General features: G+C 41.4%; 1 protein-coding gene and 1 pseudogene across 3 annotated transcripts; one reads left to right on the top strand and one right to left on the bottom strand.

Annotated features, from left to right (window-relative positions):
- The first annotated feature begins 1,278 nt into the window (after positions 1-1,278).
- Positions 1,279-2,851, top strand: LOC123934639 (annotated as a pseudogene).
- Positions 2,852-34,476: 31,625 nt separating this feature from the next.
- GNL3L (G protein nucleolar 3 like) lies at positions 34,477-65,146 on the bottom strand. Of its 3 annotated transcripts, none has more exons than XM_045995567.1 (16): positions 65,012-65,146; positions 62,743-62,808; positions 56,011-56,051; positions 54,985-55,092; positions 53,897-54,013; positions 53,046-53,129; positions 52,531-52,666; positions 51,543-51,646; positions 49,678-49,822; positions 46,258-46,345; positions 45,562-45,736; positions 45,334-45,476; positions 44,875-45,011; positions 42,925-43,052; positions 36,394-36,613; positions 34,477-34,808 (listed from the first exon to the last, which is right to left on the bottom strand). In XM_045995567.1, exons 2-16 carry the CDS (start codon positions 62,759-62,761, stop codon positions 34,738-34,740), a joined length of 1,716 nt encoding a protein of 571 aa, XP_045851523.1. In that variant the 5' UTR covers positions 62,762-62,808; positions 65,012-65,146; the 3' UTR covers positions 34,477-34,737. The 3 variants fall into 3 exon arrangements, with proteins under 3 accessions (XP_045851523.1, XP_045851525.1, XP_045851524.1); XM_045995569.1 differs by having other exon boundaries at positions 45,658-45,736; XM_045995568.1 differs by lacking the exon at positions 65,012-65,146 and adding an exon at positions 64,874-65,005.
- Positions 65,147-72,089: the final 6,943 nt, after the last annotated feature.

Raw genomic sequence — 72,089 nt, 5'->3', positions numbered from 1 at the left:
GTCAGTTAAACATCTGACTCCTGGTTTCAGCTCAGGTCCTGATCTTGGGGTCATGGGATTGAGCCCTGTATCAGGCTCCTTGCTCAGTACAGAGTGTGCTTGAGACTCTCCTCCCCCTGCTTACTCTCTCAAATAAATAAATAAATATTTTTAAATGAAATAAAAATTAAAAATAAATGAAATTGTTTTCTTAATTTCTCTTTATGCCATTTCATTATTAGCATATAAAAACATTACTGGGGGCACCTGGGTGACCCAGTCAGTTAAGTGTAGGACTTTTGGTTTCAGCTCAGGTCATGATCTCAGGATAGTGGGATCAAGTCCACATTGGGCTCCACACACAGCATGGAGTATGCTTGTCTCTCTCCCTCTGCCCCTCCCCCTGCCCAAACTCTCTCTTCTCTCTCTCTCTTTAATAAAATAAATAAATAAAATCTTTTTTAAAAGAAACATTACTGAATTCTGTGTATTAATTTTTTATCCTGAATCTTAACTGAATTCACTTATTACTTTCAATAGTTTTGAGGAGGGGAGTGAAGTCTTTAGAATTTTCTATGTAGAGTACCATATCATGTGCAAATAGTGGCAGTTTAATTCATTCCTTATCAAAATGGCTGCCTCATTTTTTTCCTTCTCTGATTGAGTTCATATCCTTAAAACATAAAGAATCATTTTTATTGAAGCATAATTAACATATGGAGCTATACTAGTTTTAGATGCACAATATAATAATTCTACAATTCTATTCATTCCTCAGTGCTCAATAGCATAAGTGTACTCTAAATCGCTTTTATCTATTTCTCTGATCCACCTACCCACCTCCATTCTGACAACCACCATTTAAAAGTCTGTCATGGGGTGCATGGGTGACTAAGTCAGTTAAGTGTCTGCCTTTGGTTCAAGTCATGATCTCAGGGTCCTGGGATTGAGCCTTGCATCAGGATCCCTGCTCAGTGGGGAGCCTGCTTCTCCCTCTCCCTTGCCCAATTCATGCTCTCTCTCGCTATCTCTCTCTCTCAAATAGTTAAATATAATCTTCTAAAAAGTAAAAGAAAAATATAAGTCTGGAGTGTGGCTCAGTCATTAAGCATCTGCCTTCAGCTCAGGTCCTTGGATTGAGCCCCATGTCAGGCTCCCTGCTCCATGGGGAGCCTGCTTCTCTCTCTCCCACTCCCCTGCTTGTGTTTCCTCTATCACTTTCTCTCTCTTCTTCTCTGTCAAATACATAAATAAAATCTTTTAAAAATATAAAAAATAAAAGTCTGTCTTAGGAGGAAGATGGTGACACCCAGGGACTGCCTGGGAGCAGTGGAGAGAGTTGAGGTAGTGGAGAGTCATCAGGGGAACTCAGAAGTGGAGGTGGTGCTTCCTTCCAACACTGCCACACCCACTTTTCTGTGCCATCATGGACCCACTCTTCTGTTTGTAAAGATGAGCTAAAAGAAAGGAAAAAACACAAGGGTTTTAATCCTACTCAGCCTGTAGAAATTGAAAAGACTGTGATTTTTTTCCAGTGGGAAGATGAAAAGTTGTCAGGGGCTAGATTTGCTGCCCAAGAAGCTCATAACCAAAGAAGTCAGACTCCTCTATCCTGAGCACACTTTGGGGAAAGTTACATGAGGTTTATTGAGTTACCCCTGTCTCAGAGAAAGTTTTGTCAAAGATGTCAGCAGTTGCTTTTGCCAGATGATTGAGAAAAGCATCATGAGCATCAGGTAGTAGGTGATATTTCTATCACCCAATTGAAAACACACAGTCAACTTCATTATCCATTGAAAAACATAAAGACAAATACCCAGTATTTGTTTGCCAATAGGAGCTTTCATTTCTTAATAGAGCTACTTTCTACCCTTGGATTCAGAAGAGTACTATGAGTTGGAACACCAAGAGTGCATGAGCTGATCATGTTGAAAGCATCAGGTGACAAGAAGTCGAACATTAAAAGCCTTTTATTGGATATTGATATTTATATTCATAGTTTCTAGTGGAAGATAGGTTTTTGCCATTATAACATGTTTAACAATCACGTCTTTGATGGAAAGACTGCCTTTGAAGTATGCAGAACATTTTTATGGGAAGATAAAGGTGAGGGAGTCATTGTGGTGACAGATCCTCCTTTTGGTGGTTTTGCTTAACCTCTGGTTGTTACATTCAAGAAATAAATTGCTCCATGGAAAGAAGATCAAAACCAAGAAAACCAACTACGCATATTCTGGATTTTCCACTAATTTTTTCAATCCCAAAGTAATCTGTTTTTTCCAAGTTTCTGCATGCTGAATTACCAGATAGATTATGATAATCATATACTTTATACACATGGAAAGACAGGTTGAAAACAGTCTCCTGTGCATATTTTCACCAATACTCCAACCAGCAAAATAATCCTTCCTGTTGAAGAAGGGTACAGATTTTGTCTCTGCGTTAATGATGTTTCCTAGAAAATCAACACTGTGAGCACTGTAATTCTTATACATCCAAGGATGGCAAGAATGGAACCATTGCTTTTCCTGCATAAAGTGTCTAAAACCTTTTGGATCCACTGTAGCATTTGCAGTCATTGTGCTCTTCCAGATCATTCTCACATGGACCCCAAAGATGGCTGCTTTATTTGTGGTGAATTAGGTAATAAAAGTAGTACTTGTCCTAACATCTCTACATCTAAGAAAGTGAACATAGCTATCAACAAGAGAAGCAAAGAAAAAGTAATAAGATGAAAATGGAGACCACTAAAGGGCAATCCATGAATCATACATCTGTTACATCATACATCATACAATCATACATCTTGGGAAGAAAAAAAGGAGACAAAGAGCCAATCTATACCTTTGCTCTTAAATGTCCAGTGACTTGAGAATAAAGAAGATTTAAACTCCAACCTTTGATGCCATTTTCTGAAAGTGGCTTGGACTAAAAGTGTTTTTCATTTTCTGAAAGTGGCTTAAGACACTAGACTTAAATTCTGTCACTTTCAAAGGTATGCATCTTCCTAAGTGAGATAATAAGCAGGTGGTATTTGCTGGTTTATGGCCCCTTCAGCAACCTCTATGATGATTTGGGGAGTTGTTCCATTCTTAGCTGGTTTACCAGCTCTCTGTGCATGCCTTTTTTCTCTCCTTAATTCTCTCCCAAACATATTATTTTGGCCTCTTGAATAATCGCCATACAGCATTCTTTTGCAGAAAGTATTACAAGAAAAATAAAAGTGAAAACTTGAGATTTTGTTTACATTGAACAAGAGTATGTTGAATTAGATATAGAAATGCTTTAAGTTAAACATCAAAATATTGTATGATGACTTAAAACTCACTTTCAAAGAAAAGTACAATGAACAATTATTTATAGACAAAATCTGAAGATGATAGAAAGAATTTTGGCCAAGGTAGTCTAAAGATATAAAGCTTATAACTATGGTTTTATTATTAAATATTTGTTTTTCAAAAAAGGCTGTTTGTCTTTTTTTTTCTTTGTTCAATTGTTTTCTTAAATCCCATGGTATGGAAGTTACTCAAAAAAAATTTCTAAAAATAGGGGCCCTTGGGTGGCTCAGTCAGTTAAGTGTCTGACTTCATTCGGCTTGGGTCATAATCTCAGGGTCCTGGGACTGAGCCTAAATTTGGGCTCCCCATTCATCAAGGAGTCTCCTTCTCTCTGTCTCCCTGTACCCCTCCCTCCACTCATGCCCTCTCTCTCTCTCTCTCTCCCCATCAAATAAATAAATAAAGTCTTTTAAAATTTTTAATAGAATTATCAAATGTTCCAAAAATTCCATTACTGGTTATTTCTCCCAAAGAAAATAAAAACACTAATTCATAAAGATATATGCACCCCTATGGTTATCGTAACATTATTTACAATAGCCAAGATATGGAAAAACTCAAGAGATCCTCAATAGATGAATAGATAAAGAAGATGTGGATATATCAGGGTGCCTGGGTGGTTTAGTGGGTTAAAGCCTCTGCCTTCAGCTCAGGTCATGATCCCAGGGTCCTGGGATCAAGCCCCACATAAGGCTCTCTGCTCTGCAGGGAGCCTGCTTCCCCTTATCTCTCTGCCTGCCTCTCTGCCTATTTGTGATCTCTGTCTGTCAAATAAATAAATAAAATCTTTAAAAAAAAAAGATGTGGATATATACATATACAATGGGAATATTACTCAGCATGAAAAAAGATAAGATATCACCATTTGCAGAATTTAGATGACTTAGAAGGTGTAATGCTAAGTGAAGTAACTCAGTCAGAAAAATAAATATACCGTATGATTTCACTCATATGTGGAATTCAAGAAACAAAACAAATGAGCAAACAAAGGAAAAGAAAGGACTCTTTTTAATATAGCCACAATACTATAGCATATCTAAAGATTTAACAATAATTTTAACATAAACAAATCCAAACAGTATTAAAATTTCCCCAATTTTTTCACAATTTTTAATTTTTTTTACTTGAGAGAAGGGTTTTTTCAGTTTTTATTTAAATTCATTAGTTAAAATATAACATAAGATTAGTTTCAGGTATACAATTTAGTGATTCCACACTTCGATAAAATACCCAGTGCTCATCACAGGAAGTGCACTCGTTAATCCCATCACCAATTTAACCATTCCCCCACCCACTGACACTCTGGTAAGCATAAGTTTGTTCTCTATAGTTAAGAGATATGTTGACAAATTCTCCCTCTAAAGCTACTTTTTTGAGAGTTTTTTCGTGAATGGATGTTGTACCTTATCAAATGCTTTTTCTGCATCTCTTGAAATGAACATATGGTTCTTATCCTTTCTTCTATTAATGTGGTGCATCACACTGATTTCTTTTTGTGAATATTGAACCACACTTGCAAGCCAGGAATAAATCCCACTTGATCCTGGTAAATGATTCTTTTAATGTACTGTTGGATTCAGTTTGCCAGTATTTTATTGAGAATTTTGCATACATGGGGCATTTCAGTGGTTCAGATGGTTAAGCATTTGACTTTTGATTTCAGCTCAGATCATGATCTCAGGGTGGTGAGATCAAGCACCACATCAGGCCTGCTAAGATTCTTTCTCTCCCTTTCTTAAAAAAAGGGGGGGAGGGCAATGTAGCAAGATGGCTGGAGAGTAGAGGGATTTCATTTCATTGGCTCGCTTAAATTTAGCTAGGTAACTGTCAAACCATTCTGAACACTCTGATTTAGCCTGATATGTAAGAAAAAATATCTGGAACTCTACAAGTAGAAAAGCAACCACTTTTTGCAAGGTAGGAGGTGTGAAGTAGTGAATCTGAGGGGATATATTGGAAAATAAACAGAGGGGGGAGGGACCCTCCATAAGCTGGCTACTGGAAAGTGATATAGCCCCAGAGGGCAAAATTGAAACCCTTAGAAATCTGCTCCAGTGAGAGACATCCCTGCCTGAAAGGTGGTCAGGTGGTGAAAAGTGGAAGAAGTCTAGGTGGGTCAGTGTGGTGTCAGGATACCTGGAGTCACAGAAATAACGAGAGTGCTTGAGCCAGTAGAGCTCCCAAGCATTGGAGCCAGGAAACTGGTTAAGGTAGGGGAGCCCTGGTGGGGGCTTTCAGCTCTATTCATCTTTTTACCCTGTGGTAAAGGCCTCCCTGATGTCTTTCACTCTTTTCTCAATCTCATTGAGTATCCTTATGATTGTTGGTTTAAATTCTCCCTCAGACATGTTACTTATATCTGTTTCACTTGGATCTCTGGCCAAGGCCTTATCTTTTTCTTCATTTAGGATGAATTCCTCCATGTTCATATTTTGTCTAAGTCTGTGCTCTCTTCTCTGTGTTAAAAAAAAGCCATATATGTTTCCCACTCCTGATAGTAATGGCTCTATGAAGAAGAGTTCCATAGTGCCCCAGGCCTAGTGCTTCAGGGAGTGTCTCTGGTGTGCGCTGTGTTGCATTTTGCAGCTCTATTTTTCAGGTCAGTCATCTGCAGAGGCTCCTCTTGCCTATAGTGGGCAGTGTTGGGTTCTTGTCCAGAATGTGGTGAGTTTTAACTAGGTTTGCTCTGGTCCACTTGTTAAACGAGTCTTCATACTACTTCGACTAGAACTGAAGCCCTGCAGAACACTCTTGTTGGGAGACATGGTGTGGGCAGGGGTTTTGTGCATCATCTGGGGAAGAGGTCAGCTGCACTGGGGCTGAGGCAGGCTTAACTGAGAAAAGCAATACCACCAGAGGGCAGGGGGGTGGGAATTGGCATAAACAAGTTAGATAGCCTGTTTGGGCACTGTGCTGTTTCCCACAGGTGGCTCTGTGTTACGCTGAGGCACAGGGGAGAGAAATGGCACCAACCAGCTCCTTTGTTCCTGGAGAGGTGTCTCCATGAATGCTGTCTCTCAGTGATGCACTATGAGAAGAGCAATCCCCCCACCACCGCACAGTGTGCCCCAAGAGTTCTTCTAATTGGTTACCACACCACCTGCCCACGGGTTTTTTGCCTGCCTTCTCTCCAGGAGTAGGGCAGTGCCATCAGAGCTCTATCTCAGCCAAGCCTGCAGACCTTTAAAATTCCAGACTTTAAGGCTCACTTGTTGCAAGAACTCACAAAAATTAGCCCTTCTGGTTTGCCCAGCTAATGGCTGGGAGAGATGTTCTCCTTCTTTTTTCCTCTGTGTGATTTATACTCTTTTTTGCCCTTCTTTTCAACTACATCTCCCTCCTCTATACAGCCCCCCCAATCCATTTCTCCCCTAAACCACATCTCTGCACTTAACTTCTTTTTTTCTCAGCTACCTTTGTTTTTATTTTTTTCCAAATTTTTATTTAAATTCAAGTTAGTTAACATACACTGTAGTATTGGTTCCAGGAGTAGAATTTAGTGACTCATCACTTACATATAACGCCCAGTGCTCATCACAAGTGCCCTCATTAATGCCCATCACCCATTTAACACATCCTTCACCCACCTACCTTCCAGCAACCTTAACTTTGTTCTGAATAATTAAGAGTGTCTTATGGTTTGCCTCCCTCCCTACTTTTATCTTATTTTATTTTTCCTTCCCTTCCCCTATGTTCATCTGTTTTGTATCTAAAATTCCACATATGAGTGAGATCATATGGTGTTTGTCTTTCACTTAACATAATACACTCTAGTTCCATCCACGTCATTGCAAATAACAAAATTTCATTCTTTTTTTGGAAGGGGCGGGGGGTGGGAGGTTGGGGGGGCCAGGTGGTGGGTATTATGGAAGGCACGTATTGCATGGAGCACTGGGTGTGGTGCATAAACAATGAATTCTGTTATGCTGAAAAGAAATAAATAAAAAAAATTTTAAATTTCATTCTTTTTGATGACTGAATAATATTGAATTGCATACACATATATACCACATCTTGTTTATCCACTTATCAGTGAAGGACACTGGGGTTCTCCACATAGTTTAGCTACTGTTCGCAATGCAGCTATAAGCATTGGGGTGCATGTATCCTTTTGAATCTATATTTTTGTATCATTTGGATAGATACCTAGTAGTAAAATTGCTGAATCATACAGCAGTTCTACTGTAACATTTTAAAAAGATTTTTCGTTTATTTATTTGAGAAAGAAAGAAAGAGCATGAGTGGAGGAAGGGTCATAGGGGGATGGAGAGTGAGGAGGAGAAAGAATCTCAAGCAGACTCCACCAAGAGTGCAGAGGTTAACACAGGGCTCGACTGACATGTCCCTGAGGCCATGACCCAATCCAAAACCAAAAGCTGGACACTTAATATAGTGAGTCATCCAGGTACCTCTACTTTTAACTTCTTCAGGAACCTACATACTGTTTTCCAAAGTTGCTACAACAGTTTGCATTCCCAGCAAGAGTCCATGAGGGCTCCCCCTTTCTCATCATCCTTAACCAACACCTGTTGTTTCCTGTGTTGTTAATTTTAGCCATTCTGAAGTGTATGTGGTGGTATCTCATTTTGGTTTTGGTTTGTATTTCCCTGGTGATGAGTGATGCTGAGCATCTTTTTATGTGCCTGCTAACCATCTGGATGTCTTCTTTAGAAAAATGTATGTTCCTGTCTTCTGCCCATTCCTTAACTGGATTATTTGTTTTTGGGGTGTTGAGTTTGATAAGTTCTTCATAGGTTTTGGATACTAACCCTTTATCAGATATGTCATTTGCAAATATTTTCTCCAATTCTGAAGACTGCCTTTGAGTTTTGTGGATTGTTTCCTTCAGAGTGCAGAAGATTTTATCTTGATGAAGTTCCAATAGCTCATTTTTGCTTTTGTTTCCCATGCCAGTAGCGATATGTCTAGTAATAATTTGCTGCAGCTGTGGTCAAAGAGGTTGCTGCCCATGTTCTCCTCTAGAATTGTGATGGATTCCTGTCTCACATTTAGGTCTTTCATTTCTTTGAATTTATTTTTGTTTGTGATGTAAGAATGTGATCCAGTTTCATACTCATGCATGTTGCTGTCCAGTTGTCCCAACACCATTTGTTGGAGAGACTGTCTTTTTTTCCATTGGATATCCTTTCCTGCTTTGTTGAAGGTCAGTTGACCATATACTTGTGGGTCCATTTCTGGATTCTCTATTCTGTTCCATTGACTTATATGTCTGTTTTTGTGCCAGTACCATGCTGTCTTGATGATTACAGCTTCGTACCATAGCTTAAAGTCTGGAATTGTGATGTCTCCAGCTTTGGTTTGTAACATTCCCTTGGCTGTTTGGGGTCTTTCATGGTTCTGTACAAATTGTAGGGTTATTTGTTCTAGTTCTGCGAAAAATGCTGGTGATATTTTGATAAGGATTGCATTGAATGTGTAGATTGATTTGGGTAGTATAGACATTTTAACAGTATTTGCTCTCCCAATCCATAAGCATGGAATGTTTTTCCATTCTTCGTGCCTTCCTCAATTTCTTTCATAAGTGTTCTGTACTTCTCAGAGCACATATCCTTTACTTCTTTGGTTAGGTTTATTTCTAGGTATCATGTTTTTTGGTGAAATTGAGAATGGGACTGATTCCTCAATTTCTCTTTCTGCTGCTTCATTATTGTTGTATAGAAATGCAACAGACTCCTCTACATTGATTCTATACCCTGCAACTTTGCTGAAATCCTGTACCAGTCCTAGCAATATGTTGGTGGAGTCTTTAGGGTTTTCTACATAGAGTATCATGTCGTACGCAAAAGGTAAAATTTTGGCTTCTTTCTTGCTGATTTGCATGCCTTCTATTTCTTTTTATTGCCTGATGGCTAAGGCTAGGACTTTCAGTACTATGTTGAACAACTGGTGAGAGTGGACATCCTTGTCATGTTCCTGACATTAGAGAGAAAGCTCTCAATTTTCCTCACTGACAGTGATTTAGCTGTGGGTCTTTCATATAAGGCCATATAAGGTATGCTTCTTCTATCCTTACTTTCTTAAAAGTTTTTATCAAGAGAGAATGTTGTACTTCATCAAATGCTTTTTTTCCTGCATCTATTGAGGCAATCATATGGTTCTTGTCCTTTCTTTTATTAATGTGGTGTATCACACTGATTGATTTGCAGATTTTGAATGACCACTGCAGCCCAGAAATAAATCCCACTGAATAATTGGAATAATTTTTTAATGTACTGTTGGACTAGATTTGCTAGTATCTTGTTGAGAATTTTTGCATCCATCTTCATCAGGGATATTGGCCTACAGTTTTCTGTTTTAGTGGGGTCATTGTCTGCTTTGGAATAAATGTAATGCTGGCCTCATAGAGTGAGTTTGGAAGTTTTCTTTCCATTTCTTTTTCTTTTTTCTTTTTCTTTTATAAGAGTTTGAGAAGAATAAGTATGAACTCTTCTTTAAATGTCTGGTAGAATTTCCCTGGGAAGCCATTCAGTCTTGGAGTCTTGTTTGTTGGGAGATATTTGATTACTGATTCAATTTCTTTGCTGGTTATGGGTCTGTTCTATTTTCTATTTCTTCCTGTTTCAGTTTTGGTAGTTTATATGTTTTGAGGAATTCATCCATTTCTTCCAGATTATCCAATTTGTTGGCATATAATTGCTCATACTATTCTCTTATAATTGTATTTCTGTGGTGTTGGTTTTGATCTCTCCTCTTTCATTCTTCATTTTATTTATTTGGTCCTTTCTCTTTTCTTTTTGATAAGTCTGGCTAGGAGGTTATCAATTTTATTTGTTCTTTCAAGGAACCAGATCCTAGTTTCATTTGACAGTCTTTAAAAATTTCTATATCATTTACTTCTTTTCTAATCTTCATTATTTCCCATTATTTGTGCTGTTTTTAGGCTCTATTCACTCCTCTTTTTCCAGCTCCTTTGGTGGATGGTCAAGTTGCCTATTAGAGCCTTTTTTTGCTTCTTGAGGAAGGCCTGTATTACTATGTATTTCCCTCATATGATTGCCTTTTGTGCATTCCATAGGTTTTGGACTACTGTTTTTTCATTTTCATTTGCTTCCATGTATTTTTTAATTTCTTCTTTAATTTCCTGGTTAACCCATCCATTCTTTAGTAGGATGTTCTTTAACCTTCATGTATTTGTGGTCCTCCCATATTTTTTCTTGTGGTTGACTTCAAGTTTTATAGCATTGTAGTCTGGAAATATGCATGGTATGATCTCAATCTTTTTTTATGTGTTGAGCCTGATTTGTGACCCAGTATGTGACATGTTCTGGAGAATGTTCCATGTGTACTGGAAAAGTATGTGTATTCTGCTGCTTTCTGAGGAAATACTATGAATATCTTTTAAGTCCATCTGGTTTCAGTGTGTCATTCAAAGTCATAGTTTCCTTATTGATTTTCTGCTTAGATCATCTGTCCATTGCTGTGAGTGGGTGTTATTGGATCATTATCAATGACTTTCTTTACATTTGTTCTTAAATGATTTATATATTTGGATGTTCCCAAATTAGGAGCATAAGTGTTTACAATTGTTAGATCTTCCTGTTGGATAGACCACTTTATTATGATATAGTGCCTTTCTTCATCCCTTATTACAGTCTTTATCTAAAATCTAGTTTGTCTGACATAAGTACAGCTACTCCAGGGGATTTTTTATGTCCATTAGCATGATAAATTGTTCTCCATCCCCTCATTTTCAATATGGAGGTGACTTTGGGTCTAAATTGTGTCTCTTGTAAAGGCTAAAGTTAACAAGTCAGGAAATGATAGATGTTGGTGAGGATGCTGAGAAAGGGGAACACTCCTACACTCTTGGTAGGAATGCAAGCTGGTGCAGCCACTCTGGAAAACATTATGGTGGTTCCTCAGAAAGTTGAAAATAGAGCTACCCTATGACCCAGCAATTGCACTACCGAGTATTTACCCCAAGGATACAAATGTGACCTGAAGGGGCACGTGCACCCCAATGTTTATAGTAGCAACGTCCACAATAGCCAAACTGTGGGAAAATCTTAGATGTCCATCAACATATGAATGGATCAAGAAGATGCGAGATACACACACACAAATATACACACACACTGGAATATTATGCAGCCATCAAAAAATGAAATCTTGCCATTTGCAACAATGTGGATGGAACTAGAGGGTATTATGGTAAGTGAAATAAGTCAATCAGAGAAAGACAATTATCATATGATCTCACTGATATGTGGAATTTGAGAAACAAGGCAGAGGAGCATAGGGGAAGAAAGGAAAAAATGAAAAGAGAGGGAGACAAACCATAAGAGACTCTTAATCAGGAAACAAACTGAGGGTTGCTGGAGTGGAGGGGGATAGGAAGGATGGGATGAATGGGTGATGGATATTGGGGAGGGTATGTTATATGGTGAGAGCTGTGAATTGTGTAAGACTGATGAATCACAGACCTGTATCCATGAAACAAATACTACATTATGTGTTAATTAAAAAAATGAAAATGTAAAATAAAATAAAATATGTCTCTTGTAAGCAGCATATGATGGGTCTTGCTTTTTTAAAAATCCATTCTGATACCCTATGTCTCTTGATTGGAGCATTTAATCCATTTACATTCAGAGTAATTATCGATAGATATGAATTTAGTACCATTGTATTACCTATAAAGTTGCTCTTCCTGTAGATTGTCTCTGTTCCTTTCTAGTCTGTGTTGCCTTTGGTCTCTCTTTCCTGCTCAAAAGGTCCCCTTTAATGTTTATTGTACAGCTGGTTTAGTTCCTGAACTCCTTTAGTTTTTTGTTTGTCTTGGAAACCTTTTATCTCTCCTATTCTGATTGACAACCTTGTTGGATAAAGTAATCTTGGGTGCATATTGTTCCTATTTAGCACATTGAATATATCATGCCACTCTCTTCTGGCCTGCCAAGTTTCTGGAAACAGAATTGCTGCTAACTTTATGTGCCCACACTTGTAGGTTAAGGATCTTTTCTCTAGCTTCTTTCATAATTCTCTCTTTATCTTCATATTTTGCAAGTTTCCCTATGATATGTTGTGGTGTTAACCTGTTTTTGTTGATTTTGAGGGGAGTTCTCTGTGTCTCTTAGACTTGAATGCTATTTCCTTCCCCAGCGTAGGGAGGTTCTCAACTATAATTTGTTGAAATCGATCTTCTGTCCCCTTTTTCTTGCTCTTGCTCTTCTGGGACTGTTGTGATATGGTTATTTTGCTTTATGGACTCTCTAAGTTCCCTATGTCTATATTCATAATCTAATGGTTCTTTCTCTCTTGTTTTCAGTTTCATTATTTTCCATAATTTTATCTTCTATATCACCTATTCTCTCCTCTGCTTCTTCAATCCTCATTATGATTATATACAGTCAGTCTTGCATCTCAGTTATAGCATTTTTTAATTTCAGCTTGAGTAGTTTTCTAGTCTTTAAGGGTAGCAAATGTTTCTCTGGTGTCTCCTATGCTTTTTTCAAGCCAGCTAGTAGTTTTATGACTGTTGTTCTAAATTCTTGTTCAGATATAATGCTTATATCTGTTTTGAGCAAATCCTTGGCTATGTTTTTTTATATTTCTTTTGGGGAGAATTCCTCTGTCTACTCATTTCATCTAGGTTTCTGTCTTCTCCGTGTTATGAAAGTTTATCATGTTTTGTGTTCCCAGGAATAACGCTGTGTTAAGAAGGGGTCATACACTGTCCAGAGACTGGCACTTCAGAAGTGTTTCTGGTGTATTCTGTGTGCACTCCACTGTTGTGTCTTGGTAGCTCTTTCCCACAAGTCAGTCTTCTGCAGAATTCCTTCTTGCTTGCAGTGGGGAGTGTTTGGACCTTTAAATAGGTGTGCTTTGATTTGTTTGTTAAAATAAGCCTGATAAAAGAACAAAAAAGTATGATCCAAAGAGATAAAAGAGAAAGGAACAAAATAAACAAAGAAGCAAACAGACAAAAAAACTACAAGCTTGACTCCAAAGAAAGAAAGAAAACAAGCCCTGGTCTTATTTTCACCAGAACTGAAGCTGATGGCTTTGATCAGTCTATGATCAGCAGACTTGATGCATGTGGTGGGTCTATGCTGATCCTCTGAGGGAGAGGCCCATTGGACTGGCTTACAGTGAGATCTGCCCTATTAAGGATGACACCATTTGTGGATGGGAGGTGTTGTAAGTCCCTCCAGTCTCCACTGAAAGCACTGTGTTACTAATGGGGAGTGGGGAGGAAGATGGTGTCACCTTGCTCTATCGTCCCCAGAGAGGGGATCTCATGACCACTGCCGTTCAGTAAGCCTTCACAGAAAAACAAACAACTTCCCTTCTTGTGTCCCCAGCTTCTGTCAGTTCCATGCCCTCATCCTGGCAATGGTGTCTAGACCATTGGAATGACTGACACCATGGTTCTCCTGTTTTTTATCTGGCACATTGCTGGAATACAAAACTCCAAATTTTAAAGAACCCAGCAATGTGCAGACATGCTCCCCTCCTCCCCAGAATAGCCTCACAGCATTGTGTTAGGTATTTTATTGTCACAGAAAAGCAGTCGCATAGCTTTGCAGATGCTTAGAGTTCATGGTGAAATACAGCAAAAAGCTGTCACCAGGGTATCTGCCCTTTGCCCCACACTTATGTCCCTTGCTGATAGATGGATGCTCAGTGGCACCCAGTGGGTCTTTTCTCCTTGGAGAGGCAGTACACCCTCTTCCAAATGTACTCCAGGAAGGGGAATGTTCTCTTCTAGTGTGACCCAAAGGCTCCTTATACCACACTCTCCACTGTCCTCTCCTGGGCATCCACCATCCCTCTCTCCAGGAGCCCCACTGCCCACCACGCTTGACTCTAGCAAATGGCATGGGCTTCTAAAACCTCAGAATTTGAGCTCCATGGTTTGTAAAAACTTACAATAGTCAATTCCTCTCAATTCCCCTGTAAATGACTTTGGGGAAGTGTTTTTCTAGTGCAAACCCAATGCTCTTCTCTCTCCCCTTTTCTTTCTCTCTGTCTTCTCTCCATCAAAAGGGCCTCACTTCTGTGGTAGTCATCTCTGTAGTACCACGGCTTTTCTCTCCCCCAATTCACATCTCCCCACCTTGTACCTGCCATGATCTCTCCCTCTAATTGTTCAAGTTGTTTTCTCAATCCTCAGATCAATTTCCTAAGTGTTCAAAATGATTTTATGTTGATCTAGCTGTGTTTGAGGGATGAGACAAGCCCAGGGTCCCCCTACTATGAGAGGGGAACCATCTTAACTCCCTTCTCCGTCTTAACTCCTTTGATATGGCGTTTCTCTCCCCTTAGTTGTGCAGTTTGTTCTCTCAGTCTTCAGGTTGATTTCTGCAGTATTTAGAATGATTTCATACTTACCTAGTTGTGTTCATGGAATGAAGCAAAGTATATGGTCCTCCTACCTTGCCACCATCTTCTCTTCAATGTAAATTTTTTACTTTTTTTTTTTGCACAAATAAGAACTAACTAAGGTATAGGACACACCTTTAAAGCAAATATATTTTGTTAATCAAAATTTCACTTAAGGGTCCTTTTTCTTGGGACACCTGGGTGGCTCAGTTGGTTAAGCAGCTGCCTTCGGCTCAGGTCATGATCCCCAGAGGCCTGGGATCGAGTCCCACATTGGGTTCCTTGCTCGGCAGGAAGCCTGCTTCTCCCTTTGCCTCTGCCTGCCACTCTGTCTGCCTGTGCTTGCTCACTCTCTCTCCCTCTCTCTGCCAAATAAATAAATAAAATTTTTTTAAAAGTGTCCTTTTTCTCTTAATTTGACTGCAAACTAGCAAAAAAATTTGTCAAACAAGCAAAACCTTCATAACTAGCTGGTGTAAAAGACTAGTTATTAAAGACAAAGACAAACTGATATTGGGAACAAGTAGCATAATATTCACTCACTCAGCAGTAAATAGTGTCAGATATATATATATCTACATATATTTGTGTGTGTATATATATATATATGTCTGTATATATATATATGATACTTTATGGTAGGCACAAGATAAACAATACAATTACAGTTCTTGTACTCCTGGACCTAATAATCTAGCAAAGCAAATAGACAATAAACAAGTCAACAAATAAATCCAGAAATATATCCAGAATAATATTAGGGTTATGATAAGTACAATGAAAAAAATGAATAAAGAAGATTAAGGAAATAAAAAGTGCTGGAGGCAGGATGTCAGCAAAGTGGTGAAGTAGGCAGCTTCAACCTGTTATTCTCCTGCAGAAATACTGAACACCAAGCAGAAACTGGCAGAACCAGCTTCATCAGAATTCTGGAAAGAGGTCAAATGTTTACAATAACCGAGGGACTGCTGAATCAAGAAAAAGGCAACTCCAAAGTGTTAAGAAACCTTTGTGGTATTTTCACTTCTCTTGGCCTGCACCATCTCCAGTGAAGGGGTGATCTTATACAAGAAAGCCCACATTCCCATGTGGGATCTGGTTGATGGATTTGGAAGGAACAGAATAGACGATATGTGCAAATTATCATGTATGTATATTCCAACCTGTCTGGGGGCTACCTGAAAGACTGACACAAGGCATTCATCTCATTTTATCTAACTCAGAACTCAAGTTCTAAAATCAGTAGACACTGGTCAAAATCAATTCAAGCAGATGTAGCAATATGCAGATGCTTGGAGTAAAAGATTATGGTTGGAACATAAAATAGAATATCCCAGACATGGAAGAAAAAGCTGGTGAATGTTTCCTTGATAAATTAGAACATGCAAAAGCAGTCATGTATGTGGGAGAATTTATAAAGACAAGTACAAGCTTCTTGCAAGAAACATGGTTAAGAAAATCTTGAGAAGACACTAAATTTTCACAACAGTCTGATATCTAGGTTCAGTGGAAGTTAGTGTTGAAGGAATGCCCTAGAACAAAGTGATTCTGCAAAGATGGGGAAGAGGAGCTTTTGTTTGTTTGATTGTTTTAGTTTTGGATTTTTGTGGGCATTTTTTTCCAAGGAAAACTAAAAACACTACCTGAGGGGGAGGAGTCAAGATGGCAGAGGAGTAGCAGGCTGAGATGACATCAGGTAGCAGGAGATCAGCTAGATAGTTTATCAAACCATTCCAAACACCTATAAATCCAACAGGAGATTGCAGAGAAGAAGAGCAGCAATTCTAGAAACAGGAAAAGAAAATCAACCACTTTCTGAAAGGTAAGACCTGTGGAGAAGTGAATCCAAAGCAACGGGAAGATAGACGATGGGGGACGGGACAGCTCCCAACAAGCGGCAGAGCAACAGAGCACAAAATCAGAAATTTTAAAAGTCTGCTCCATTGAGGGACATCACTCCAGAGCCTAAGCTGGGGTGAAGCCCACGCAGGGACAGCATAGTCTCAGGTCCTGCGGGATTACAGAAGAATCAGGGTGTCTGAGTGTCACAGAGCTTGCAGGTATTAGAGCAGGGAAGCTGGCTACAGAGATGTAGCCGAGGAGTGAGCTCTCAAATTGGGGTTACCTTAAACTGAGATCTGTGGCAGAGTCAGACCACTGGTCTTTGAGCCGGGACCCCACAAGATCCAGGGAGACTGCCCTGGAAGAGCACAAGGATCTTCTGGGTTTGGAGACTCCAGGCAGGGCTGTGTGCCAGACACAGAGATGCTTGGTCACAGGCTTGGTGAGCTTGGAGTGCAGCTGGCAGCCAGGTAGATGGGAGTGATTGAGTGCTTTTCTCTGAGGGTGCACTGAGGAGTGGGGCCCCAAGCTCTCGGCTCCTCCGGGCCAGAGATTGGGAGGTGGCCATTTTCATTCCTATCCTCCAGAACTCTGTGGAAAGTGGAAAGCATTCAGGGAACAAAAGCTCCCAAAAGCAAACCCGAGAGGATTACTTAGCATGACCCCTAGTAAGGGCAATGCAATTCTGCCTCAGGCAAAGACACTTGAGAATCACTACAACAGGGCCCTCCCCCAGAAGATCAGAAAGAAATCCAGCCAAGATCAAATTCACTTACCAAGGAGAATAGCAGAATTCTAGAGGAGGAGAAAGGAAAGCATGGAATTCGTGGCTTTCTACCATGATTCTTGCAAGTTAATTTAATTTTTATTTTATTTTTTCTTATGCTAAAATTTTTTAAAATTTTACTCTTTTTCTTTTAATGTTTTTTAACTAGTTTATCTTAACAATACCTTTCATACAAAAAATCTTTTTGAACCTTCATTATTATAGTCATATTTTATCTTTCATTGTATTTAACTTTCTTTTTGTATACACATAGGATTTTTTCTTCTAAAAAAATTTGGGATACAACTTCTTCTCATAGATCAAAATATACCCTAAATCTAGCACAGGGCTTTGTTCTCGTCTCCAGTCTGAGCAAATTCTCTCCACTTTCTTTTTCTTTATTCTCCTGACCAACTTAAATTATCAACTCCTTTTTTAGAATTTTTTTTAAAATTTGTCATCCTTATAGTCATATTTTATCCCTTCATCGTATTTATCCTTTGTGTGTGTGTGTGTATGTGTGTGTATTTCATTCTTTAAAATTTTGGGGAGGTAGTTTCTTCTAAGAGACTAAAATACTCTCAAAATTAAGTGGGTGACTCTGTTGTTTTCACCAGTCTAATATATACATTTTCTTATTTATATTTTTTCTTATTTTTTTCTTTTTTAAATTTTTTTTTTCTGAACTTCTTTTTACCCCCTTTATTCCCCCCATGATTTGGGGTCTCTTCTGATTTGGTAAAAGCACATTTTCCTGGGGTCTTTGCCACCCTTTTAGTATTTTATTCTCTCCTTCATATATTCTTATCTGGATAAAATGACAAGGTGGAAAAACTCACCACAAAAAAAAAAACCACATAAGAACAAGAGGCAGTACTGAAGGCTAGGGACATAGTCAATATGGACATTGGTAATATGTCAGATCTAGACTTCAGAATGACAATTCTCAATGTGCTAGCTGGGCTTAATAAAGGCATGGAAGATATTAGAGAAACCCTGTCTGGAGAAATAAAAGCCCTCTCTGGAGAAATAAGAGAACTAAAATCTAACCAAGCTGAAATCAGAAAAGCTATTAATGAGGTGCAATTAAAAATGGAGACTTTTACTGCTAGGATAAATGAGGCAGAAGAGAGAATTAGTGATATAGAAGAAGAAATGTTAGAGAATAAATAAGCTGAGCAAAAGAGAGACAAACAGGGTACCTGGGTCACTCAGTGGGTTAAAAGCCTCTGCCTTCAGCTCAGGTAATGATCCCAGGGTTCTGAGATGGAGCCCCACCTCTGGCTCTCTGCTCAGCGGGGAGCCTGCTTCCTCCTCTCTCTCTACCTGCTTCTCTGCCTACTTGTGATCTCCATCTGTCAAATAAATAAATAAAATCTTTTTTTTAATTAATTAATTAATTAAAAAAGAGAGAGAGAGACAGCTACCAGACCACAAGGGGCGAATTTGAGAGATAAGTGATACCATAAGACAAAACAACATTAGAATAATTGGGATTCCAGAAGAAGAAGAAAGAGGGGAGCAGAAGGTATATTGGAGTGAATTATTGTAGAGAATTTCCTAATATGGCAAAGGGAACAAGCATCAAACTCCAGGAAGTGTAGAGAAACCCCCTCAAAATCAACAAGAATAGGTCCACACCCTGTCATCAAAAGTAAAATTTACAAGTCTTAGTGACAAAGAGAAAATCCTGAAAGCAGCCTGGGACAAAAAGTCTGTAACATACAATGGTAAAAATATTAAATTGGCAGCAGACTTATCCACAGAGACCTGGCGGGCCAGAAAGAACTGGCATGATATATTCAGAGCACTAAATGAGAAAAACATGCAGCCAAGAATATTAGATCCAACTACGCTATGAATGAAAATAAAGGGAGAAATAAAAAGCTTCCAGAACAAATAAAAACTAAAAGAATTTGTAAACACCAAACCAGCTCTACAGGAAATATTGAAAGGGGTCCTCTAAGCAAAGAGAGAGCCTAAAAGTAGTAGACCAAAAAGGAACAGAGACAATGTACAGGAACAGTCACCTTACAGGAAATACAATGGCACTAAATTCATATCTCTCAATAGTTACCCTGAAAAATGGGCTAAATGCCCCAGTCAAAAGACACAGGGTATCAGAATGGATTAAAAAAAAAAAGACCCATGAATATGTTGTCTATAAGAAACTCATTTTAGACCCAAAGACACTTCCAGATGTAAAGTCAGGGGATGGAAAACAATTTACCATGCTAATGGACATCAAAAGAAAACTGGGGTAGCAATCCTTATATCAGATCAATTAAATTTTAAGCCAAAGACTATAATAAGAGATGAGGAAGGACACTATATCATACGCAAAGGGTCTGCCCAACAAGAAGATCTAACAAGTTTAAATATCTATGCCACTACCATGGGAGCAGCCAATTATATAAACCAATTAATTGCAAAATCAAAAAAACACATCAAAAATATTACATTAATAGTAGGGGATGTTAACACCCCCCTCACTGAAATGGACAGATCATCCAAGCAAAAGATCAACAAGGAAATAAAGGCCTTAAATGACACACTGGACCAGATGGACATCACAGATATATTCAGAACATTGCATCCCAAAGCAACAGAATACACAATCTTCTCTAGGGCACATGGAACATTCTCCAGAATAGATCACATCCTGGGTCATAAATTCGGTCTCAACCAGTATCAAAAGATTGGGATCATTCTCTGCATATGTTCAGACCACAATGCTCTGAAGCTAGAACTCAATCACAAAAGGAAAGTTGGAAAGAACCCAAACACATGGAGACTAAACAGCATCCTTCTAAAGAATGAATGGATCAACCAGGAAATTGAAGAAGAACTGAAAAATATCAAGGAAACAAATGATAGTGAAAACACAACGGTTCAAAATCTGTGGGACACAGCAAAGGCAGTCCTGAGAGGAAAATATATAGCAATACAAGCCTTTCTCAAGAAACAAGAAAGGTCTAAAATACACAACCTAACCCTGCACAAAGGAGATGGAGAAAGAACAACAAAGAAAGCCTAAACCCAGCAGGAGAAGAGAAATAATAAAGATCGGAGGAGAAATCAATGAAATAGAAACAAAAAAAAAAAAAAACCAATAAAACAAATCAACAATACTAGGAGCTGGTACTTTGAAAGAATTAATAAGATTGATAAACCCTGGCCAGACTTATCCAAAAGAAAAGAGAAATGACCCAAATAAATAAAATCATGAATGAAAGAGGAAAGATCACAACCAACACCAAAGAAATACAATTATAGGAACATATTATGAGTAACTATATGCCAGCAAATCTGAGAATCTGGAAGAAATGGATGCATTCCTAGAGACATATAAACTACCACAACTAAACCAGGAAGAAATAGAAAACCTGAACAGACCCATAACCAGTAAGGAGATTGAAGCATTCATCAAAAATCTCCAAATAAACAAGAGCCCAGGGCCAGACAGCTTCCCAGGGGAATTCTACCAAACATTTAAAGAAGAATTAATTCCTATTCTTCTGAAACTGATAAAAAAAAAAAAAGAAAGGAAAGGAAAACTTCCAAAATTATTTTATCAGGCCAGCATTACCTTGATCCCAAAACCAGACAAGGATCCCATCAAAAAAGAGAATTACAGACCAATATTCTTTATGGACACAGATGCGAAATTTTTCACCAAAATAATAGCCAGTAGGATCCAACAGTACATTAAAAGGATTATTTACCATAACCAAGTGGAATTTATTCCAGGGCTGCAAGGTTGGTTCAACATCTGCAAATCAATCAATGTGAAACAATACATTAATAAAAGAACAAAAAGACGTGATAATCTCAATAGATGCTGAAAAAGCACTTGACAAAGTACAGCACTCTTTCCTGATCAAAACTCTTCAAAGTGTACGGATAGAGGGTACATAACTTAAGATCATCAAAGCCATCTATGAAAACCCACTGCAAATACCATTCTCAATGGAGAAAAACTGAGATTTTCCACTAAGTTCAGGAACATGGCAAGAATGTTCATTATCACCACTGCTATTCAACATACTACTAGAAGTCCTAGCCTCAGCAATCAGACAACAAAAAGAAATTAAAGGCATCGAAATGGGCAAAGAAGAAGTCAAACTATCACTCTTTGCAGATTATATGATACAACAAAAAGAAATTAAAGGCATCGAAATGGGCAAAGAAGAAGTCAAACTATCACTCTTTGCAGATTATATGATACTATATGTGGAAAATCCAAAAGACTCCACTCCAAATCTGCTAGAACTTGTACAGGAATTCAGTAATGTGTCAGGATGTAAAATCAATGCACAGAAATCAGTTGCATTTCTTTACACCAACAACAGGACAGAAGAGAAATTAAGGAGTCAATCCCATTTACAATTGCACCCAAAACCATAAGATACATAGGAATAAACCTAACCAAAGAGCCAAAGAATCTATACTCAGAAAACAATAAAGTACTCATGAAAGAAATTGAGGAAGACACAAAGAAATGGAAAAATGTTCCATGCTCCTGGATTTTAAGAATAAATATTGTGAAAATGTGTATGATACCGAAAGCAATCTATGCATTTAATGCAATCCCTATCAAAATTCCATCCATTCTTTTCAAAGAAATGGAACAAATAATCCTAAAATTTATATGGAACCAGAAAAGACCTCGAATAGCCAAAGGAATATTGAAAAAGAAAGCCAAAGTTGGCGACATCACAATTCCAGACTTCAAGCTCTATTACAAAGCTGTCATCATCAAGACAGCATGGTACTGGCACAAAAACAGAAACATAGATCAATGGAACAGAATAGAGAGCCCAGAAATGGACCCTCAACTCTATGGTCAACTAATCTTTGACAAAGCAGGAAAGAATGTCCAATGGAAAAAAGACAACCTCTTCAACAAATGGTGTTGGGAAAATTGGACAGCCACATGCAGAAGAATGAAACTGGACCATTTCCTTACACCACACACCCAAATAGACTCAAAATGGATGAAAGTCCTCAGTGTGAGAAAGGAATCCATCCAAATCCTTGAGGAGAACACAGACAGCAACCTCTTTGACCTCAGCCACAGCAACTTCTTCCTAGAAACATCACCAAAGGCAAGGGAAACAAGGGCAAAAATGAACTATTGGACTTCATCAAGATCAAACGCTTTTACACAGCAAAGGAAACAGTTAACAAAACCAAAAGACAACTGACAGAATGGGAGAAGATATTTGCAAATGACATACCAGATAAAGAGCTAGTATCCAAAATCTATAAAGAGCTTAGCAAACTCAATATCCAAAGAACAAATAATCCAATCAAGAAATGGGCAGAGGACAGGAACAGACATTTCTGCAATGAAGACATCCAGATGGCCAACAGACACACGAAAAAGTGCTCCATATCACTCAGTATCAGGGAAATACAAATCAAAACCACAATGAGATACCACCTCACACCAGTCAGAATGGCAAAAATTAACAAGTCAGGAAATGAGAGATGCTGGCGAGGATGTGGAGAAAGGGGAACCCTCCTACACTGTTGGTGGGAATGCAAGCTGGTGCAACCACTTCCAGCTACTCTGGAAAAGCCCATGGAGGTACCTCAAAAAGTTGAAAATAGAGCTACCCTACGACCCAGCAATCGCACTACTGGGTATTTACCCTAAAGATACAAATGCAGTGATCCAAAGGGCATGTGCACCCAAATGTTTATAGTAGCAATGTCCACAATAGCCAAACTATGGAAAGAACCTAGATGTCCATCAACAGATGAATGTATAAAGAAGATGTGGTATATATATACAATGGAATACTATGCAGCCATCAAAAGAAATGATATCTTGCCATTTGCAACAACATGGATGGAACTAGATGGTATTATACTCAGCAAAATAAGTCCATCAGAGAAGGACAATTATCATATGATCTCCCTGATATGAGGAAGTTGAGAGGTAAGAGGGTAGGAAAAGAATAAATGAAACAAGATGGGATCAAGATGAAATCAAACCATAAGAGACTCTTAATCTCACAAAACAAACTGAGGGTTGCTGGGGTTGGGGCGGTAAGGAAAAGGTGTTGGGGTTACGGACATTGGGGAAGATATGCGCTATGGTGAGTGCTGTGAAGTGTGTAAACCTGGCAATTCACAGACCTGTACCCCTGGGGCTAATAATACATTATATTTTAATTTAGGAAATTTAAAATTAAAAAAAAAACACTACCTGAACACAAACTAAGAAACAGGGACTTGCATGTATTCAGTCTTTGCAAAAAAAAAAAAAAATTGTTTGGGAAAGTCACTAAATAAATGGACTATAAAGCCTTCAAAAATATAAAATAAAATAAACAGCAAATCAGGGATTGGGAGAGAATCTAATTTACAGAATTAACATTTATGCTATTTAAATGTACACTTGTCAAACAAAAATTACAATGTATACAAAGAAACAAAAAGTATGTCTCATTCAAAGGAACAGAATTGACATAAACCATCTCTAAAGAAGTACAGGCATCAGAGTTATTAGCCATATACTTCAAAGATTGTATTTATTTATTTGTCAGAGAGAGAGAGCACACAAGCAGAAAGAGTGGCAGACAGAGAGGGAAGCAGGGTCCCCCCTAAGCAAGGAGCCCAATGTAGGACTTGATCCCAGGATCTTGGGATCATGTTCTGAGCCAAAGACAGACACTTAACTGACTGGGCCACCCAGGTGTCCCTAGCCAAATGCTTTAAAACAACTGTCTTAAGTATGTTTAGAGGACCAAAGAACAACTATAGGAAATCAAGAAATGTATATATGAGTAAAAATGAGAATATCAACAAAAGAATGTATAAACAGAAAACAGAAATTTTGGAGCCAGATGTATACTAACTAAAATGAAAAAATTCACAAGAGGTATTAAGCAGCAGATCCAAGCAAGCAGAAGAATCAGTGAACTTGAAGATAGGACAATTAAAATTATTGAGTCTGAAAAGCAGAAAGGAAAAAGAATAAAAAGGTGAACAAATTTTACAGGACCCATAGTATACCATTAATCTGATTTACATAGGCATAGGAATCTCAGAAGAAGAGAGAATGAAAGAATATTTGAAGGAATGATGACCAAAAACTTCCCAAACTTCAGGAAAGACATGAATCTATGAATTCAAGAAGCTCTAACTCCAGTAGGACCGATCCAAAGATATCAACAGCAAAACATATTATAATCAAATCGTTGAAAGACAAAAACAGAATCTTGAAAGCAATAAGACTAGTCACATAAAATGAATTCTCAAAAGATCAACAGCTGATTTCTCAACAAGAACCCATGGAGCCCAAAACAAGTAATACATGAATTCAGCAATTCACATGATATAAAATCAGTGCTGAGAAGGCAATTGCATTTCTATACACTAATAACGAAACAGAAGAAAGAGAAATCAAGGAATTGATCCCATTTATAATTATACCAAACCCATAAGATACATAGGAAAAAAACCTAACCAAAGAGGTAAAGGATCTGTACTCTGAAAACTATAGAACACTTAATGGAAGAAAGTAAGGAAGACACACAAAATGGGAAAACATTCCATGCTCTTGGATTAGAAGAAAAAATATTTTTAAAATCTCTATGCTAGCCAAAGCAATCTATACATTCCATGCAATCCCATCAAAATATCGTCAGTATTTTTCACACTGCTAGAACAAACAATCTTAAAATTTGTATGGATTCAGAAAAGACCCCAAATAGCCAAAGGGATGTTGAAAAAGAACACCAAAGCTGGAGGCATCACAATTCTGGGCTTCAAGGTCTATTAAAAAGCTATAATCAAGACAGTAAGGCACTGGCACAAAAACAGAAACATAGAGGAAAGAACCAAGATGCCCTTCAAAGGACGAATGGATAAGGAAGATGTGGTCCATATACACGATGGAGTATTATGCCTCCATCAGAAAGGATGAATACCCAACTTTTGTAGCAACATGGACGGGACTGGAAGAGATTATGCTGAGCGAAATACGTCAAGCAGAGAGAGTCAAGTATCTTATGGTTTCACTTATTTGTGGAGCATAACAAAGAACATGGAGGACATGGGGAGATGGAGAGGAGAAGGGAGTTGTGGTAAATTGGAAGGGGAGATGAACCATGAGAGACTATGGACTCTGAAAAACAACCTGAGGGTTTTGAAGGGGCGGGGGGTGGGAGGTTGGGGAACCAGGTGGTGGGTAATAGGGAGGGCACGTATTGCATGGAGCACTGGGTGTGGTGCAAAAACAATGAGTACTGTTACGCTGAAAATAAATAAATTAATTAAAATAAAAACAGACACATAGATCAATGGAACAGAATAGAGAACCCAGAAATGGATCCTCAACTCTATAGTCAACTTATCTTTGACAAAGCAGTAAAAAATATCCAACAGAAAAAAGTCTTTTCAACAAATGGTGTTGGGAAAATTGGACAGCCACATGCAAAAGAATGCAATTGGACCACTTTCTTAGACCATACACAAAATAAATTCAAAATGGATGAAAGACCTCAATGTGAGACAGGAATCCACCAAAATGCTAGAGGAGAACACAGGCAGCAACCTCTTTGGCCTCAGCTGCAGCAACTTCTTGCTAGGCACAACTACAAAGGCAAAAGAAACAAAAGCGAAAATGAATTATTGGGACCTCATCAATGAATCTTGGAACACTGAAAAATAAAATTTAAAAAAAATAGATAAAATTCTTCTGCACATCAAAGGAAACCATCAACAAAACTAAAAGGCAACCCAAGGAATGGGAGAAGATACTTGCAAATGATAAATCATATAAGGGGCTAGTATCCAAAACCTATAAAGAACTTATTGAACTTAGGGCACCTGGGTGGCTCAGTGGGTTAAAGCCTCTGTCTTCAGGTCAGGTCATGATCCCAGGGTCCTGGGATCGAGTCCCGCATCGGGCTCTCTGCTCAGCAGGGAGCCTACTTCATCCTCACTCTCTCTCTGCCTACTTGTGATCTCTGTCTGTCAAATAAATAAATAAAATCTTTAAAAAAAAAAGGACTTATTGAACTCAATATTCAAAAAACAAAAAGTCCAGTCAAGAAATGGGTGGAAGAGGGCGCCTGGGTGGCTCAGTGGGTTAAGCCGCTGCCTTCGGCTCAGGTCATGATCTCAGGGTCCTGGGATCAAGTCCCGCATCGGGCTCTCTGCTCAACGGGGGGCCTGCTTCCCTCTCTCTCTCTCTGCCTGCCTCTCTGCCTACTTGTGATCTCTTTCTGTCAAGTAAATAAAATCTTTAAAAAAAAAAAAAAGAAAGAAAGAAATGGGTGGAAGACATGAACAGACGTTTCCTCAAAGAAGACATACAAATGCCCAACAAACACATGAAAAAAATACTCACCATCACTGGCATCAAGGAAATATAAATCAAAACCACAATGAGATACCACCTCACACCCATCAGAATGGCTAAAATTAACAGCACAGGAAACAACAGATGTTGGCGAGGATATGGAGAAAGGGGAACATTCTACACTGCTGATAGGAATGCAAAGTGGTGCAGCCATTGTGGAAAAGAGTATGGAGGTCCCTCAAAAAGTAAAAAAGACCCTATGACCCAGCAATTGCTCTTCTAGGTATTTATTCAAAAGATACAGAAATTGTGATTCAAAGGGGCACATGCATTCCAATGTTTATAACAGCAATGTCCACAATAGCCAAACTATGGAATCAGTCCAGACATCCATTGGCAGATAAATGGATAAAGTCATGGTATATATAGATAAACAATGGAGTACTACTCAGCTATCAAAAGGAATGAAATCTTGCCATTTGGAAGGACATGGATGGAACTAGAGGGTACTCTTCTAAGTGAAATAAGTCAGGCAGAGAAACACAAATACCTATGATTTCACTCATATGTAGAATTTAAAAAACAAAACAGATGAACATAGGGTAATGGAAAGAAAAATAAAATGAAATGAAAACAGAGAGGGAGCCAAACCAAAAGTGACAATGAACTCTAGGAAACAAACCAAAGGTTGCTGGAGGGGAGGTAACCGGGTGATGGGCATTAAGGAGATGTGATGAGCACTAGGTGCATTATATGCAACTGATGAATCACTAAATTCTACCCCTGAAACTAGTAATAATGTGTGTGTTTGTATATATATATATAAACTAAATTGAATTTAAATTTAAAAACTTATAAGAGGCAAAGAAGAACAATATATATTAATTAAAAATAAATTTATCAAGAAGATGTAATAAAAGGGAGTCTGGGAATGTAGCAGAGGAGGATGACCCTAAGCTCACCACACCTAGATAAGAGCCACATCAGTGCAACTAACACAGAAAATGACCCAAAGCCTGGCTGAATAGATTCTTCATGGTTTTCATGGTTAATCATAGAGAAGAGGTCACATTGAAAATGGTAGGAAGGGCAGAGTCCCAATTGGGAACCAAACTACAGGCAAGACTAACCACGAATGAGAGGGACACCACAAGCATGGAGAATGGAGAATTACAGACCTCACACCAGGAACCCTAGACATGGTGGACCTGCACTGGGAAGATGAATCTCCATAACATTTGTCATTGAAAACTAGAGGACTTTAACACCATGATTTTTACAGTTAGTGGAGCATAACACCAGGAACATTAAATATTATCAAGTTTGACCCTGGGAGAGCCAGAGGACAATATGGAACTGAGTGTCCCAACCTAAAGATGTGGAATAACATTCATCCCCACCAAGACACAGGATAGAAGCAGAAGGTTGAAAAGTACCGGGGGCACAAGAGAATGGTATCTATTTACTAATATCATAATGTGCACTGGAGGGGCAGGGATCTTTAGGAAATTTCTACAAAAACAAAAGATCTAGAGGGTATCATTTCTCCTCCTCCCCTCAGCTTAGATACCGGAACACCTATGGTACACACCACAAACATTTTCAATAAAGCTTGCTAATATAGCACACCTTGCTCCTGTGTTTTCCTGCTGAATCTCCCCCCATCCAACCCACCCCACTCAAGAGGAGTCCCTCAAAAGTCCCTCAAAAGCTTCATTATGCAATCAGCCCCAACAGTGATCAGTACAATTGTAATTTCACTCTTGCCCCTGGAGGAAAGGAAGATAACCACACATACGTTCACCTGCAGCCCCAGCAGTGAGCTAGGGGAAGACATCTGATCTGACTGCTGACCCCACCCACCAAATAAAACCTCACAGAACCAACACGAGGAGAAAGCCCTATAGTTCAGGGTTACTGCAGCACTGACAGACCGGAGGCAGATTTCAGGTCTGACCACAGCCCCTCCCCAATCAATGAAATCATCTCAGGGGACAACACAGGAAAATGACCCTTCAGTTCAACCCAACTGCAATCCTAATAAATGGGTTGAGGGCAGGCATCTGGTCTGACCCAACTACAAGTCCAAGGTGGCCACAGACTGGGTCCTTAACTGCACAAGGACCAAAGCCTGCTCACAACACTCAAAGAAGACCATGTCAGGCAACTAAACTGAAGGGAAACATGGTTCAAACACAACAGCAGGACACATAAAACATATAAGAGATACCCAAATGCTTTTTCTGCATTAGTTGAGAGGACCATGTGGTTCTTCTCCCTTATTGATTTGTTCTATCACATTGGTTGATTTGAGAATGTTGGACCACACTTGCATCCCAGGGATAAAACCCACCTTGTCATGGTGGATAATCTTTTTAATGTACTGTTGGATCCTATTAGCTAGGATCTTGTTGAGAATCTTGGCATCCACATTCATCAGGGATATTGGTCTGAAATTCTCCTTTTTGATGGGGTCTTTGCCTGGTTTGGGGACCAGGATAATGCTGGCTTCATAGAAAGAGTGTGGAAGTTTTCCTTCTGTTTTTTTTGTTTGTTTGTTTGTTTGTTTTGTTTGTTTGTTTTTGAAACAGCTTCGGGAGAATAGGTATTATTTCTTCTTTGAATGTTTCAAAGGAAATATTCAAACATCTAAATCTGTCAGATCCTGGGCTCTTGTTTTTTGGGAGGTTTTTGATCACTTCTTCAATCTTTTTACTAGATATTGGTCTATTCAGGTTGCAATTTCTTCCTGTTTCAGTCTTGGAAATTTATAGGTTCCCAGGAATGCATCCATTTCTTCTAGGTTGCTTAACTTATTGGCATAAAACTGTTGATAATAATTTCTGATTATTGTTTCTATTTCCTTGGTGTTGGTGGTGATCTCTCCCCTTTCATTCATAATTTTATTAATTTGGGTCCTCTCTCTTCTTTTGGATTAGTTTGGTCAGTGGTTTATCGATCTTATTGATTCTTTCAAAGAACCAGCTTCTAGTTTCTTTTTTTTAAAGATTTTATTTATTTATTTGACAGAGAGAGAGATCACAAGTAGGCAGAGAGGCAGGCAGAGAGAGAGAGGAGGAAGCAGGCTCCCTGCAGAGCAAAGAGCCGGATGTGGGGCTCGATCCCAGGACCCTGAGATCATGACCTGAGCCGAAGGTAGCGGCTTAATCCACTGAGCCACCCAGGCGCCCCGCCAGCTTCTAGTTTCATTGATGTGTTCTACTGTATCTCTAGTTTCTAACTCATTGATCTATACTCTGATCTTGATTATTTCCCTTCTTGTGCATGGGGTTGGCTAAATTTGCTATTGATTTTTCAGTCCTTTAAGGTGTAAAGCGAGTTGTTGTGTTCAGGATTTTTCAACTTTTTTGAGTGAGGCTTGAATAGCTATGTATTTCCCCCTTAGGATCACCCTTGCTGTATCCCACAGGTTTTGGACCAATGTGTTTTCATTTTCACTGGTTTCCATGAATTGTTTAACTTCTTTGATTTCCTAGTTAATCCAAACATTCTTGAGCAGGATGGTCTTTAGCTTCCAAGTGTTTTAATTCCTTCCTAACTTTCTCTTGTGGTTGAGTTCCAGTTTCAAAGCATTGTGGTCTGAGAACATACAGAGAATAATCTCAATCTTTTGGTATCAGTTGAGCCCTGATTTGTGACCCAGTATGTGGTCTATGCTGGAGAAAGTTCCATGTGCGCTTGAGAAGAATGAGTATTCTGTTGTATTAGGGTGGAATGTTCTGTATATGTGTATGAGGTACATCTGGTCCAATGTGTCATTCAAAGCTCTTCTTTCTTTATTGATTTTCTGCTTCGATGATCTATTACTGAGAGTGGCGTGTTAAGATCCCCCACAATTAATGTATTCATATCAATACGACTCTTTATTTTAATTAACAGTTAGCTTATGTAGTTGGCTGCTCCCATATTGGGGGCATATTTACAATTGTTAGATCTTCTTGGTGGATAGACTCTTTAAGAATGATGCAGTGCCCTTCTGTATCTCTGACTACAGTCTTGAGCTTAAAATCTTTTTTTTTAAGACTTTATTTATTTATTTGACAGACAGAGATCACAAGTAGGCAGAGAGGCAGGCAGAGAGAAAGGATGGGAAGCAGGCTCCATGCCGAGCAGAGAGCCAGATGTGGGGCTTGATCCCAGAACCCTGGGATCATGACCTGAGTCAAAGGCAGAGGCTTTAACCCACTGAGCCACCCAGGCGCCCCTTTAGCTTAAAATCTAATTTATATGATACAAGAATTGCTACCTCAGCTTTCTTTTGAGGCCCTTTGGCATGAAAGATGATTCTCCATCCCTTCATTTTCAGTCTGGATGTATCTTTGGGTTCCAAATGTGTCTCTTATAGACAGTATATGGACAGATCCTCTTGTTCTATCCAGTCTGCAACCCTGCGCCATTCACCACTGTTGTTCAACATTGTACTAGTAGTCCTAGCAACAGCAATCAGACAACAAAAAGAAATAAAAGGTATTCAAATTGGCAAAGAAGTCAAACTCTGTCTCTTCGCAGATGACATGATACTTTATATGGAAAACCCAAAAGACTCCACCCCCAAACTACTAGAATTCATACAGCAATTCAGTAGTGTGGCAGGATACAAAATCAATGCACAGAAATCAGTTGCTTTCTTATACACTAACAATGAAAATATAGAAAGGGAAATTAGAGAATCGATTCCATTTACTATGGCACCAAGAACCATAAGATACCTGGGAATAAACCTAACCAAAGAGATAAAGGATCTGTACTCGAGGAACTACAGAACACTTGTGAAAGAAATTGAAGAGGACACAAAAAGATAGAAAAGCATTCCATAGTCCTGGATCAGAAGAATACATTGTTAAAATGTCTATACTGTCCAGAGAAATCTACACTTTCAATGCTATCCTGATCAAAATTCCACTGGCATTCTTCAAAGTGGTGGAACAAACAATCCTAAAATTTGTATGGAACCAGAAAAGACCCTGAATTGCTAAGGAAGTGTTGAAAAAGAAAAACAAAACTGGGGGCATAACATTGCCTGATTTCAAGCTTCTCGACAAAGCTGTGATCTTGACCAAGACAGCATGGTACTGGCACAGAAACAGACACATAGAGCAGTGGAACACAATATAGAGTCCAGATATGGACCCTCAACTCTACGGTCAAATAATCTTCAACAAAGCAGGAAAAAATATACAGTGGAAAAAAGACAGCCTCTTCAATAAATGGTGCTGGGAAAATTGGACAGCTATGTATAGAAGAATGAAACTAGACCATTCTCTTACACCATACACAAAGATAATCTCAAAAAGGGTAAAAGATCTCAACATGCGGCAGGAACCTATTGAAATCCTAGAGGAGAACATAGGCAGTAACCTCTCTGACATCGGCCACAGCAACTTCTTTCAAGATATGCCTCCAAAGGCAAAGGAAACAAAAGCAAAAATGGGACTTCAACAAGATCCAAAGCTTCTTCACAGCAAAGGAAACACTCAACAAAACAAAGAGGCAACCCACGGAATGGGAGAAGATACTCGCAAATGACGCTACAGACTAAAGGCTGATATTCAAGATCTATAAAGAACTCCTCAAACTCAACACCCAAAAAACAAATCACATCAAAAAAATGGGCAGAAGACATGAACAGACACTTCTCCAAAGAAGACATACAAATGGCTATCTGACACATGAAAAAATGTTCATAATTAGCCATCAGGGAAATTCAAATCAAAACCACATTGAGATACCACCTTACCCCCGTTAGAATCACAAAAATTAACAAGACAGTAAACAAAGTGTATTAGGAGAGGATATGGAGTAAGGGAAACCCTCTTACACTGTTGATGGGAATGCAATTTGGTGCAGCCACATTGGAAAACAGTGTGGCGGTTCCTTAAGAAATTAAAAATAGAGCTACCCTATGACCCTGCAATTGCACTACTGGATATTTACAAAGATACAGAAGTAATGAGAAGGGCCATCTATACCCCAATGTTCATAGCAGCAATGGCCACAATTGCCAATCTGTGGAAAGAGCCAAGATACCCTTCAACAGATGAGTGGATAAAGAGGATATGGTTCATATATACAATGGAGTATTATGCCTCCATCAGAAAGGATGAATACCCTACTTTTGTATCAACATGGATGGGACTGAAGATTATGCTGAGTGAAATAAAAGTCAAGCAGAGAAAGTCAATTATCATACGGTTTCACTTGTGGAGCATAAGGAATAGTATGGAGGACATTAGGAGCAGAAAAGGAAAAGTGGATTGGGGGAAATAGGAGGGGGAGATGAACCATGAGAGACTGTGGACTCTAAGAAACAAACTAAGGGTTTTGGAGGGGTGGGGGTGGGGGCATGGGTGAGCCTGGTGGTGGGTATTAAGGAGGGTACATATTGCATGGAGCACTGGGTGTGGTGCATAATCAATGAATCTGGGAACACTGAAAAAATAAATTTAAAAAATTCAGAAAATAAGAAAACTATAGCATCATAAACAAGGGAGGTGTGGCAATAGCAGTATAAGACTTCTGGGATTTAGTTGACAATAAAATGAAAATGCAAAAAAAACTGAAAAAAGAGTGTAAAGGGCTTGATAATAGAGGCTGACACACAGTAGGTGCTTAATCAATGTTAAGGTGACAGTACAATGCAGAGGAAAGAATCTGCACACAGCTTTTATCACATCTAGGTTCCAATCCTGGTACCAACATTTAATGTTTTGGTTATGTCCAAACAGCTTCCTGAGCCTGTCTTTCATAGGGGGAGACTAATCCCTGACAGAACTGGATTGAGGGTTAAAGAAGCTAACAGGTTTTGGGGGGTTGGTGCAATTTGTGCTCAAGTAGTACTTAGTTCTCTTCTTTGGCTGCCACAGAATGCAGGAGTGGGCTGTACTTCCCTGCCAATCAGCCTGCAGCCAAGTGCTCCAGTCCATCATGTGGTTCTGCTCTTAGAATTTGAACAGGTGGAACACCTGGGTGGCTCAGATGGAAGCATCTGCTTTTAGTTCAGGTCGATCCCAGAGTCCTGGGATCAAGTCCTGCATTGGGCTCCTTGCTCCACAGGGAACCTGCTTCTTCCTTTGCCTGCCACTCCCCCTGCTTGTGCCTGGGCTTTCTGACAAATAAAATCTTTTAAAAAATCGAATAGGTAAATTAGCGCTGACATCAGGAGGAAAGTTTGATGTGGACGTTTGGAGTGGGGGGAGAAGAGTAAAGTGATCTAACAGCCACTCCCTTCAAATGTGTTCAGTTTCAGTTAGATTATGTCAGCTAATGCACCCCAATATAGAAGCTCCCTTGAGGATGTAGGCTGTGAATAAATGGTACCAGAACCCTTTTGAATCATGGAATTCAAACACTGGTCCTGGATGAGAAGTGGTCATGGAAGGGTGGGGCACAGCCAGAGTGCTTCAGTTCAAGGGCTCCTCCAACCCAATGTACCTAAAAATGCCCCAAGGTATGACTTGCCCCTAACACTTCTAGCCACCCTACGAACATACAGCTTGTTTTCCTTTCATGCAAACATAGTAGCGCTTACCACAATTCAACAACCAGCCAGGCTTATGTTTTCTTCCCTCTATCCCTGTCCCAGGTCCTTCCAGAGACAAGGCTCATCACTATTCCCCCTACCATCACTGCCACACAGGTGGGGACCTGCAGACTTGGTGGAAGATGCATAGCCTACAGCCCATCACAGGAATGCCTTGCCACTGAGATCTGTTGCAGACTGATAAAGAAATCATCACCCTGCCAGGGAACTCCCCCACCCAGGTCTACCAGTAGCCTCGCCTCTAGTTGTATATTTAACTGTCCAAGACAGTTTTGTGAGAGTTACTCCTCCAACCAGACTAAGCTACAGGATGAGGGACAAATCATTAGCATCAGGGATCTGACGGTAATTTTATTTCTCTTGTAGAACAGAGTAAGGGTTAAATAAGGATATGGGGTTTGCTAGTTCCAGCGACTCGGGACTCTTTTTTTTTTCTTGGAACAATGGAAGGGACAGTGAGAAGGGGTATGGTGGATGAAGATTTTTAATATGCAGGTACTTCAGGGAGAAGCACACCATTTCATCTGTATTCCCCCATCCCACTGGAACTGGTGCTTGGAGGGACAAGGGGGTCGAGATTAGTCGATCAGTCATCAGTGTTGCCGGAGAGGTCGAGGACAGACATCATGGAATCAGACAACTTGCTGGCGAGTTTATCTGCAGATGGAGAAATACAGGCAGTCACTTGGTGGCTGGCTTGCCAACAGAATGCCCACAGGAGCTGGCCTAGAGCTACCCTGGTCTATATCAAACTCCCAAACTGGCTCACTTACCCCCAACACTGAACAACAAAACAACTGGGTGGGGGGTGCTGGCAGCCAGCATGCAATCTAGCAGGTAGACCCATCAGCCTACCTGTGAAATGATCACCCCAATATAGCTTCTATCTCAGAGTGTCAGACTCACTGGTCTCCAAGTATTTTTATCCCTTCCTAGTATCCAAACAGCAATTTTCTTTGACTGCATTGAGCCTAGCACTCTGTCATTACCCTCAAAGCTCTCATAGCAAAAGGGCAGCATGGAAGTAGGGGCTTTAAGCCTGAATGCTCACCTCCCATCCTCCAGCCATACCCTCTGTCCTTCAGGGTTCCCCTCAGACATAACCTCCTCCAGGAAGCCTTCTCTGATCACCCCTACCCCACCACAATCCAGGTTAGGTTCACCAGGCTGAGTTAGGTTTCCTCACTCTGCTTTTTGTGTCTGTGAATATTCTGTGTTGCCAATGTCTGTTTTCTTATTTCCTCCTCACTCTCTTATAAGACCAGGAGTTCAAGGGTAATTTGTCTCTGGATTTCCAGTACTCAGTGTGAAACCAGGCCAAGAATTGGACTTTTACGGTCAATCCTCGGTTTACATTTTGGCTCCATTAAATAGCAGTTGTTTTACCTTGAGTGTGTTATTTAATGTCTCTGGGCCTCAGTTTTCTCACATACAAATGAGGATTAGACTTGCAATGAGTTAAAAATTAGTATAACATGAAGACCTAAATCAGCCAACCACACAACAGACCACCATTAAAATGAAGGAGGAAGTTCTTTTGTGAACTGTGAACTGCCACTAAATGGAAACAAGATGTGGAAAAAACCGTATGTTCAGGTGACTACTGTTTGCACAGAAACAGAGGACAAAAAATATAGAGATATTTGCCTGTGCACCTATCTCAGAAATGAGATAGAAGATATTAACTGGTCACTCTGTGAGGAGGCCTAGATGACTGGGAGACTGGAAGGAGAGAAACATTTTGCTGTATATCCCTTTGTACCTTTTGAATTTTGAGTATATCACCTATGGATAAAGTAAACATTACACAGAACCCGTAAGCTTCCTAATACAGAGAAAGCAGCTAAGAAATAAATGGTGGCTATTTGACACATAGACTAGGCCAATGGTTCTCCAAGTATGGTTCCCAGAAGAGCAAATCAGCATCAATCAGGAACCAGTTAGCAACACAAATTCTCCGGCCCAATGGCCAACATACTCAATCAGAAACTCTGGGCGGGGGGGGGGGGGGGGGGGGGGGGGGGAGGGCGGGTGGCGCTCAGAACTCCGTGTTTTAACAAGCCATCTAGGCAATTCTAATAATGAGTAAAGTCTGAGAACCACTATGCTAGGAGGTGAGTCCCCTAAGGCATCCCTGCCCCTTAACTAGGGTTAGCCTGGCACTGGACACATTCAGGAGCTCCTAATCAGGGCCCAAGTGGGCGCTTTTTGGAGCAGGAGGGGTATGGTCAGGTGCCCCCACCGGTACGCTTCTGCATCTTCTTCTTATTCTTCAGGGCAGAAGCAAGAACCTGGCCCTGCTGCAGGGGATCGGTCTCCATGATCCTCTGCAGCACTGGGCGGCGGTCCACAGGGCAGATGTCCAATGTGCTATTGTTCCTGGGGTAGTGATCCACATTGCGTTTCGCCCACCCCATCTGATGTCGGTTCGGTTTGGTGCAATACCCAGTGAGATCTCCGATCTGGAGAGAGAGAGGACAACAGTTAGGTCTGGGACCCTAGAGTACCACCAAAGACTTCTGCAGAGGATACAGGTTTGGTTAAGAATAGGAAGCCTATAAGATTCTCAACAAGGTCCTAGCAAACAGGATCCAGCAGCACATTAAAAAGATTATCCACCATGACCAGATGTGATTCATCCCTGCATTACAAGGATGGTTCAACATTCGCAAATCAATCAATGTGATAGAACAAATCAATAAGAGAAGAGAGAAGAACCACATGGTCCTCTCAATTGATGCAGAAAAAGCATTTGACAAAAATCCAGCATCCATTCCTGATGAAAACGCTTCAAAGTATAGGGATAGAGGGAACATTCCTGAACTTCATAAAATCTATCTATGAAAGACCCACAGCAAATATCATCTTCAATGGGAAAAAGCTTGCAGCCTTCCTGCTGAGATCAGGAACACGACAAGGATGCCCACTCTCACCACTCTCGTCCAACATAGTATTAGAAGTCCTAGCAATGGCAATCAGACAACAAAGAGAAATAAAAGGTATCCAAATTGGCAAGGAAGAAGTCAAACTCTCTCTCTTCGCAGATGACATGATTCTTTATATGGAAAACCCCAAAGACTCCACCCCCAAACTACTAGAACTCATACAGCAATTCAGAAACGCGGCAGGATACAGAAATCAGTGGCTTTCTTATACACTAACAATGAAAATACAGAAAGGGAAATTAAAGAATTGATTCCATTTACTATAGCACCAAGAACCATAAGGTACCTGGGAATAAACCTAACCAAAGAGGTAAAGGACCTGTACTCGAGGAACTACAGAACACTTGTGAAAGAAATTGAAGAAGACACAAAAAGATGGAAGACCGTTCCATGCTCTTGGATCAGAAGAATAAACATTGTTAAAATGTGTATACTGCCTAGAGCAATCTATACTTTTAATGCCATTCCGACCAAAATTCCACCAGTATTTTTCAAAGAGCTGGAGCAAATAATCCTAAAATTTGTATGGAATCAGAAGAGACCCCGAATTGCTAAGGAAATGTTGAAAAACAAAAACAAAACTGGCGGCATCACGTTACCTGATTTCAAGCTTTACTACAAAGCTGTGATCACCAAGACAGCGTGGTACTGGCATAAAAACAGACACATAGACCAGTGGAACAGAGTGGAAAGCACAGATATGGACCCTCAACTCTATGGTCACATAATCTTCGACAAAACAGGAAAAAATATACACTGGAAAAAAGACAGTCTCTTTAATAAATGGTGCTGGGAAAACTGGACACCTATATGTAGAAGAATGAAACTCGACCATTCTCTTACACCATACACAAAGATAAACTCGAAATGGATAAAAGACCTCAACGTGAAACAGGAATCCATCAGAATCCTAGAGGAGAACATAGGCAGTAACCTCTTCAGTATCAGCCACAGCAACTTCTTTCAAGATATGTCTCCAAAGGCCAAGGAAACAAAAGCAAAAATGAACTTTTGGGACTTCATCAAGATCAAAAGCTTCTGCACAGCAATGGAAACAGTCAACAAAACAAAAAGGCAACCCACGGAATGGGAGAAGATATTTGCAAATGACAATACAGACAAAAGGTTGATATCCAGGATCTATAAAGAACTCCTCAAACTCAACACACACAAAACAGATCATCATATCAAAAAATGGGCAGAAGATATGAACAGACACTTCTCCAATGAGGACATACAAATGGCTATCAGACGCATGAAAAAATGCTCATCATCACTAGCCATCAGGTAGATTCAAATTAAAACCTCATTGAGATAATCACCTTACACCAGTTAGAATGGCCAAAATTAGCAAGACAGGAAACAACGTGTGTTGGACAGGTTGTGGAGAAAGGGGAACCCTCTTACACTGTTGGTGGGAATGCAAGTTGGTGCAGCACTCTGGAGAACAGTGTGGAGATTCCTCAAGAAATTAAAAATAGAGCTTCCTTATGACCCAGCAATTGCACTACTGGGTATTTACCCCAAAGATACAGATGTAGTGAAAAGAAGAGCCATGTGTACCCCAATGTTTATAGCAGCAATGGCCACGGTCGCCAAACTGTGGAAAGAACCAAGATGCCCTTCAATGGACGAATGGATAAGGAAGATGTGGTCCATATACACGATGGAGTATTATGCCTCCATCAGAAAGGATGAATACCCAACTTTTGTAGCAACATGGACGGGACTGGAAGAGATTATGCTGAGCGAAATACGTCAAGCAGAGAGAGTCAAGTATCATATGGTTTCACTTATTTGTGGAGCATAACAAAGAACATGGAGGACATGGGGAGATGGAGAGGAGAAGGGAGTTGTGGGAAATTGGACGGGGAGATCAACCATGAGAGACTGTGGACTCTGAAAAACAACCTGAGGGTTTTGAAGGGGCAGGGGGTGGGAGGTTGTGGAACCAGGTGGAGGGTAATAGACAGGGCTCGTATTGCACGGAGTACTGGGTGTGGTGCAAAAACAATGAGTACTGTTACGCTGAAAATAAATAAATTAATTAATTAAAAAAAAATAGGAAGCCTAGAGCCACACAGAACTAAGCTCCAAGTCTGGCTCCATCACAAACTAGAAGGTGTTTAGTTAATTTCTCAGCTGTAGCTGGCTCATCTGTCATATGGGGTAGACAGTGGGTAGCTTACATGGCTTTTGCAAGAAAAAATAAAGAAGCAGAGTTACTTGATCAATGACAATTGTTATTATGATTCTTTTCTGAAGTGACCCCACAAAGTCTTACTCAATTTAAAAGTATTTTCCACTTTTCTCTCATTGAGTAAATTTACTTACTTATTTATAATTTTATTGTTATGTTAGTCACCATGTAGTACATCATTAGTTGTTGATGTAGTGTCCCATGATAACAAGTATTTTCTTTTTTTTTTTTTTAAGATTTTTTTTATTTATTTATTTGAGAGACAGAGAGCACAAGCAGGCAGAGAGGCAGGCAGAGAGAGAGGAGGAAGCAGGCTCCCTGAGGTGCAGAGAGCCCGATGCGGGGCTCGATCCCAGGATACTGGGATCATGACCTGAGCCGAAGGCAGAGGCTTTAACCCACTGAGCCACCCAGGCGCCCCCTTTCTTTTTTTTTTTTAAGATATTATTTATTTATTTGAGAGACAGAGAGCACAAGCAGGCAGAGAGGCAGGCAGAGAGAGAGGAGGAAGCAGCCTCCCTAAGGTACAGAGAGCCCGATGCGGGACTCGATCCCAGGACACTGGGATCATGACCTGAGCCGAAGGCAGAGGCTTTAACCCACTGATCCACCCAGGTGCCCCGATAACAGGTATTTTCTGATGCCTATTCTGTGCCCAGCTCTATGTGGGGAAATGTTGGAGAAACAAGTCAAATGCAGTCCCATCTGTGAGAAGCAACCAGTCTAAAGAGGATACAACTGACCAATACCACAAGCCAAGTTAAGAGTTTGTTAAGTGCCCACCAGAAAGACACAGCATAAGTGGCAGAGGTTTGGAGGAAGGCAGTAGTCAATATGCTTCTACTAAAGGGAAGGTCATTCCTGACCATGAACAATGGAAAAGCACAGAACATAGCTGGGCATCCAAAAGGGTGCCTGTCTGGCTGGAGTACATGTGGGTACATGTGGGTAGTAAAAGCAAACATTGACAGAAAGCTCACGGTGTGTAGTACACACAAATACACGTGTGAGCACATATATATATGGACACATACACAAACTCATTTAATCCTGCAACAGTGCTATGACAAACAAAGCACCTAAGGTCACACACAGCTAGCAAACAGAATAAATAAGAACCCTAGCAGTGAGGCTTATACTAATGTATGACTACCCATTAAACTATGGTGGGGAAAAGGCAAGGCTACCACACCATACAACTCTGGGGCTGCAGCAGAGGGCACCATTCATGGCACACCTAAATGGTTATCTCTCAGAGTTGTACAAGGAAGTGGCCCTGCTCAGGTTCCCTGAACCTGAGTCTGGAACCTATAGCATAGAGCGGGGAACTACTCTAGGTTCCTAAGGAAAAACGGTATGCTCTGGGGCTTATGGGATCATTGAGAAATACTACCAGACAGACTTAAGCACACAACTTTACACTAGTTTTCCTGTAAGCACCAGGGGAATCTTGAAAACTATATGAGAATGAGAACGGCATGTCACCACCACACTGCAGGCCTCATCATCTCACACAGAATAGATGTGACAGTTTCCTTCCTGCACCCCCTGCCTCCACCCCAGTCCCTTTCTTTCCAACCTGATTTTTACTGTGGCTTCTGGAGTGAAAGTTCCTTTTTTTTTTTTTTTTAAGATTTTATTTATTTATTTATTCATTTGAGAGACAGAGAAAGCAAGCATGAGTCTGGGGGGAGGGAGAGGAGGACAGAGGGAGAGGAAGCCTGATATAGAACTCGATCCCAGGACCCCGGGATCATGACCTGAGCCACAGGCAGATGCTTAACCGACTAAGCCACCCAGGGGCCCCTTGAGTGTGAGTTCTAATACATGATGACTGTCATTTCTTTGCTTAAGAAACCCTTCCAGATATTGTGGAACCATCGAAAATAAAGGATGGTTCTTCAGTAATCATGGGGAACAATCTACAAGATGAATCTGTAAGTGAAATAAGCAAAGTGCAGAATACAACTAGCATGCTATTATTTGAATTAAAATAGATCTATCTCTGTATAAGTATACATGCATGTGCATAAAAGACAGAATAGCTATGAAAAAGACATTCAAGTCTGTGAATAATGAGTGCCTCCAAGGACGGGACAAGGTAGCTGGGAGACAGCTGCAGGAGAGAAAGTTACTTTTCACTGTATCCGCTTTAGTACTTTTAAATTTTATACCATGTACACATACTATCTAGTCAAAAAATAAATAAAAGCTATCTTTTTTTTTTTTCCAGGAAGCCCGATGCAGAGCTTGATCCCAGGACCCTGGGACCATGACCTGAGCCAAAGGCAGATGCTCAACAACTGAGCCACCCAGGCGCCAAAAGGTATCTTTTTTATAAAAAATACAAAATATGAAAAATATTTTAAATAAACAAAATGGGGAAGAAAACAAAAAACCTTTGACAGAAAAAAAATAACCGATTGTCAGTGTTTTCCTAATACCCCTGGTTTAAGGTCTAACTCAAGGACTGCTATGATCTGATTCCAGATTCATCTCTCCTTGTCTCCACTCTCACTCCAACCACCCCACAGCACTAACGTTTCCCCAAAACACCACTCTCTCCTCTTTGGGCCTCAGCATAAGCACCATCTGAGCTTCTAGCCACGGGCTGCTGCCTGTCTCATCCAGAGAATTCCTCAGCCTCGGAGAAGTGGTACAAGGATCAAGGCCTTCAGGGAGACTTCCCTGACCCACAAGTAGTATAGGTTAGGGCCCTTGGATCCATGCTTTCCCAACCTCTGCCCTCACCCCTAGTCTGCGTATCTCCTGTAACAGTGCAGAGTTCTGGGGGCGCCTGGGTGGTTCAGTGGTTTAAGCCTCTGCCTTCGGCTCAGGTCATGATCTCAGGGTCCTGGGATCGAGCCCTGCATCGGGCTCTCTGCTTGGTGGGGAGCCTGTTTCTCCCTCTCTCTCTGCCTGCCTCTCTGCCTACTTGTGACCTCTCTCTCTGTCAAATAAATGAATAAAATATTAAAAAAAAAAACAGTGCAGAGTTCTGTATGTGAAACCCATTAAACTATGACATCCTGAAGGGCAGAGATAGGGAGACTGGCAGAAGCAGCTGAAAAAGCCTCCAGGAATCATAAGCAGGCATGCTGACTTGATCACAGAGTTACTGGGGAGCCATGACAGGTGAGGTGACATGGCCAGACTGCAATTAGAAACCATGGGACATATGTTGAGGTGAGGAAGGGTTAGCAACTTAGACTAGGCTTATAGAAATGGCAGGGACTATAAGAAGCTGATAGCTTCTCAACAGACATAGGAGGGAGAAGCCACAAGACCTGCTGACTAACTGTCTGGTATACTGGACGCTAGCTGGAGGGAAGAGTCAGGGGTACCCAGGTTTGCAACTTGAACTGAGTGGCTGAACGGGGATACCTGTTTTCTAGGCTGGAGCCAGAATGGAAAAGCTACTTGAGAGAGCATGCCTCCTCCTTGGACCTGCCATTGCATGGTAAAGGATGCACACATCTGATGCCCACGGGGCCCACGGGGAGTGAATGAATGACCTACATTTCCCACCCTTACAGGCATACCTTGTGGAAGCCAGGCAGAAGGGACCAACTGCTCCCCAGAGCCCTGGGTAGAGGAGAGGGTTACCATGAAGAAAGGGGATCGATACCTTGTACACAGTGGTTTTATTTTCCATGGCATCTGCTATTTTCATCATCGGAGAATGGAGCCACTTAATCTCCATTTCGAGCGGGTCCATGTCACCCAACAGTTCATCTGCTTCTCCAGTGGCCAAGCCTTTAACACAACCAACACCACTGTCAGAGCCCAACTTCACCCTGCTGCCAGGCACCCCACCAACCAGTTCAGGCCTCAGTGGAAAGAATATGTGGACACTGCCCAAGGGCGTTGGGAGAGAACACTCTTTCATTCCTGATGGGAGGCCACATGACAAAGGACTAAAGACATGGGTCTTGCAGTAGGGCATTCGCCTGCTGGGAACTGGTCTTGGAGCCTTAGCTTCCTCATCAGGAAAATGAGAATACCACAAGCCTATGACATGGGGCTGCTGTTACAACAGAGGATACCTGAAATGCATTGGCCTGAGACACTGCTCAGTAAATGGCAGCCACTGGGTTTCCTTCCCAGGACCAGGCCTCTCTCCCCTTTCCTCTGGCCCCTTGCCTGGAGCTGGCCTCCACTGCAAACCATTAATGTACACATTGCCCTGGGCCCATGCTATCCTCCCCCCTACTTCTAAACTTTGCCCCCATCCCCTTCCTCTAATTCCTACTCACTCTTCAAGATCCAACACTAGGGCCAACTCCCCTAGGAAACTCACCATTAACCTTTCCCTCTCCTCAATTTTCCAGACCTCAATCTTTTGCCGAAGCACATTCTCAATGATGGAGCCCCTCTTGCCCTCACATGCAGCCAGGGTCAAGCATCATCATAGGAACATGCACTCTAATTCATCCCAACTACCCACTTGGTAGAAGAGAGAAGTAAAATTCAGAAAGAGAATGGACTTGCCAGAAGCCACCTGGGGAATAAAGTCTGAAGCAGGCAAGTCCTCTTGTCCCCGTCTGTAATCTAAGGACACTAGAAGGCCCTGAGAAGGAAAACTAGTGGCCCTCAAGAGAAAGAAAGAAACCAAAAGCCAGGCCAGCCAGGGCTACTTCCAATGCCCGAGTGTCCACAGACAGGCCCAGAGAGCACAGGGCACCTTTCTGAGGTGGGGGAGAGAAGGAAGGAAAAGCCATAAGCCAAAGTCGCAAATGGTAGTACCTGAAGAGAACAAATTTCCTATAGGAGTTTCTCAAAGCCACATCTCTGTACCTCAGCAAATGATCACCATAACAACAACTAATATTCACCAAACACGTACTCAAAGCCAGCACTGCTATGTTTTTACACATTAAGTTAGTCTTCATGACTATCTTACTGGATGAGTGCTACTGTCTCCATTTTATAGATGATGCCATTGAGACTTGGAGAAATGAAGTAATGTATGCAGCATCACAGAGCTAACAGGAAACAAAACTTGAATTTAACTCCAGGCAGTCCATTCTTTTAACCACTTAGCTACTACAGGCTGGGACAATCTTAGACTACAGGGCAGAAGAGTTGCTTTAAATGCTACCTCTGCCTGCCACTGACCATGCACCATTCAGGAAGTATCAGCTTTCTGTGACTCCAGTGCCTCCCCACCAATGGGGGTGCAACAGAACTCTAGGAATAGACATGCAGTACCTGAGACAAAGCTTAGGGCAGCGAAGGGGTTTTGGAGAGGAGTGTTTTAGTGTCTTAGTCCACTCCAGGTCCCAAGAGATGGGGAAAGGATCCTCTTATTTCCTGAGCACCTCACTGTGTACACAGTACTTTGCAGACTTTCTTTCCTATTTACCAAGAGTCCACAACCATCCGCATGGCCCAGGTTAGAATTCTCCACCTTGTAGAAGAAAACATTAAGCTTACAGTTGGTTAAATAACTTTCCCAAAGCCAGAGTAGGGCCATAGCAGGGTAAGATCAAACATGGGATTTGTTGCTAGGTCTATGTGGCTCCCACCTAGGGCAAGACAAAGTACCAGGCAGGCCAGTCCACTCGCCCCTACTTACATTCCATGGTGTCTTCATTGGCCTGCTCAGTATCCTCGATGTCAAAGACTTCAGTCATCTCCTTAATGATCTCAGCACTGAGATGGGCAGGCAGAGTGTGAGTGGCAGGTGGGAGTGTATAGAAGCTGATCTTCCCACTGCATTAGGAGATAGGAGGAAACTGGCTATGTCATTAAGAGAACAAATGACCAATCAAAGAGAGGATGAGTTTCCAAGTCATAAACGATGAAGAACAAGGAAAACCCACAGTAGCTTCCAAACAGTAAGAAGCTGACTTGCTGAATAGTCACTGGCCACAAATTCCAAATGGGGACATGATCTGGAGCCTCAGCCTTCCCCTGCCCTAGGAAACAGGATGTCAGGCTGCCCCACCACCGCAATAAACACAGATGCACCCTCCCCCACTTTGTGGAACCTGACTCTCGGCAGGTCCACCCTCACCCCTAGCCTTCTCCTCACCTCACCCAGTCAGCCAAAACAGCTTTGGCTGCCTGCTCCTGACTGTATATACCTCCCTTCTTCTTCTTCCCCAAGCGGTGAGCCACCGCAGTCAGAAAGTGCTCAGTGGTCTGGAACCCAGAGATGCCATAATAGTTGGAAATCTGGTGAAGAGAGAATGAAAAAAACCATGAGGAAAAATGAAGGGCCCTTTGAGCTGAGCAAGGCACGAGCAAGAGTCTTCTGTACCTCCTCCAGGTTACAGCGTTGGAGGATGGTCTCCACTGGGGTCACAGGGTCTATCAACTTTTGCACGTGGACACAGTTGCGCAGGATGGTGCCCACCTCTGAGTTTGGTCCTGGGACAATGCCTGGGGCATCCAGCAGCCTGATGAACTTGTCCAGATAAACCTCCTGCATGAATCTAGGAGAGCAAAGAGGAGCTAAGAGAGACTGCAAGGCACTCATGAGCTGGAATGTATCTGGTATCCCCTAGGCCTCAGGCACACAGCTGGGAGAGGGGTGAGGGGGCAGATAGCACACTGATGAAGATGGAGAGATGCGGGGCTGGGGACTCTGGGGCCTACAGACCTGGGACTAATTCTCCTCTAGTCCCTGCCACTGGTGACTGAGCTGCAGGACTGTGAGCAAGCTCCTGATTCTCTGAGCCTCCGCTGACTCATCCAGAAAGTGGAGTTGTTTACCTATAGCCCCATTTGGCACGGCTGCTAAGAGACTTCAAGGAGCTGAGGAGGAAGCACCCAGCTCAGTGCCTGGCCCACACCTAGAGTGTACCAGGTCAATGAGGACTATTAGTGAGACTCCCGTGCCCAGGGAAGAATCAGAGGCTGGGCCAAGATAAGAAGGGCAGGGGCTGAAGACACAATAAATGGGGGAACGGTACAGTCGAGGAACTGGGGAGCAGGGGAGCAGGGAGGTGCTCACTTGGTGACGCCAGGAACGGCTCCCACACTGCATGCACGGCTGCGCTTCAGGCTATTGATGAGGCTGCTCTTCCCAACATTAGGAAGACCTACAAAGAAGCGGCAGATGACTCAGGAGCATTTGGGCCAGCCTGTATGTGGGTGGCCCAGGCAGGGACAATGACCAAGCTTTGGGGAAGCCAAAAACAGAGACTGGCCTCCTGCCTTCCCATCCCAGGCCCTGACCAAGCCCCAACATGGCCTACCTATTCTTTTCATCCATTTGTGAGCATACTGGGTAGACAGGTCCCTCTCTCGATAATGACATTCACCTCCCACTTAAAACCAGCCTGGGAAAGGTACTCAATGCAAGGCCTCTGTAACACGATCCAACATAAGGCAGACATGAGGAAATGTCTGCGGAACAGAGAACCATCTGTCCTGATGTAAATTCACCCAGTGGGGAGTGGGAGAACCCTCTCCAGATGTCAGTCTCTCTGAAACAATGTCTGCCCGCGGTGCATGTTTTCTGTTCAAGCATCTGTGAGGACCTCCAGACCCGTGGATGTCTTTGTGTGCCACCCCCTCACCAGGTCTCTTGTTCTCACCATTCTTCTTCTCCCTATGCCAGAATTTATGCACATAACGCTCTTTTTAAGATTTCATTTAGTTGAGAACAAAAGAGAGAGAGCACTAGCACGGGGGCGGTGGGACAGAGGCAGAGGAAGAAACAAACTCCCCATTGAGCAGGGAGCCCGACATGGGGCTGGATCCCAGGACCCTGGGATCATGACCTGAGCTGAAGGCAGATGCTTAACCAACTGAGGCACCCAGGCGCCCCCGCAGACAACTCTCTTGTGGATGTGCTTATGTGTGTGTACCCCCCATGCATGGAAGTCTCTGCACATCAATGTGTGTGTGTGTGTGTGTGTGTGTACACATGCACATACATCTCTCTTGGTTGTTCTCATTCTAAATATTACTCTTTTTTCTATGTTTACTTTCTCCAGCCCAGTCTTTTTCTCTATCATGTATTTCTTTCTCTGTGTAGCTCTATCTATGCACCTTATTCTACTGGTTTTTCTCTTTGACTCTCATTCTGGCCGTTGACCTTTCTGATTCTCCCACCCCAGCAATTCTGCCTGCCCCTCTTTTTATTTTTTGCTTTTTTAATTTAAATTCAATTAATTAACATACAAGGTATTATTAGTTTCAGAAGTGGAGGTGATTCATCATTTTTTAAAAGATTTTATTTATTTATTCAACAGAGATCACAAGCAGGCAGAGAGGCAAGCAGAGAGAGAAAGGAGGAAGCAGACTCCCTGCTGAGCAGAGAGCCTGATGTGAGGCTTGATCCCAGGACCCTGAGATCATGACCTGAGCCAAAGGCAAAGGCTTAACCCACTGAGCCACCCAGGTGCCCTGATTCATCATTCTTATATAATACCCGGTGCTCATTACATCCCATGCCCTCCTTAATGCCCATCACCAGTACTCCATCCCCCCCACCCCTCTCCCCTCCAGCAAATCTGTTTGTCTCCTATGATTAAGAGTCTCTTATGGGGGGCACCTGGGTGGCTCAGTGGGTTAAGGCCTCTACCTTCGGCTCAGGTCATGATCCCAGGGTCCTGGGATCGAGCCCCACATCAGGCTCTCTGCTCACAGGGAGCCTGCTTCCTCCTCTCTCTCTCTCTCTCTCTCTCGGCCTGCCTCTCTGCCTACTTGTGATCTATGCCTGTCAAATAAAATAAATAAAATCTTTAAAAAAAAAAGTCTCTTATGGTTTGTCTCCCTCTCTTACTTCATCTTGTTTTATTTTTTCCTCTCTTCCCCTATGATCCTCTATTTTTTTTGTTAAATTCCACATATCAGGTGAGATCATATGATAATTCTTTCTCTGATTGACTTATTTCACTTAGCATAATAGCTTCTAGTTCCATCCACATCATTGTAAATGGCAAGATTTCATTTTTTAAAATTCTGTCCCTCTTTGCCAACTTCCCTCAGTCTCTTTCTGTGTTTTTTCTCTCCATGGGCTTGTCTCTGTTTGTATGCCTCTCTGCACATGTTTCACTGTGCTTCCTTCTATCTCTGTCTATATATCCCTAGCCATCTCTCTGTCTCTATTTTTCTGTGAATATGTATCGATCTCATCATAGACATGTTTGTGTATTTGACTCCCTCTGTGACTCTAGAGATGTCACTGAGTATGAGAGGCCAGTGTATCTGAGCACACGTGTCTCTCTGTGCCTTTATTTGCTTGCAAGAAACAGAGTTGGGGTGAGTATGTGCAAAGGACTTGAGTCTGCATGTGTGCTGCCTTTGGGTCTGGACATATCTGCACAAGTGTGGATCTGTACATATATTTGTGGATCTGTATGTGTTTGTAGGACTGTGTGTGTTCCTCTATGTCTACCTCTTTGTTCTGGTTCCTTCCCTGTGCACCACTCTCAGAATCCGTCTACCTGTGTCTGCCTATGTCTCCATTGTTTCTCTTGAAGGATTTTATTTATTTGTCATAGAGAGAGTGAGAGAGCATGAGCACAAGCCAGGGGAGTGGCAGGCAGAGGGAGAAGCAGGCTCCCCGCTGAGCAAGGGGTCCAATGTTGGACTTGATCCCAGGACCAGATCATGACCTGAGCTGAAAGTAGATACTAAACCGACTGAGCCACCCAGGCGTCCCTCTCTCATTGTTTCTTTGGTTTGTTTGTCTGCCTCTCTACATGCATAAAGTATCTAGCCCTCTTATGTCTCTCTCTGTAGGTCTCTATATCATTCTGGTATGTTTTTGTGATCATTACCTCCCTCTCTTGGCATGCCTCTGTCATTTAAATCCATCCTTCCTTTCCACTCCTCACCAATCCCATCATTTCCCAGTTCTTTTCTATGTCTATTCACATCTGTGTATCTCTACCTTTTTCTCAGTGTCTGCCTCTCTCCAATATCCTTCTCTTTTGGCTTTACTTTCTCTCCCTGAATGTCTATCTCTGCTTCTCTCAATTTCCCTCTTCTCTCTCCCATCGTCCTTCCCTCAGTGCCCTGGGTTCCAGACATGCTCCGGTATGAGTATTAGCTCTACCTTGTCTCACACAGGGCTGCTCCCCACAAGTCCCTTTCCCTTCTCTGGGCCTCAGTGTTCTTATCTGTCAAAGAGATATGGTCACTCCTCCTTCCCACCACCCACAGCTCTGGTAGGATGAGATGGCACCAAATCCAAGCACAACCCTGTGTATTTGGTCCACAGTTCTAATACTCAACGTATGGTGGTGACTCTCAGTATGCCTTCCTATGTTCACCAATACATATTACAAATCACAAAACCATTCCTAAACTGTTCCTCTCTTCCCCAGAGGGGTAACACAAAGCTCCCAGAATCCTTTGCCCAGTGAAATCCCAACCCAAGGAAGAAGACTGGGCCGCACAACCTCCTTACAGGTCTTACCCACAACACCCACACGGATATGGGTGCGCACTTCACCAAGGCGGCAATAGTTCCCCAAAACCCTCATAAGGTTTTCAGCTCCAAAGCAGGCTTTGCTTTTTAGCAGTGACTCAGAGGCCTGATCCACTGGTACAGTGCAACGATTCTGGAAAACAAGGGGTATTACAGAAGAGGCTTCAGGTGGGAAATGCAGTCTGTGTCCAGATTCCCAGCTTTCAGTGAAACTCTCAGGGCCACCTCCCTGTGATCACTGAGATCCCCAAAGCTGAAGCAGAGGGCTTCTCACACAGGCCCTGAATACCTGCCATCTCCTTGCTTGCACAAGGCCTGTTTTTCCACTGTCATTGCGTCTTCAGTCTTCTCTGTCCCTGCCTCTCTCTAGACACACATATCTCTTGCCTCCTTCAGCGTGGAAAGGATGGCATCCCAGCCTCTAGTCAGGCCAGGTTTGAGTTCCAGCTCTGCCTCTTACAGATGTGTGTGTATCAAATCCTCCCCTTCTCTGGGGCTCAGTGCCTTCATCCACAAAACAGGGACACTGCCCTCCCTGCCTGTGATGGGAAGACAGTCCCTGGCCCACAGCCCACCTTCCCTTATTTCCTCACATAAGTCAAGGCCATTCCAGCTTCCATCTCCTTACTCCTGATGCCACACCCTCTGCCCAGAATGCCTTTCTACCTCTTCCTCTTTCCTTACCCACCACAGCATTGCAAAATAGGAATTAAGCTAAATATCCATCAGTAAGAAACAGGTTAAGGAAACAGATCCTTAAAGTAGAATACAAATGAAAGAGAGCTGTTAGAAAAGGATGCTCATCACATTTCTGCCATTGAGTAGGGTAAAAATTATAAATGAGGTTATCAGATTCTCCCAAACGAGTAAAGATTAAAATGCTTAATGATATGAAGTGTTGGAAAGGATGTAGGGAAATAAGCCCTCTCACACATTCGTCTACCCCAGTGGTAGGAAGATAAACTGATACAGCCACTGGAAGGGAGCCAATTTGTCAGTGTCTAGGAAAATGTAAAATACATAGCCACTCCACCTCTCAGTATCCAACCATTATAAACACTCGTCCACCAGCCAAGATAACATATGCAAGGGTATGTGCTAAAGTACTGCTTTAATGGTTAAAAATTGGAAACTAATTTTATTTAGCAACAAAAAAGTACATCTCTATTCAAAAAACACTGCCAAGGTTAGAGGAGAAAGCCAGCCCCAGGATGACACACAGGAAACTCCCAAACCCTTCCTTCTCTTTACACATACATCTACATATATATAAAGCACAGAAAAATATTTGAAAGGATATACACCAAGCTAACAATGGTGGTTACATCTGTGTATGGATAAAGGAGCCTAGAATTAAGAGTGATGGTAAAAATATTAAAGCTGTCTGTAATTGCTTTTACTTCTTCTACTTTATTTTTTCATAAGGAGTAAGTTCTACACCTAGAGAAAAGTTGAAAAATGTCCCCCAGCACCGAGTTTCTCTCCTCAGATGCAATCAATGTTTCTGTAATACTTTAATATTTTACAACTAAAATGTATTTCTGTGTTAATGATACAATTAGAAAGTAGTGTGATTTGTGTTAGAGAAAAATGAAGACATATGTTTTTAAAAGTTAACAAACAGTTAACTACGTTTTCCAAAATTTCTACGGATAGTATGTACTACCTTTATATCTGGAAAGAAAAAAAAAAAACTTCCCAAAAAGCTAAAATGTAGGAAGGAGTAAAGTAAAACAAGTACTAAAAGGCCATCTAGTAAGGTAAAAAGCTCAAAGTTGAAAGCCCAGTTCAATTACCAAAGGGCTGAAGGCCCTAGTGCAAGTCATGCTCCTCTAACCCTGGCCCCAGCTTACCAGGTTTTTGACCTGATGCTGTGTGCTGGCCTTGAAAGCCACGGTCGGCAGCTCATTCCGAAGGTACTCCAGCCACTTCTCTACAACCTCTTTGGGAACCAGGTCTGGGGAAAACAGAAAAAGGTAGGACTAATAAGGAGAACATCCCTTCAATGGCTCAGTCCAAAGATATATCCCAAGGCTAGGCCCACCTCCTTATCTCCCTGGTCCTATCAGTACCTGTCCAGCTCCCAGGTTAAAATTAGAAAGGAAAGTCTAGTCTAGGAGACCAGATGGCCCTCCCTGAGGGGACCTCTGTCCCCCGGGGAAAATGAGCAAATTAGCTGCTTGGTCCCAGATGCTTTCCTTCCAACCCAGGCTTCCTGAAGATTGCATTTCTCACTCTCTCTGTGGATCATTCTAGGTTGGGCCAAATGTCAAGAATAACTGATAAGAATATGGCTATCATTTGTAGAGTACCAACCATGCATACACCAAGCACAACCACCCTGTGAGATTGGGACAATCACAGCCCATTTTACAGCTAGAGAAACGAAACCTCTCAGGTGACACAATCTGTCCAAGACCCTAGAGAAAATTGGCAAAACAACTAGGGTAAGACCCAGACCTCAGTGACTCCTGAGCCCATATACTCTTCTGCCCTAGTCTTTGGGTTCCAGCTTGGGGCAGACAGGACCTCTCCGGGGTTGGCCAGTAAGGCTCAAAATGGCAAGAACAAGGGACTAAAAGGCAGACAGGCTTGGACCCCATCCCCAACTTCTGCTTCACTCTGTGTGTGTGTACGTGCACATGTGCATGTGTGTGTATGTCTTTAAATAAGTGATTTCACCTGTCAGATTCCCAGCTTTAAAAACTGAACACGAATTCCTACCTCACACAACTGTTTTAACTACCACTGAGCTGCTGAGTCTCAGGGTCTGGTCGGAGCTAGTCTTTCAAGAAGGTCTGGTCCCTGCCCTGCTTTACCCAATTCTGCCCCAACACCCACCAATCTTGTTCAAGACGAGAACCAGCTTCTTGTTGCCTTCTGCCTGTAGGACAGCCTCCTCCATTTGGAAGCAGCGGCAGCCCAATGGGTCCCTAGCATCCAGGACTTCTAAAATCACATCAGAGTATTCTACCACCTGCAGAGCAAAGAACAGGGGATGAAGGCAGGAAAGGACTGGGTATGAAACATGCAGGTCCATAAAAGAAAGGCCTCCATTGGGGCACCTGGGTGGCTGAGTGAGTTAAAGCCTCTGCCTTCGGCTCAGGTCATGATCCCAGGGTCCTGGGATCCAGCCCCACATCGGGCTCTCTGCTCGGTGGGGAGCCTGCTTCCCTTCCTCTCTTTCTCTGCCTGCCTCTCTGCCTACTTGTGATCTCTGTCTGTCAAATAAATTAATAAAATCTTTAAAAAAAAAAAGAACGGTCTCCATCTCATTCAGGAAAAATAGAAATGGAGAGGAGATGGGATGGGATTGGTGCCCTCCCTAAAGAGCCTTAAAAAAATGGGTCCCATACCTTACGGAACTCCTTGTAATAAGCCTTCCTTGTCGCCTCATCATCCAACTGAGGAAACATATTTAATTCTTGCAGAACTTCCTCCTAAAGGGAAAATAAAGAAAGAATGGTCCAGCGAGGGAAGAGAGAGTACAAGCCAGGGCTCTGGAAACCATGACAGGCTGGGGGAGCCATGGGAGTCCCAGCCCACCAAAGAGTAACTGTGACCAGCCAATAAAGCTGGAAACGGAAAGAATGGACGGAACCAGATGATGCACGTGTATGCCTATCAAGTATGTGTTCAAGCACTAGCTAGGGACCTGAGTATGCACCTGTGTGTGAGAGGAAGGAATGTGAGGGGGAGGTGTAAGTGAAAAAAACAACCCATGTGGGAACATGGGATAAGGGAGCCAAAATATGCACTTTATGCTAGAAAATGAACTTTGAGCTGAAAAGTGCATCCTCTGTGAAATGAGAATATATGCCAGAAGGGCAATAAGTCCAAGGAGGAAGTTGGTATTCCCTTCACATACCCTCCTCTTTCAACCTTTCCCTCACACTTATTCCCTCTTGCCCTGTGTCCTGGTTCTAGGTCTCCCTTCCTCTACTCCCAATCCTGTCTTTGGGGCCCAGCTTAGGAGAGGACCTATCCAGGGTTGCCCAGTCACAGAGAAGGCTCAAAATGTCTCTGCTTCCCTCTCATAGCTCCCTCCCTCCATCCCCACTGTTTCTCACCTTCTCTGCACCTATCTCCAACGTCCCCCTGCAACAATCTCACATCTTTCCTCTTTCCCTTTCACAGGGTAAAGGCAACAGATACTTCTGAGCAAACCCGAATGAGTCTGAACCAGAAGGGAAGGCTAGTCTCTTACCTTGTGCTCAAATTCCTCCTGGCGTTGCAGGACATCCTGACAGTAGCTCTCAATGGTCCTGCGTCTGTGTCTCTCTTGTTCCCGGGCAGCCTGCTGCTTCTCTCTCATCTCTTCAACCTAACAAGAGAATACACAGCAGGACTATAGCTGACTAGGTCTGTAACCTAAGGGAGGGATGGGAGACCTACAGTAACAGGGAGCAGGTGACAGAGGGAAGAAACAGTGTTGACATGGCAGAGGTAAGAGGAGCAGGGATACAGAGAAAGAGAAGATATGTTAGCAGGAGATAAGGGGTTTGAGGGAAAGGAAACAAGAGATGAAGGAAGGGAAAGTATGGCAGAGAACAATAAAAAGAGGGCATGTGAAGCTGAATGAGAATGTGTTCTAGGCAAAGGGAATCAATTAAGACCAGAGGGAGAAAGAGGACAAGGCCCTGGGATGCTCCGTCATCTAAAGAGCAGGAAAAGGAAGGAACAAAAGAGACTGGGAAAGAGGAAGGAGGACATCCAGGAGAGGGAGATAACAAGAAAATCAAAGTGAGAGTGCTTCAAAGAAAGCATAGTCTCAAATCCTGACAACTGGCATGAAATGTTGGAAGGAGACTATCCATGAGTGTGAGGTCACAGAATGAACTGGTGAGGTTGACAGGACAGGTTTCAGTGGAGCAGTGGGAACACAGCAGGGCAGCAATGGACTGGGAGGTGAGGGAGAGAAAGCAAATGGAGACACTAAATCAAGTATCAAAGTGACCACCTTTTCTTCCCTCTTCCGCAAACAGCCTCAACAACCCTAACAACTCTTGGGGCACCTGGATGGTTCAGCTGGTTAAGTGACTGCCTTTGGCTTAGGTCATGATCCCAGGGTCCTGGGATAAGCCCTACATCTGGCTCTTTGCTCAGTGGGGACCTTGCTTCTCCCTCTCCCTCCACCTGCTACTCTGCCTACTTGTGCTCTCTGTCAAATAAACAAATAAAATTAACAAAAAAAAAAAACCCCTAACAACTCTGGTCTTTGCCCTTCCAGTTACCACTTCTGTGGACCTGGCAGTTAGGCCAGGCCCTCTTCCTCCCCCAAGGTCAAGGGCTTACCCTCTTCTTCTTTAATTCAGCCTCCCGACTGGCATGGTCATTGGAGTGAACAAACTGGGGAGCAGAGGCCACCTTGGAAGCTGCTTTCTTTCCATTCTGTTTTGCAGGCTGGTCACCATACAAAAGGCAACAATCAAACAGAGCTAATAAGCCCATGGAAATCATTCTTCCTGGAGGGTTAAAGCTGCTCAAAAATGTAGTTGTAGGGAAAAGCGAGGAAAAAGCAAAAAGAAGGGCTCTGTCCTCAGAGGTCTGCCCATCTGGTTAAAAAGAGACCCTCCCTCTCCTAGGCAGGGACTGACTGAAGAACTCAAAGAAAGATGGGGGCAAATGGAAAAGTTTCCCAAGAAAAGGCCAAGGGAAATACTAAAGTAGCTCTCAAAGTGTGGTTCTTGGACCAGAGCAGCACCATCACCTGGGAACTGGTTAGAAATATGAATTATGGGATGCCACAGCAGACCTAAGGAATCAGAAACTCAAGGGTGAGGCCCAGCAGCAATCTGTGTCTTAACCAGCCCTGCAGGTAACTCTGGGTAATCACCTAGAGGGCTGGTTTGGGTTTGAGAACTTTAACCATGTTAAAATTTGAGAACCACTGCTCTGGTCCATCTTATCTTTCTCCACCTTTCTTAGCAGGACCAAGAGCTGGAGACAATTATGTTTTGGCCTCCCTCCTCAACAAGAGCAACAGGGACTTGGCAATCAGACAGACTCAAGTCCCAGCTTTGCTACCTTGAACCTAGGAACTTTCTCACCGAGACTTGGTTTCTTCATCTTAAAAATAGGGTGATCCCTACACCAAGGTAACTCAAGCACAAAGCAGCACATTGCTTGTGGTGGAAACAATAAATGTTACTGATTCCCTACCACAGCCAACCAGAGAGGGAGGGAAAGCCAGATCCTCTGATTCCAATTTGCTGCTCTGTCTGGAATGACCCAACATCTAGTGGGATTTCTAGACCTTTTCTAGGGCAGGGAACCTGTTCCTGACCATACCCCTAACAAGGGGTGTACCTTCCAACTTACCTTCTTGCAGCCTTTGGCACCTTTACCTGTTTTTTTATTTTCTGCAAAAAAAAAAAAAAAAAAGCCATTATCCACCTACCCAACATCTGTTTATACCTTAATCAAAGCCAAGCCACACTGGGAACCTAAGGAAGACTGAGACACCGTGTCTGTCCAGGTCCAGAACAACAAAGACATGGAGGTAACAGCAACAGGGTCAGAGGAAGTACTGGATAAAGTGTTTGAGACATTATTTCCATGCAGACTGAAAAAATGCTTATGGGAATCCTGTGAAGAGAGTTACTATGAAGAGTGCTTGCTTTTAACTGTTCTCTCTCCCCTAACTTCTGGCTGGGGGCAACTCAATAATTGCTGCACCAAGCTCAAGTTGGGAGCTGATGGCATGGGAAGGTGATCTGAGGAGTCCCAGGTGGCTAAGCCAGGGCAGATGCCCTCAGCACATGGGGAGAGAACTGCTCCTTCCTGCTGACCCTGCTCAGGCCATTACCTCCAAAGGGACTTGCCCTGTTTAGCCAACCTGTGGCCTCCCTTGGATACAAGGAAGAGAGAGCTCATCTTCTTCAATCACATCTAAACAAAGCCCAAGAACTTAAGAGGCCTCACCCTCTTCATGAGAAGTCCTATCTGCCATCCCCTTTACAGCTGGCCTCTCGGGGAAGAATGGCTGCCTTAATTCTTACTACCTGCAAGTCAGCTAAAGGAATTTCTAGAGGAGGAGGTTCTGGAAGGTCAGGATATATACAAACAAATATAGGAGCAGCTTGGAATTACCAGAGAACATGCTCCCCAACCACATAAGGTGGTTCACACCAAAGCAGAGTTAATATAGCAAACACAATTTAAATACTATTGCAAATACTTAATTGCAAATACTTAAGGAGATTCAAGAAGATACCTCAAAGGAACTGTTGTGAGAAAAAAAATTACTTAAGGAGATTCAAGAAGATACCTCAAAGGAACTGTTGTGAGAAAAAAAATTCTCACTTAATATGGAATAAAAATTGAACACTTAATATGGAATATGGAATAATAATAATAATAATAATATGGAATAAAAATTGAACAGATGTAGTGAGAAACAACAGAGACACCATTAATAACCAAACTAATAAGCTGGAAGATCAAGAGAAAAGCTTACTTAAAGCAAAAATCTAAAGAAATGGAAATTATGGGGCGCCTGGGTGGCTCAGTGGGTTAAAGCCTCTGCCTTCGGCTCAGGTCATGATCCCAGGATGCTGGGATTGAGCCCCGCATCAGGCTCTCTGCTCCGCAGGGAGCCTGCTTCCTCTTCTCTCTCTGCCTGCCTCTCTGCCTAGTTGTGATTTCTCTCTGTCAAGTAAATAAAATATTAAAAAAAAGAAATGGAAATTATGAGTAAAAATAAAAAATGGAGAATGGGCCCAGGAAAGCTGATACCTAAATAACAGGAGTTCCTAAAAGAGAAAAAGGCACAGATGGAGAAGCAATTATTTTTTAAAATAACAGATGAGAGTTCTTTCAATTGAAAAGTCTTGAGTGTTCAGATTAGAAAGGCTCATGGAACACCAAGACTAACAAAAAAAGACATACCATAGGGATACCCTGATGAAAATTCTTAACTCTAAGGATAAAAAGAAAATCTTATAAATTTCCAAACAGCAGTTTCCAACAAAAGCAAGAGAAGCAGACAGCCTTCTCAAATATACAACTCTTAACATTTAAGAAAGAATAACCATTACAAAGTTCTTTTTAAAAAAGATTTTTTATTTATTTGAGAGAGAGAAAGAGTGAGCTTGAGCAGGAGGGGCAGAGGAAGGAGAGAGAATTTGAAGCAGACTCCGCCCTGAGCATGAAGGCAGACAAGGGACTCAATCTCCCAACCCTGAGATTACCACCTGAGCTGAATCCAAGAGCTGGACGCTTAACCAAGTGCGCCACCCATCCGCCCCATACCATGACAAAGTTCTGAAACAAGGAACTACATACCAAACTAAATTCCTATACTTAAGCAACAGATCACTCTTACACAAAGTTAAAAAGCATTTTCAGATATGCAAAGATTAGCACCTGTGTTCTGGTGAAACTAGAGATGACCCTTGAAAAACTTGAGTTTGAACTCCACAGACTCACTTATACACAGATTTTTTTTTATATAAATACATGTAGTACTGTAAATGTGTTTTCTTCCTTCCTATTTTCTTAATAATACTGTCTTTCCTCTAGCTTCTTGTATTGGAAGAATACGGTAGATAGTACATCTAACAAAAAATGTGTTAATAGACTGTTCCTTTTCTGGTAAGGCTTCCAGTCAGTAGTAGTAGTCTATTAGTAGTGAAGTTTTTGGGAACAAAAGTTCTATGTTGATTCTTGACTGCACAGGGGCTCGGAGTCCCTAACCCCCATGCTGTTCAAGAGTCAATTGTACTTAAGGAAGTATACCAGCAAAAATAAAAATTACCTCAGAATAAAGATCTAAAGCTAAAGGAAACAAATAATGATGAGCAAGAAATCTATTAAAACTTATCATTAAATTTTTTAAAAACTTACCATTAAATCTTTTTTTGCTTTATTTACTTGACAGACAGATCACAAGTAGACAGAGAGGCACAGAGAGAGAGAGAGAGAGAGAGGAAGGGAAGGAGGCTCCCTGCTGAGCAGAGAGCCCAACGCGAGGCTCGATCCCAGGACCCTGGGATCATGACCTGAGCCGGAAGGCAGAGGCTTTAACCCACTGAGCCACCCAGGCGCCCCTTACCATTAAATCTTTAAAATCTTTAAAATCATTAAATCTTTAAAATGCTTTACAATGCATTCAGATCATGAAAGCCGGAAAGGCAGAGGCTTTAACCCACTGAGCCACCCAGGCGCCCCTTACCATTAAATCTTTAAAATCTTTAAAATCATTAAATCTTTAAAATGCTTTAAAATGCATTCAGATCATGAAAGCATGATCTTACTTTGGAAGGACAGGATAAAAATAGTTATTACTTAACTTTGGTAAAATGACAAGAGAAACTGAAGTTTAATTATGTCTGATATAAACATGAATGCAACTACAACATAACTTTATAATCACTGGAGGAAACCTGGGTGGCTCAGTCAGTTAAACAACTGCCTTCGGCTTGGGTCATGATCCTAGGGTCCTGGGATCGAGTCCTACATTGGACTCCTTGCTCAACGGGGAACCAGCTTCCTCCTCTGCCTGCCATATGCTCTCTCTCTGACAAATCAATAAACAAAATCTTTTTAAAAAAACTTTATAATCACTGGTGGAGGAATTTTTTTTGAACTTGAAAAGTAAATAAATAAGACTAAAAAGAAATAAACCAAAAAAATGGCAGAAATTACATCAAACATATGAATATGCACAGATCAAATTTCCCTGTAACGACAAAACAGACCTCGATGGAGTCTCCTTTTCTTCCAAAGTACTCATATTGCAATGAAAAGAATGTGAGGTTGGGAATGAACCAGGACTGGCCATTTTACTCAACCATTACTATCAGCCTAATGTCCCTGGAAACTGAGGGCCTGTGTCAGATACGGGGACACAATAAAAAAAAAAAATCACTTAGTAAGGAAAAAACACTCCTTGCACGGCTCATCAATAACCTCCCCAGATTTGACCATTATCATTACCATTTGGGTCCAAGGAATTGCTGAGAGCTCAGACAGCTGTACTATGAGGCACCTCCCCGAACTTCTACTGCAGTCACTCCACTTAGTGTGATATTACTTAATTGCAATTTGCCAATCACAGTCTGTGTTTTATGAGCACATGTAAAGTTTCTTTTTAATATTCACGATTGTTCCCACTCATGTAGATGTATATGATTGTTCTTTAACACCATGAGGCACCTCCCCTCAACTGATGGATGGATAAAGATGCAGTGTATATATCCAACAGACTATTACTCAGCCATAAAAAAGAATGAAATCTTGCCATTTGCAACAATATGGATAGAGTAAGAGAGTATAATGCTAAGCCAAATAAGCGTATAAGAGTATAATGCTAAGCCAAAATAAGTCGGAGAAAGACAAATACCATACGGTTCCAAAATAAGGTGTATTTTGAGAGGTCTTCCACACTTGTCCCTAACCACTCTCCTCATTGCAACAAGAAACCACTTATTAGTGCAAACGCAAATAGAGCTAACCTTATTTCCCCCCATTTTCTCCCATTAAAGATAACATAGTATGTCCTCCTGTTGACAACTTGCTTTTTTCACTTAACAAATCCTGGAGATCTTTCCATCAAATAGTTCTTCCATATAATAGTCTTTCTAAATAATCTTTTCATACAGTACTTCCTCCTTTATTTTAAACTGCCAGGGTTCTCATAGTTAGGCGCCTGGATGGCTCAGTCGGTTAAGCGTCTACCTTCGGCCCAGGTCATGATCCCAGGGTCCTGGGATCAAGCCCCACATCCGGCTCTCTGCTCAGCAGGGAGTCTTCTTCTCCCTCTCCCTTGGCCTGCCACTCCCCCTGCTCATTCTTTCTCTCTCTCTCTCTCTCTCATATATAAATGAAATCTTTATAAACTGCCAATGTTCTTTTGTATGCATATACTCTACTCTACTTCATTTAACCAGCTAATTACTATCTTTTTCATCACTATCAGTAATTTTATTGTCCTCTGGTATTTGATGTTCTTAAATAAAATATAATTAATGTTGTTCATATTCCTTGTGTTACTTGGAAAAATGATTATTTGCTTTTGGTAGTCTCCTAACCAAAGTCTGATTCTTGTCGAAATTTTTTTATGACTATATAAAATAAGTGTATTGAATTTTTTTTCACCAAGCCCACACAGGCAAGGCCACTATTAACACAGAGTATGGGGTCACTGGGTTGCACAAGTCTTGTCTAGTCTATGTTGTCATTTTCTATGTGGATTACAGCAAGATAAAGGCAGGAAGCACAGAACCAGACCTGCCCTAATGCCCTTGCCTTCCCTTTTACACAGGAAAGTCATGTATCACATTTGTCTTTTCTCTGTAAGTTTTAAGCATAGTGGGAGGAGGAGCACTATGGAGACATTCCAGTGCCTGGCACACAGTAAGTACCAAATAGCTATGACCAGTTATGCTGGGCCCTTGAGACAAAAAGATAAACCAGGTATGAGTGAGAAGTTAACAGTGCAGTGGAGGAAACAGACAGTGTCAATAGCCCCAGTTCTTGGGGGCACAGACCATGGAAACCAAGAGAGAAGCTTAATGGGAGAGATTCCTAGAGGAAGTGATGTGTAAGTTGAAATCTGAAAAATTAGCAAGAGTTATCCAGTTGAAGAATGAGGTAGAAGGGAAGAAAAGCATCTTGAAGGCAAAAAGAACAGCAATTTGTCCTCACTGGTATTTACTGCTATTCACCTCAGATCAAGTCAGTTAACTGTGCTGATTCTCAGTCTCCTCAACTGTAAAATGAGAATGGGGGATAAGGAGAACACCACCCCCAAAGAAGTTGGGAAGACAACAATGATACCATACGTAGAAGACAGAGTAAATGATCTGGTACATACTGAACAATTTTTTGAGTTTTTTAAATTATTATTTCAGTATAGTTGACACACAATATTATACTAGTTTCAGGCATACAACATAGTGATTCCACAAGATAAGTCCAAGTCTATGCATTATGCTCTGCTCACCCCAAGTATAGCCACCATCTGTCACCATACAGTGCTACAATACCACTGACTCTATTCCCTATACTGTAGCTTTTAATCCCAAGACTTATTCATTCCATAACTGAAAGCCTATATCTCTCACTCCCCTTCACCCATTTTGCCCCATCCCCCCAGGCCATACTGAGCAATTTTTTAAAAACAGAACCTATGGGGCGCCTGGGTGGCTCAGTGGGTTAAGCCATTGCCTTCAGCTCAGGTCATGATCTCAGGGTCCTGGGATCGAGTCCCACATCGGGCTCTCTGCTCAGCGGAGAGCCTGCTTCCCTTCCTCTCTCTCTGCCTGCCTCTCTTGTGATTTCTCTCTGTCAAATAAATAAATAAAATCTTTTAAAAAAAAAACAGAACCTATGATCCTGTGATCACACTACTGGGTATTTACAAAAAAAAATACAAAAACACTAATTCAAAGGGATACATGCACCCTAATGTTTATAGTAACATTATCTACAATTACCAAATTATGGAAAGAGCCCAAGCTCAAGTAGCTAGCTGCACCATGAGGCACCTCCCCTCAACTGATGGATGGATAAAGATGCGGTGTATATATCCAACAGACTATTACTCAGCCATAAAAAAGAATGAAATCTTGCCATTTGCAACGATATGGATAGAGTAAGAGAGTATAATGCTAAGCCAAATAAGCGTATAAGAGTATAATGCTAAGCCAAAATAAGTCGGAGAAAGACAAATACCATATGCTTTCACTCAAATGTGGAATTTTAAGAAACAAAACAAATGAGCAAGGTTAAAAAAAAAAAGAGAGAGACAAGCCAAGAAACAGACTCTTAACTACAGAGAACAAACTGATGCTTAGCAGAGAAGAGCGGGGAATGGGGGAAATAGGTGATGGGGATTAAGGAGTGCACTTGTAGTGAGCACTGGGTGATGTATGGAAGCGCTGAATCACTATACTGTACACCTAGAACTAATATAACATTGTATGTTAACTATACTGGAATTAAAATTTTTTAAAGAAATTTAAAGAGTAATTTTTAAAAAGTTGCCATGAAATACCACAAATAGTCATTAAAGCTTAGCACTGGGAGGGGGTGATAAAAGAAACTCACTGTGTCTATGTTTCATCATGATGACTGGCTTGAAAGCAGGTAGGTTCAAATCTGCAGGCCTTCTTCCTGTCAGAATGGAAGAACCAATATGAAGACAGGTGGGGGGAGCACAATGCCACAAGCCCCCTCCCAAGCCCCCTACAGGTAAAATGAAATGTGAAAAGAACTTGATAAGGAAGCCCTAACAACTGGAGAAACTAGGAGAGGAGGCTGTAATGGAGTTGGGGCCTGGTGTAGCTATCTACACAGGGAAAGCAGCATCACACTATCCAAAAGGAAGCTAAGTCTAAACCTCTCTTCCTGGGTGAAGACAGTGCCTCAATTTATCAAATGAAATCCTTGGTCCTCAATGCTCCACCCTGCAGTGTTGTATACGTTAATACTAACCCTCTCCATGCTAAGGGGATGGGGTGTGCAAGGATGGCCTGTTTCTACATATTAATAGTACCTCCTTTCCCAAGTAGAGGATTCTATATCTGATCTACCCTGGAAGTAGGGGGAAAGACAGATGGATACCAGGAGTCTACCTTAAGGAAAAGGAACAGCAGAACAACGTTTTTAATCTGTGTTTATTAAAGTAAAGCTAGGAGTCAATGCAAAATCTTGGCCGGTGGCAGGGGAAAGCGTATGCCTGCATGTGTGGTTGGGGTCTGTTCCTTGGTGAGTGGGGGTAAGGAGATGCCTTCTGCTGCTCTACTCTGGGGTGTAGAGAAACTAGGAAAACCAGCACAGTGGCTATGTGCATCTCTGCCACGTGGGAGAAAAGTGCATGTCTGTACATCTCTAAGTTGGTGGGGAGGAGTCCTGGGTCTCTTTACCCTTGGGAGGGCTGGGGTAAAGGGAAGATGATATGCCTGTCTTCACTACAAGGTGACATTAGCTGATACACTAACAAAACGAGGAGAGGGAGATATGCAGTTTTTCATGAATGGGGTCTGCACCTTGCCTGCTGTGGGCTATTCTGGACCCTTCCATAGGGGTGGGATGGGGAACAATCTGTTTATCTTTTATATGGGTTGAAGTCAGCAGTGTGATAATACTGATAGGAACAGGACCTCTGGTTCTCTGCATGGAAGAACACAGCTATAAATTCAGTGGATCAGCCCTTACACTACCTTGGGTAAGGGGGGGAGCTCACACACAAACAAAATATGTACGGTGATCAGTGATGTCACTGCCTCTCAACACTGCGGGGGGGGGGCTGCACCTCTCTGCTCCCTTGATGGGGGGAGCTGTCTCTCATTTGCTACATTTGGTGATTCCAAATCTTTGGGGAAGGAGGAAGGGAGGGATGATCTTTGTTTACCTCAAAAGGAGAACAAATCTGAGCCTCTCCACCGCGGGGAGGCCCCATAAGGGGCAGATGGGGCAGATCTGATAACATTCGGGGGTTAAGGATTGTTTCTCTTTGCTGCAGGGCATTTTTGGGGCCGGGCCTGTACAAATTCGGTAAACCAGCACCTCCTTAAGGGGTGGGGTGAGGAGTCAGGTCTGATTTTCCACAACGGGGACTCACTCTAGGCAAGAGGAGGAAAATCTGCATGGTTCTCTATGGGCTGAGGCACATGCCAACCACTTAGAAGAGGGGTGATCTAACATCTCTGCAGTAGCGGGGGCGGGGCTTCCACAATTAGTTACAGAGGTGCGAGGCGGGGAAGTCTCCATCTCTTCCGTCTCTGTATACTAAACGTTTCTAAGCTCCTCGGTACGGCGGTCCGGCTGGTATAGGCTGGAGGGTATGTCTGCGGAGGAGGTAATACATCAAAGCCTCTGTCCAAAGGCAAGGGGCGTCGAGGCGGATCTGTGTGCCTCCGCGACAGTAAAGGTCCACGCCGCTCAGCCGGGGTGGGGGAGGGCGATATGTCTCTATAACCGTGGGATCTAAGTCGCCACACGGAGACGCCTATCTACACTGGAAGAGAGCAGAATGGATCCTTGCTATCCTGAAGGAAAAAGGGCACTCGATGCTTCTCCACACAAGTAGGGTCTGTGACTATCTACATTTTGTAACCAGGGATGTACACCTGCGTGGATGGGGTGGGACCGTGCTCCTTTACCCAGCGAGAGTGCATTTAGGCACATGCCCATTTGCGGAGCAATCCCTGTTCCTCATCTGGGCCCTTCTACCTACCATGGATGAGAGCCGGTTCTCTATCTGTCCATTCCAGGCTGGAAGACACTTCTACCTTCCACCTTAAGTACACGATCCTCACCGCGCAGCTGGCAGAGAGAGCGCTCACATCGAGAAAAGAGGAGAGTCGTCTCTTACCTCCACTTCCGGCGGGGATCAGACAGGAGAGAATGGCGAAACGATAGGGTTGGTCTGCAGGTTGCGCTCGCGCCGCTAGGCTCCGACTTCCGGATCCCAGCCTTGCGGCGCTGGTTTGCCCGCCTTGCTTCCCCCTCCCAAGGGGCGGGGCTTCGGATTGACGGCTCGCGCCCGCTACCCCTACTCCGCAGGCGTGCTGGTCCCGCCCCCCTGCTGCCCAGTGAGGTGAGGAAGAAACCGAGAGGGGGTAGGGTGGGAGCGGCCGGTCGACTAGTGCGGACGTGTAATCTACTTGTAAGCCAAGATCTTGTCTGTGGGCCTCTGCGTGGGCTCAAATATGCGTGTTCCCGGAGCATAGTGACCAAGCAGTCACCATCACCGCATCAGAGAAGAGTGGGGTTCAGTCCCTTTGTCTATAAAGGAAAATGGCGACGGGCAGGGTGTGGGAAAATGGCCGCCTGGGTCACATGCCTTGCCGAGTGCTCCCCACCGAAAAAGTGACTTGGTTAGCTGTTCGCAACAACCTAACTGGTTTGTAAGGCACCAGACAAACCCTGAGGCAGGCACTTTCAGCTCTTTATGCGGAAGTTCAAATCCATGGTCAGACCCAGGAGCTGAACAACTAAACGTCCCTCCTACCCGTTTGTCCTTGTCCTCCTCCCCTCCTCCTTCCTCCTTCCCTTTGGCCCCAGGGTGGCAAATGAAAAAGGGAATGAATATATACCTCTGAAGTGGGAACAAACAAGGATTTCTTTAGAAACCATCTTGAGGAGCTCCTGACGTGACTGGAGAATGAGGTCTCCCCTTAACAACAAGTATTAGTCTGAAATGTCTCTTTTCTGGTAACTTAACGTTCCTCCACTTCCAGAATATCCAAGCAGAAAATGACTTCCTCTGCCCACTCCTACCCCTTGCATATGCACTACTTACTGCCCCTACATTGATGAAAGGCGTCAAACCTCTCACCCTGGAGATACACAAAACTGGGGACTCCATAAGAGCCCTAACCACCTTCTCCCTCACTCCTGCATTAGCAAATTCTTCCTGTTTCTTTAAGACCTAACTCTTGTCACTTACATGAACTTTCCCAGCTGAGTTAGAAACTCAGAACACCTTTCTGCATTTATCTCTTAATGCTGTAGTCATTTATTTGGATGCATCTTCACATAAATGGAGATGCAGCCTCACCTCCTGAGACTAGGGGCCATATATCTTAAAGACCTCAACAGGACCCAGCACAAGACTGGTTCAAATCAGGCTTCAGCAAATATATGTGAAATGTGTGAGTTTGTAGCCCTGCACCACAAATCAATGGGAAATGGACAATTTCATAAATAGCACTGGGAAATTTGGCTCACCATAAGGAGAGAAAAAACTGGATTCCTACTTATTTCCATATAAGATGGTACAGAATTATCTTTGTCACCTACAACTGGGCAAAGACTTTCTTAACGAAGTCCCAAATGTGCAAACTATAAGGAAAAAATGCAATTAAATCCTTAATAAGAAAGAAATTGGTATTACTACTTTGGAAAACAATTAGGAAATTATCCAGAATAGTTGAAGGTGGGCCCTGGGACCCAGCAATTCTACTGGTAAAGATATATTTAACCTCTAGACTTTAAGTCCTAGAGAAATTCTTACACATATGCATAAGGAGGCATGAGCAAGAATATTCAATGCATAACTGTTTATGATACAGAAAAAAATCTGAACAATCTAAAAGTTCACCAATAGGAGAATGAATAAATAGCAGTACAGCCATATAATAGAATACTGTACAGCAGCAGAAAAAATGAAACTGAGTTGCATATATCAACCCAGATAAATTTCAAAAAACAGTGCTGAGATAAAATATAAATTATAGAAGCATATATGAAATATGAGACATTTATGTAGATTTTTTTTTAAATTTTAAGTAATCTGTACACCTGATGAGGGGCTTGAACCCATATGACTCCAAGATCAAGAGTTGGGTGCTCTACTGACTTAACCAGGCAGGTACCACTATATAGACTTTTTAAATCTAGAAAACGATGCACTAAATTATTTATAGATTATATAAATATATAAACAATATTTTTTAAAAAGAGAATCAAATAGGAAATGCAGAATGGTGATTAGTTATGGGGAAGAAAACAAAGGAACAGAAAGAAAGAGATACACAAGGGACTTCAACTGTTTGTCTAATATTTTATCTGGGTAGTAGGTACATGGGTGTGTGCTATATTATTCTCTATACTTATTTGTATGCCTGAAATATTTCATACCTTTTTTAGAAAGAATACAAGGATCTATAACAAATTTAGTGATGGTTAAATCTAGATCAGTGGTTCTCAAGCTTTGACCAGTATTAGTGTCAGTGTGGGGACTTGTCAGAACACTGATTGCTGGGCCTTATGCCCAGAGTTGTGTTTCAGTAAGTCTGGTAGGGCCCAGGAATTTGAATTTCTAATAAGTTTCCAAACAATGATGATGATGGTGTTGATGGAGAAGAAGGGGGGAGAGAGAGGGAGAAGAATCATCTGGGGCTGCTACTAGTCCAGGTACCATACTTTGAGATCTACTGACAGAGAAAATGAGATTATCAGTGAATTTTGTTGTCTTCGTTGTGCTTTTCTGTGTTTTCCATAGTCAAAATGAATACGAATTACTTTACAGAGAGGTTTTTGTAGTTTTAAATTCACCTTAATCTCTACTTCAAACTCTTATTTCCCACATAGTTATCCATTCTGTGGTATTTTATGCAGATTTTTTGTTTATATGTGTTCTTGCAAAATATGTATTATTGTTTGGGGTGCATGTATTTCCTCAAAATTTTTATTTTTCGGGGCGCCTGGGTGGCTCAGTGGGTTAAAGCCTCTGCCTTCAGCTCAGATCATGATCCCAGGATCCTGGGATCGAGCCCCGCATTGGGCTCTCTGCTTAGCGGGAGCCTGCTTCCTCCTCTCTCTCTCTCTCTGCCTGCCTCTCTGCCTACTTGTAATCTCTATCTGTCAAATAAATAAATCTTTTAAAAAAGTTTTATTTTTCACTTTGTCAAAATTCAGAACATTTGAAAAATAGTACAATGAAAGCCCATATACACTTAATATTTTTCCAGACTTGCTCAACTTCTATTTATGTGTATATGCATAACCTTTTCTTTTTTGATGAACTATATGAAAGTTGCAGGCAATGCAACGCTTCACCCTAAATAATTCAGCATACATCTACAAGAATAAGAACATTCTCTCTACACCACTACAATGCCATTATCATACGTAAGAAAATTTAACAATGATTCCGTAATACCATTAAAGATACCCTATATTCAGATTTTCAAATTGTGCCCAAAATGTTGTTAGAGCTGATCATTTTTTGATCTCGGGATCTAATCAAGTTTTATGCATTACATTTGGTTGTTGTTTTGCTTTAACTTCTTTTCATCTGGAATACTACTATATTTGTGTGTGTTTTCTTTTATATTGATGTTTTTGAAGAGTCCAGGCAATTTCTTATAGAATGTCCCACATCTAGATTAATCTGCTCTTTCCACATGATTAAATTCAGATTAAGTGTTTTCACCAATAATCATTTACTTCATACTGTATCACCTCAGGAGGCACATACTATCAGGTTGTCCCACTATGGAGGATGTTTTATGTGTGTATTTTTATCTCATTGGTATGTCATTGCATTGATATCTCATTTCTTACTTTTTTCATTCAGCCTTGTGTTTTAAAGTCTATCCATATGGCTGTGTGTACATCCAATCCACTGCTTCTACCTGCTCATGCTAACCACAGCCTGCCTTCACATTTCCCCTGAATGTTCCCCCAATGATAGACAGCAAGATTGCTTCCAGTTTGCTGATACCACAAATAAAACTTTGATGAACATTCCTGTGCATGTCCCCCTATTGGCCTGTATGAGAATTTCTTTGGAACATACACTCAGAACTTATGATTGCATCATAAAGTGTGCATATACTTAGTTTGACTAAGAACACGAATACTGCTAGGTGGTTCTCTGGGAGAACTACACCATTCCACAGTTTTACCTTCAGTATACAAGGATTCCTGTGTCCCTACATGCTCACTAACACTTGACTTTTTCCAGGTTTCTACTTTTTGCCAGTCCAAAAAGTATAAAGTATTATTTTGATTTAGTTTGCATTTCTCTGATTATTAATAAATTTTTCAGCATCACTTCATATGCGTGTTAAATGCCTCTTTTGTAAAGTGTCTGCTTATATAGTTGGCCCATTTTTTCCAGTGAGTTTCCTGTCTCTCCTGTTGATTTGCTAGAGTTCCTTATGGAGCCTAGCTACTAGTCCCGTGTCAATTTCAGACATTGCAAATATTCTCTCCCTATTTTAACTTTTTTAAGTTAGCCTTAATAATAGAATAGATATTGTTGAATTTTAGTATCAATATTAGATAAATAAAATTTAGATAAATAAATAAACAAATAAAATTTAGAATAATAGAACAGAAATTGTTGGATTTGAATAGAAATTGTTGTTTTTAATGCAATCCAATCCATCAAATTTTTACTCTATGGTTTCTGGTTTGGGGGTTTCATTTAAAAACTAGTTCCTTCCTCTCAGATCAAAAGCTATTCTCCTGTTTTTTTCTATTAACTTTATAGTTTTATCTTTCACCTTTAGGTTTTAATTCGTGTAGAATCCACTCTCATATGTACTGATAGACAGAGATGCAATTTTATTTTTTCTATACACAGTGAGCCACATTTCCCACCATCAAACACCAAACAGTCCTTACTTTTTCATTGATTTGCTGGGCCACCCTTGTCACATGAGACACACACACACAAGTCTGTCTCAGTTCTTGCACTAATACTGCCTTGCTTTTGACATTTTGTAATATAACATTTGATAGGGCAAGTACCTCCGCTTTAGTCTTCTTTTAGTATTGTCTTAGCTATATCTCTGCATAAATTTAAAAAAGGAATTTATCAGGCTCTTCAGAAATCCAAGTGGAATTTTTAATGGGATCACACTAAATTTATAGATTAATTTGAGAGAATTGACATCATCAAAATATCTTATCCAAGAACATTGAATATCTCCTCATTTGTTGAATTCACCTCCAGTGTCCTTTATTAAGAGTTTGAAGTTTTCTCTTTGGAATTGTGTGTTTTTACTAATTCAGTTCCTAGTTGCTTTGTAGTTTTTGTTACAATTGTGAATATTTTATATTTATTTATTTTTGAATAGATAATACACATACATTTTGAATATCAAAACCAAATAAAAATTATACTTTGAAAAGTGTCACTCTTGTCCATTTCACCCAATTGCCACAATACACACCCCAGCAGTTACCACATTTTTAAAATTTCTTATTGAAATATAATTAACATGCAGTGTTATATTAGCTACAAATATAATAATTCAATAATTCTATACATTACTCAGTGTTCATCAAGATAAGTGTGCTCCTAATCCCCTTTACCTATTTCACCCTTCCCCCCAGCCACCTCCCCTCTGGCAACCTCCAATTCATTCTCTGTAATTAAGAGTCTAGTATGGTTTTGTTTTGTTCTGTTTTGTTTGGTCTCTTTTTTCCTTTGCTCATTTGTTTTGTTTCTTAAATTCCACATGTGAATGAAATCATATGGTGTTATCTTTCTCTGACTTATTTCACTCAACATTATACGCTCTGTGTCCATCCATGTTGTTGAAAATGGCACAATCTCATTCTTTTTTATGGCTGCATAGTATTCCATTATACACAATATTTTATATTTAATATTTTTTCTTTTTTCTTTTTTTAAGATTTTATTTATTTATTTAACAGAGAGAGAAAAATCACAAGAAGGCAGAGAGGTCGGCAGAAAGAGAGGGGGAAGCAGGCTCCCCACTGAGCAGAGAGCCTGACTTCGGGCTCGATCCCAAGACCCTGAGATCATGACCTGAGCCAAAGGCAGAGGCTTAACCCACTGAGCCACCCAGGTGCCCCTTAATATTTTTTTTCTTATACTTAAGTTTACTTTCAACAATCAAGACAGACTCTATGAATGACAAGAGGTTCAAAGAAACCCAATATTTTAACATGCTTTTTAAAAAACAAAACATACATAATGATCTCTATCTTGTATCTTTGTACAGTCATTTTGGTACACAATACTGATTTCAAGCTTCTTTCCACCTTAAGAATTGCTTTTTTTTTTAATTCAACAAGGAACATTATGAAATAAGAATGGTACAAAAAAAAAAGGACAGCAATGACTGGAAGGAAGAAAGGAAGTAACAGGAAGGAAGGAAGTAGAGAATGCCTCCTTAATTTTGATTTTTGTATATTGTTTCTTTAATGTATCAAACAAACAACCCAGTAACTGAACAGGCCAACTCCCCCAGAATAAGGAGAGACAAAATTAACAAATACATGGTTGAGGTATGTAGGTTCCTTACAGTAAATCTCCCTTTTCAGAATGTTCTGTTAATCAGATTCTACAGAAAAGTATCACATTATTGAAACATCCTAAATTCAAAGGCCAGTGATCTATTTGATAAGAAGTTTGATTTTATACACACACACACACACACACACACACACACACACATACAGCTATTTAATATTGACCACATCTTTTTTAACCATTCACCTATTGATGGATGCTTGGGTTGCTTCCATATTTGTCTATTATAAATAATGTTACAATAAACATAGGGATGCAGGTATCTTTTCAAATTAGTGTTTTCATTTTCTTGGGTAAATACCCCATAGTGGAATTACTGGATTATATAATTCTATTTTTAATTTTTGGAGGAATCTTTATACTGTTTTGCACCAATTTGTATTCCCACCAATAGTTTTCCAGGATTCCTCTCTGTCCACATCCTCTCCAACACTTGTTATTTCTTGTGTTTTTGGTAACAGCCATTCAGACATGTGTGAGGTGATATCTCACTGCAGTTTTTTTTAAAGATTTTATTTATTTTTCAGAGAGAGAGAAAGTACACAAGCAGGGGGAGCAGCAGGCAGAGGGAGAAACAGGCTCCCCGCTAAACAAGGAGCCCAATACAGGACTTGATCCCAGGAGCTTGGGATCATGACCTGAGCCAAAGGCA

The sequence above is a fragment of the Meles meles genome, chromosome X (genome assembly GCF_922984935.1).
Source record: "Meles meles chromosome X, mMelMel3.1 paternal haplotype, whole genome shotgun sequence".
NCBI lineage: Eukaryota > Metazoa > Chordata > Mammalia > Carnivora > Mustelidae > Meles > Meles meles.
The sequence above is the reverse complement of the archived record's forward strand: the minus strand, read 5'-3'. Positions and strand labels throughout refer to the sequence as shown.

Coding starts and splice junctions, on each gene's coding strand:
- GNL3L (XM_045995567.1), bottom strand. Junction 36,614..42,924: donor ATAAAACCACTGTGTACAAG/GTATCGATCCCC, acceptor CTCTCTCTCCAG/ATCGGAGATCTCACTGGGTA. Junction 34,809..36,393: donor GAAGATGCAGAAGCGTACCG/GTGGGGGCACCT, acceptor CTCCATCTGCAG/ATAAACTCGCCAGCAAGTTG.